Source organism: Aegilops tauschii, chromosome 4 (genome assembly GCF_002575655.3).
Source record: "Aegilops tauschii subsp. strangulata cultivar AL8/78 chromosome 4, Aet v6.0, whole genome shotgun sequence".
NCBI lineage: Eukaryota > Viridiplantae > Streptophyta > Magnoliopsida > Poales > Poaceae > Aegilops > Aegilops tauschii.
Window position 1 is genome coordinate 330,244,911 of NC_053038.3, and position 72,089 is coordinate 330,316,999.

Genomic DNA, 72,089 nt, shown 5'->3' on the forward strand with positions numbered 1-72,089 from the left:
TCTTTCTTTGCACCTCCTTTCCTCTAGCCTTTGGAGTATCCTATGTTTTCCTTGTCTATGCAAATATTGCTCTTGCTTGCTGAACTAGGGCGTGCGGTAGTACTGCTCCTTAGAGCGGTAGTACCGCAGGACATTGCGGTAGTACAACCTGCTGGTGCGGTAGTACCGCAAGGGCCCACGATAGTACCGCTTCTAGTAAGCGGTAGTACTGTGGTATCTGACTTAGTTCCGCAAGTACGCGACAGTAAGGGGCGGATGTAATTTTTTACATCCGCGCCTCGCGCGGTAGTACCGCTGCTGGCTTACGGTACTACCGCGTCGGGTTTTTGCATCGACTCCAACTCTGCGGAAGTAGCCACGGATGTATTTTTTAATATCTGTGCCTTCCCATCTCTGGACAGCCCCTGCCTTGCGGCAGTACCACAAGGGGGAGCGGTAGTACCGCGCCAGCAGTACTACCGCCCTCTGCTTTAGTGCATTTTAGGCTGTTCTAGTCTCTGCTGCGTGGGCAGTAGTACCGCGGGGCCCTGCGGTAGTACCGCGTGCCCCTGCGGTAGTACCGCGCCTCAGGTATGGTAGTACCGCATTGCCGAGGCTGAGTTGGTGGATAACGGTTGGATTTGTTCTTCCACTATATAAGGGGTGTCTTCCTCCTCTAGTTGACTACCTCTTCCACCTCCAAGCTCCATTGTTGCTCCAAGCACCATTTTCGCCCGATCTCCTTCCCTAGCCAATCAAACTTGTTGATTCTCTAGGGATTGGTTGAGAAGGCCCCGATCTACACTTCCACCAAGAGAAATTTGAATCCCCCACTAATCCCTTGTGGATCTTGTTACTCTTGGGTGTTTGAGCACCCTAGACGGTTGAGGTCACCGCGGAGCCATAGTCCATTGTGGTGAAGCTTCGTGGTATCGTTGGGAGCCTCCAATTAAGTTGTGGAGATCGCCCCAACCTTGTTTGTAAAGGTTCGGTCGCCGCCTCCAAGGGCACCAATAGTGGAATCACGGCATCTCGCATTGTGTGAGGGCGTGAGGAGAATACGGTGGCCCTAGTGGCTTCTTGGGGAGCATTGTGCCTCCACAACGCTCCAACGGAGACGTACTTCCTCTCAAAGGGAAGGAACTTCGGTAACACATCCTCGTATTCACCGGCTCCACTCTTGGTTATCTCGTGCCTTTACTTGTGCAAGATTATTTGTGCTTTATCTCTTGCTTGCGTGTGTGCTTATTGTTGTTGCATCATATAGGTTGCTCACCTAGTTGCATATCTAGACAACCTACTTTGATGCAAAGTTTAAATTGGTAAAGAAAAGCTAAAAATTGTTAGTTGTCTGTTCACCCCCCCCCCTCTAGTCAACTATATCGATCCTTTCAATTGGTATCAGAGCCTCATCTCTTTATTAAGGACTTTACCGTCCGAAGAGTATGGTTGACGTCGTAGATGGTGTGGAGGAGCACTCCGGTGTGAATCCGGTCTCGTCTACGGGAGATGGGGGAACCGCGGTCTCTCGTGAGGAATTCAATGTGGCGTTGGACACATTGAAAACCTCCATGACGACCGAGGTCGAAAGCATGTTTAATAAATTCTTAGAAGGGCTTAAACCTTCCACCGCACCGTTGAAAGTGGGTGATCGCGCTAACAAGGTGACGGATGCTACCTCCGACAAGGGGGAAGCTACTAGCGAGAAAGCTCCTTCTTCTAGTGGTAAAAATGGCACCGGCATCTTTGCCCATGTGGAACCTCCACTTGTCTATGGTGGACCGCTTCCTTCCACTCATTTGAATCATGCCGGACCGGCCCCTAAGATTGAGAAGAATGTAGAATTTGATTCTTGGGTCTATCGTTTTAAGCGTCATTTAAATCATGTGAACACTAACCTTTGGAGAATCATTGAAGAAGGTTTCTATCCGCATGACCGAAGTAACTTCACTCCTAGAGAAGCCGTGGATAATCAATTCAATGAGAATGCTCTCTTCATCATCCAAGAAGCAATCCCACCCGAAGATCTTCCTCATCTCCGGCCCTACACCATGGCCAAAGATGCTTGGCACCAAGTGGTTTCCCTCTATCGGGGAAGCGCAAGCATTCAACGCTCCAACTATGAAGTGGTGCAAGATGAAGCCGATGAGTTTGCAATGAAAGAAGATGAAGAACCTCGTGAGCTTTATCGGAGAGTAACTAAACTCGCGGTCTCTCTCCGAGATCATGGAAGTAAGGACACGGATGACAATTGGATCAAGCGCAAATTCCTCAAGGCAATGATGCCCTACCACAAAGCCATGTCCTCCGTCATTCGTCAAAGGCCGGACTTCCACACCTTGTCCTCAAGTGAAGTGTTGGATGAGTTCGTTGCTATGAGCATCTTGGACAAGACCGCCGACAATGTGGTTCTTCGCTCTCAAAGAGTAAAGAAGCCCAACCTTGCTCTAAAGGCCAAGGTTAGTATGGATGAAGAGGATGAAGAGGAAGAAGAGGAGAGCAACCTCGAAGATACGAAGTATGCCTATCATGAACACATGGCGCTTGCTTCAGGCAATTTTGGAGCAAGAAGAACTCAAGGCCCAACTTCAACAAGAACAATTCAAGTGGCGCAAAGGGCAAGCAACGAGTGAGGACTTGCTTCAATTGTGGCAATGTGAGCCACTTTGTTGCGGAGTGCCCTTATGAGAAGAGGGAAGACAATGGTGGCAAGCTCATCCGAAAGGACAAGGCCAATTCGTTCCCCAACAAGAGCAACTTCACCAAGAAGACTCCTCCCAGGGCATTGGTGGTACAAGAAGAGTACAATGAGGATGATGACGATGAGGAAGATGGTGAGTCAGTTGCCATGGCCTCCGTTGCCATTGCGACGACTCCATGGGTGTCTCTCTTTGACTCACCCAATGAGAACATCATCGCCAAGTGCCTCATGGCTAAAGCCACCAACAAGGTAACCCCCAACATCAAAACTACCATCATTAATCATCCTTCTTCGGATAGCATTGATGAACATGAGGGGACAAATGTGGAGGAGAATGAGTTTGAGACCTTTATGGGTAAACTCAAGGGTAAATCCAAGAAGCACTTTGTTGCTCTCTTGGAACAACTTGGTGAAGCCAATGACATGATCGAGGCTCATGAAGATACCATCTCTAAGATGGAGGGGCATAGTCGTGACTATGCCGATGAGATTTCGGATCTTTCCAATGCTCTTGACGAAGAGCGTGGTCTTCGTTTGGCTCTTGAGGAGTCACACAACGATGATCATGCTAAGTTAAAGAAAGATCTTGATCATGCTCTTGTTGTTTCTCGTGTGCTAAACTCCGAGAAGGCAAAGCTTGGGGTTGATCTTGCTAGACTCAAAGAGGAGTTTGACATTCTCAACAAGGCTCACAAAGTCTTGAAGGGTGTTCATGCTAGCCTCAAGGAGTCTCATGATCAACTCCAAGTGAAGCTAACCAAGGAGAAAGCCACCTTTCCTCATATGGTGTTAATTGATAATGCAAATGCTACTAGCCCTTGTTGTGATCATGTGCATCTTGTTGAGGAGAATGCTAAGTTGAAGGAGCAACTTGAGAAAGGCCTTGTGTCATGCATACAAGGTGAGAAGAACCTCAACGACCTTTTGAGCAATCAAAAGGAAGTTGTGGCCAAGGAGGGGATTGGGTTCGCACCCAAGCCCAAGAACAACAAGAAGAATGACAAGACCAAACGACCTCCTCCTCTCAAGCAAACTTTTATGAAGGAGGGAGAGGGTGCTTCCAAGGATAAGAAGAACAATGCGAAGGGTGGCGGTGTCAAGAAGGGCAATGCCACCCCTTCCAACAAAGTCGGCGACTTTAATCCTTCATTTGTGTTTTGCCGTGCTAGTGATGGGCATGTTTATGCCAAATTTGTTGGTTCTCCTCATGAGTATATGGAATGGTCTACTTGGGTTCCTAAGACCCTTGTTACTAACATCAAAGGACCCAGTACAAAATGGGTACCTAAAACCAAGCATTGATCTCTTGTAGGTGTTTGCTTCCGGTGGGGGATCATGGTTGCTCAATAGTGGAGCTACAAATCATATGATCGGAAGCAAGGACTTGGTGGTGGACGTGCACAAGATTCCATCTATGCCCACCAATGTCGAGTGGGGTGATGCCTCGTCTTCTAAGGTATTGGGACTCGGCAAAGTTGTCATTTCTCATGATCTCATGATCGAGAAGGTCATGCTTGTTGAGTCCCTTGCATACAATTTACTTTCCGTTCGTCAACTTGCAATCATGGGCTTTGCCACTTTCTTTGATATTGATACTGTGGCCCTCTTGTGGAGCAAGACTCTTAAAGTAGCCTTTGTTGGGCATGTCGAGAACGGTCTCTATGTGATTAACTTTTCGGAGCGACCCACTAAGACCGCGACATGCCTAATGGCTAAAGTTGACGTGGGATGGCTTTGGCATCGCCGTTTAGCCCATGTCAATATGAGATCTTTGCAAAGTCTTCTCAAGGGGGACCATGTCCGTGGACTAACGAATGTTAGTTTTGCTAAAGATCGTGCTTGCAGTGCTTGTATCGAAGGAAAGCTACATGAGAAGGCTCACCCTCCCATGACTATCATTTACTCGAAGAGGCCTTTGGAGCTCCTTCACTTGGATCTCTTTGGGCCTCCATCCTTTGATAGTCTCGGGGGTAGGAAGTATTGCTTGGTGATTGTGGATGACTATTCAAGATACACTTGGGTGTATTTCTTCAAGAGGAAGAGCGAGACCCAACAAACCGTCATTGACTTTGCAAATGAAGCCCAACGTCAACACAATGCAAAGATCTTGACAATAAGAAGTGACAACGGCACCGAGTTCAAGAACTACACCTTGGATGAGTTTCTTAGTGATGAGGGGATCAAGCATCAATATTCCGCACCTTACACCCCTCAACAAAACGGTGTTGCGGAGAGCAAGAACCGGACGTTGATGGATGCGGCAAGGACCATGATGGCGGAGTTCAAGTCTCCATACAACTTTTGGGCCGAAGCCATCAACACCGCGTGTCATGCATCCAATCGGCTCTACCTCCGCAAGGGCTTGAACAAGACTCCATATGAGATACTCATCGGTAACAAGCCCAACCTCAAGTACTTTCGGGTGTTCGGGTGTAAGTGTTTCATTCTCAAGAAAGGTGTTCGGTTGTCTAAATTTGAGGCTAGAGCTTATGAGGGCATATTTGTTGGTTATGCTACAAACTCTCATGCTTACCGTGTCCTCAATAAATCCACGGGACTTATTGAGGAGACGTGTAACGTGGAGTTTGATGAGAATAACGGCTCCCAAGTGGAGCAAAGTGGCACTTGTGATGTAGGTGATGAAATTCCTCCTCAAGCCATAAGAAGAATGGGTCTTGGTTTTATCCTACCCATTGAGGAACCCCTTGTGGCCAAAGGATAAGGACAATGCTCCACTCAAGTGGAGCCATCACCAACCCAAGGCCCACACGCTTCCGAAGAACAAAGTGAAGGCCCTCAACCTCATGAACAAGACCAAGGGCAAGATCATGCTCAAGACGGTGCTGACACACCAAGTGATGCCCAAGGTCAAGTTCTCTCCTCCGAGCAAGTTCAAGATCAAGAACAAGCTCAATACGGCGCTCAAGATGATCAAGTGACCGCTCCGCAACTCACCACCGAGGAGGAATTGGAGCGTCATGCCGCCAAGATTGCATCCAAGCTCTCCACCAAGGGTTATCTCATGAAGAATGTGCTTGGAAGAATTCAAAAGGGGGTCAGCACTCATAGACAATTGGCAAACTATTGTGAACATCACGCGTTTGTCTCTTGCGTTGAACCCCAAAAGGTATATGAAGCACTCAAAGATCCGGATTGGCTTAATGCCATGCATGAAGAACTCAACAACTTCGAGTACAACGAGGTGTGGAGATTAGTGCCAAGGCCAACGGGGAACCACAATGTCATTGGAACCAAGTGGATATTCAAGAACAAGCAAGATGCTCATGGGACCATCATCTGCAACAAGGCACGATTGGTGGCACAAGGCTACTCCCAAGTCGAGGGTATCGACTACGGTGAAACCTTTGCTCCCGTTGCTCGCCTTGAATCTATCCGTTTGTTGATTGCTTATGCTTCTCATCACAACTTTAAGTTGCAACAAATGGATGTGAAGAGTGCTTTTCTTAATGGTCCTATTAATGAGTTGGTTTATGTCAAACAACCCCCCGGGTTCGAGGATCCCTACTTTCCTGATCATGTGTATCAACTCGATAAGGCACTCTATGGCATTAAACAAGCCCCACGTGCGTGGTATGACCACCTTACCGAGTTGTTACAAGATCGTGGGTTTGAAGTTGGGCTAATCTACCCCACTCTTTTTACTAAGAAGGTTAGAGGGGAGTTGTCTGTGTGCCAACTATATGTTGATGACATTATCTTTGGTTCCCCTAACAAACCTTTCAATGAGGAATTTGCCGCACTCATGACCTCAAAGTTCAAGATGTCTTCCATGGAAGAGTTGAAGTTCTTTCTCGGTTTCGAAGTAAGGCAAAGAAGAGAAGGAACCTTCATCAACCAAGCCAAATACACTCAAGACATGCTCAAGAGATTCAAGCTAAGTGATGTCAAGCCGGCGTCCACTCCAATGCCCACCAAGTGCCAACTTGACATCGATCCCAATGGTAAAGCGGTGGATCAAAAGGTATATCGCTCCATGATTGGTTCCTTGCTTTACCTTTGTGCATCTAGACCGGATATCATGTTGAGTGTGGGAATTTGTGCATAGTTTCAAGCCGCACCTAAGGAAATCCACTTTGTGGCGGTCAAGCGAATCTTTCGATATTTGGCTCATACCCCAAACTTTGGCTTATGGTACCCAAGAGGAGCAAACTTCAAGCTTGTAGGGTATTCTGACTCCGATTGGGCGGGAGACAAAGTGGATAGGAAGTCCACTTCCGGAGGGTGCCAATTCCTTGGTTGCTCTTTGGTAAGTTGGTCTTCTAAAAAGCAAAGTTGTGTGTCTCTCTCGTCCACCGAAGCGGAGTATGTGGCGGCCGGCAGTTGTTGTGCACAACTCTTATGGATGAGGCAAACTTTAAAGGATTACAGTGTCATTTGTGACAAAGTGCCTCTTTGGTGTGATAATGAAAGTGCCATCAAGATTTCTCTCAACCCCGTGCAACACTTCAAGACGAAGCGTATTGAGATTCGGTATCACTTCATCCGAGATCACATTAGGCGAGGGGAGATCGAGCTCAACTACGTCAACACCCATGATAACCTTGCAGATATTTTCACGAAGCCTTTGGATGAAGCAAGATTTTACGAGTTAAGGCATGATCTAAATATCATTGATTCCAGCAATGTTGCTTGAACCCTTGCACACCCCACCACACTCAACTTGTTGTCTAATCTAGGTGTAGGCATGGACATAGGGGGAGTGTTGTTCTCTCAATGAACTCTCCCTCCCCCCATTATGCATAAAGTGATCAACTCTTTCACATTAGCCATTTTTGATGGTACTTGTGCTTCAAAGACGAGTTTTGGTCATGGGCCCAAGGATAATTCTTCACGGTGCCATACCAGTTGACTCAAACATAGGTGGCTCCGGCCACCGCCCTCTCCTTGGAGAGTTTGTGTCTCGTTTTTGGTCTGTGTTGTCTCTTGCCTCTCTTCCTTCGTGCCGAGCTTGTGCTTATGGTGTCCAGTGTGTTAGCTCTTTGGTGTGGTCTCTCGCTTGAAGGTTCCGTGCTTCGGTGTTCTCTCTTTTGGTTGAAACTGTCTTTTCTTGAGCTCACGGTACTACCACGGCCTGCCACGGTACTACCACAAGGGGGGGTACTTCCGCACCCAGCGCGACAGTAATTTTTTACTGCCGCCTGGGGGAGCGGTACTATGACCTCGGTGCGGTACTTCCGCCCGGGCGGTACTACCGCAATGACGTGCGGTACTACCGCGTGAGGAGCGCACGGTACTTCCGCACCCAGCACGGCAGTAATTTTTTACTGCCGCCTGGGGGAGAGGTACTAAAGTCACGGTGCGGTACTTCCGCCCGGGGCGGTAGTACCGCGATGACGTGCGGTACTACCATGCGGTCGAGGGCGCGTGGGGGGTTAAACACGGGCAGGGGGAGTTCTAACTCCCCCATACCCATTCGTCTCTCTCCCCACTCCGTCTCTCTCTCTCGCTCAAGAACGGCGCCGGAGGTCCTCGCCGGATCTCTGTCTCCGGCCGCTCTCCTCGGATTCCGACCGGTGGGATCGTTCCCCACCACTCCCTCTTGCCATGGGACAAGGTGGTGGCTCAGGTGCTCCGGCTCGCCGCTCCAATCCGAGCCGTGACACGGGATCGAAGCGTATGCGCAACACAGAGGCAGCAGAGGGCTCCAATGCCCCCCAACGCAGAACCAAGACCACCGCCACCAAGGAGAAGGAACCCGCCATGGGTATGGATGAGATACCGCTTGCTGAGTTCATCTCTCAGAGGAAGATCAATCCATATGGAAACCCTCGTGCCAACTTTCGAGGGAATGAGCTATTCTGGACCAAGCAGCAGAATCTCATTTATCTGGATGTCATCAAGGCCAAGCAAAACACCTATGTGGAGGTGAAGTGGATCAACATGCATCACATGCGAAAAGAGGCGCACTAGGAATACTTTGGTGAGGCTTTAGACCTAGTGGAGCAATTTGGCATTGAGCATATCATCTCATTCCACAAAGACTATGATCCTGAGATCCTTGCTCAGTTCTTTGCCTCAGTGCATTTTCATCCCAATGAGGAAAGGACCATGACTTGGATGACGAATGGTCGGCAGCTGACTGCTACTTGTAAGGAATTCATGACTTTGCTTGGGGTTCCGGATGAGGGGCTCGCCACACCCCAAGGTGTTCGCCCTCATGCCAATCCCGAGTCTGCCAACAAGAATAAGCTTATGCCCTTCTATGTGGAGAAGAAGCTCTCCAATGGCAAGTCATCTTGGGTACTCAACTCCTTTCTTGACATCATGCACCGGATCTTCCGCAACACTCTCTTCCCACGCATTGGGGACAAGGACAAGGTGCATGCCTATCTTGTGGATATGATGCTCCTGTGTGAAGATGCTCGCAACTCTCGGACACTACCACTTGATGTCTCACATATCATGTGGCATGAGCTTCGGTTTGTGGTCTACAACTGCAAGGTCCCCATCTATGGACCTTATCTGTTTCAGTTGATCTCGGCTACTTGGGAGCGGGTCTACCCTCAGGATGAGTTTGAGGCCCCTGGTTGGATCCGGCATGAGCCCATCAACCTCCGTATCAAGCCTCACTGGGCCAACACTACCTCTCGTGCTGATACGGCGGCTGCCATGGACGTGGATGCAAATGAAGATGAGGAGGAGGCAGCAGACGAGGACAGCTCTGAGGGTTACATCCCTCCCACATTTGAGCCTTCTTGGGCTAAGCGACTGAAGAACAAGATGAAGGTTTTGTTCTGTATGTAGGCAAAGGGGCAGTACCAGACCCCTGTGGCTTCCAAGGAGACTCGCCGCCGCGACAAGCGGATTTTCAGGACCTTTGGCGAGAACATATCTAGCTGGTCAGAGGTGCACATCACCCTAGAGGCAGAATGGATGCGAAGCAGGGTTATCGGTGGACCGAGTCTGAGGAGGAGTCCGTCCCAGCTGCAGAGTCTGGCGGGGAGCGTGCAAGTGACTACTCCGCTTGAGCCACCACTATTGCTGTAGGTGTCCTCTCTGCCTTTTTGGCGTCTCGATGCCAAAGGGGGAGAGAGTGTAGGATTTGCGAGTTGTGTCGTGTTTGGGTCAGTTGAACTTCGTTTATTTCGTTTGCTTTGGTTTGCTTTGGTTTGTGCTCGTGAGACCTTCTATCATATGGTGTAAGACATATGCACTCTAACGTACCGTAGTGAGCTTATTCTATCTTGTGCTTATTACATTATGCTCCTGTCTATCTTGCTTAGCTTTAGCCTTATTGCAAGATTTGCCATGTCTATAAAATATAGGGGGAGTGTTGATCCTAGTATGTGTGCCGTGCAGTCCAACGCACTCATCGAGATAGCACACATCTAGGGGGAGCCCGTCTATATTTTAGAGACTTGGGGTTTGCCCTTGCTCTTTGCGTTATACCCTCGTGCAAATCCCGTGTTGTCATCAATCCACCAAAAAGGGGGAGATTGTAAGGGCATTTTTATCCCTTAGTTGGTTTTGGTGATTGATGACAATGCTTTTGCAGACTAATCATGTGCATCGAATATTTCAGATATATTGACTAGGCACAAGATGATTTGGTTCCCCTCGAAGGCTATGGAAGACGGCGTTTCTCTTCGTTTCTTTTCGGTGGTATTGAGTCGTAGGGAAGCCGTACTATTAAGAGGGGGTCCGCGTTGGAAAGGTTGGGTGGATTCATCACGTACACATCTTTCTTTGCACCTCCGTTCCTCTAGCCTTTGGAGTATCCTATGTTTTCCTTGTCTATGCAAATATTGCTCTTGCTTGCTGAACTAGGGCGTGCGGTAGTACTGCTCCTTAGAGCGGTAGTACCGCAGGACCTTGCGGTAGTACCGCCCGCTGGTGCGGTAGTACCGCAAGGGCTCACGGTAGTACCGCTTCTAGTAAGCGGTAGTACCGTGGTATCTGACTTAGTTCCGCAAGTACGCGGATGTAATTTTTTACATTCGCGCCTCGCGCGGTAGTACCGCTGCTGGCTTACGGTACTACCGCGTCGGGTTTTTGCATCGACTCCAACTCTGCGGAAGTAGCCATGGATGTAATTGTTTTATATCCGTGCCTTCCCATCTCTGGACAGCCCCTGCCTTGCGGCAGTACCTCAAGGGGGAGCGGTAGTACTGCGCCAGCAGTACTACCGCCCTCTGCTTTAGTGCATTTTAGGCTGTTCTGGTCTCTGCTGCGTGGGCGGTAGTACCGCGGGGCCCTCCGGTAGTACCGCGCCTCAGGTACGGTAGTACCGCGTTGCGCAGGCTGAGTTGGTGGATAACGGTTGGATTTGTTCTTCCACTATATAAGGGGTGTCTTCCTCCTCTAGTTGACTACCTCTTCCACCTCCAAGCTCCATTGTTGCTCCAAGCTCCATTTTCGCCCGATCTCCTTCCCTAGCCAATCTACTTGTTGATTCTCTAGGGATTGGTTGAGAAGGCCCCGATCTACACTTCCACCAAGAGAAATTTGAATCCCCCCACTAATCCCTTGTGGATCTTGTTACTCTTGGGTGTTTGAGCACCCTAGACGGTTGAGGTCACCGCGGAGCCATAGTCCATTGTGGTGAAGCTTCGTGGTATCATTGGGAGCCTCCAATTAAGTTGTGGAGATTGCCCCAACCTTGTTTGCAAAGGTTCGGTCGCTGCCTCCAAGGGCACCAATAGTGGAATCACGGCATCTCGCATTGTGTGAGGGCGTGAGGAGAATACGGTGGCCCTAGTGGCTTCTTGGGGAGCATTGTGCCTCCACACCACTCCAACGGAGACGTACTTCCTCTCAAAGGGAAGGAACTTCGGTAACACATCCTCGTCTTCACCGGCTCCACTCTTGGTTATCTCGTGCCTTTACTTGTGCAAGCTTATTTGTGCTTTATCTCTTGCTTGCATGTGTGCTTATTGTTGTTGCATCATATAGGTTGCTCACCTAGTTGCATATCTAGACAACCTACTTTGATGCAAAGTTTAAATTGGTAAAGAAAAGCTAAAAATTGTTAGTTGCCTATTCACCCCCCTCTAGTCAACTATATCGATCCTTTCAATTGCAACTAATGAGTTAGTTACGGGATGATGTATTACGGAACGAGTAAAGAGACTTGCCGGTAACAAGGTTGAACTAGGTATTGACATACCTACGATCGAATCTCGGGCAAGTAACATACCGATGACAAAGGGAACAACGTATGTTGTTATGCGGTCTGACCGATAAAGATCTTCGTAGAATATGTAGGAGCCAATATGAGCATCCAGGTTCTGCTATTGGTTATTGACCGGAGACGTGTCTCGGTCATGTCTACATAGTTCTCGAACCCGTAGGGTCCGCACGCTTAAAGTTTCGATGACAGTTATATTATGAGTTTATGAGTTTTGATGTACCGAAGGTTGTTCGGAGTCCCGGGTGTGATCACGGACATGACAAGGAGTCTCGAAATGGTCGAGACATGAAGATTGATATATTGGAAGCCTATATTTGGATATCGGAAGTGTTCCGGGTGAAATCGGGATTTTACCGGAGTACCGAGGGGTTACCGGAACCCCCCGGGGGTTTAATGGGCCATAGTGGGCCTTAGTGGAGAAGAGGAGAGGCGTCTAGGGCAGGGCCGCGCGCCTCTTCCCCTCTAATCCGAATAGGACAAGGAGAGGGGGGCGGCGCCCCCCCTTTCCTTCCTCTCTCCCTTCTCTTTCCCCCCTTCTCCTAATCCAACAAGGAAGGGAGGGAGTCCTACTCCTGGTGGGAGTAGGACTCCTCCTGGCGCGCCTCCTCCTGGCCGGCTGCACCTCCCCCTTGCTCCTTTATATATGGGGGCAGGGGGGCACCCTAGAGACACAACAATTGATTTGATCTTTTAGCCGTGTGCGGTGCCCCCCTCCACCATAGTCCACCTCAATAATACTGTAGCGGTGCTTAGGCGAAGCCCTGCGTCGGTAGAACATCATCATCGTCACCACGCCGTCGTGCTGACGAAACTCTCCCTCAACACTCGGCTGGATCGAAGTTCGAGGGACGTCGTCGGGCTGAACGTGTGCTGAACTCGGAGGTGTCGTACGTTCGGTACTTGATCAGTCGGATCGTGAAGACATACTACTACATCAATCGTGTTGTGCTAACGCTTACGCTTTCAGTCTACGAGGGTACGTGGACAACACTCTCCCCTCTCGTTGTTATGCATCACCATGATCTTGCGTGTGCGTAGGAAATTTTATGAAATTACTACGTTCCCCAACACTTATTACACGTGAAGAACACGGTGGAGATGATTCTGATCATGAGACACAATACATGGCTCCTGAAGACGCTGACAGGTATGAATGTTTAGTTGCTCAACGTGTTTTCAGTGTGCAGGTCACACAAGCTGAGAAAAATCAGAGGCATAATCTGTTCCATACAAAGGGAGTTGTGAAGGAACGTTCTATTCGCGTCATCATAGATGGAGGGAGCTGCAACAACTTGGCTAGCATGGAGATGGTGGAGAAACTATCTCTCACCACAACACCACATCCACATCCTTACTACATCTAATGGTTCAACAACAGCGGCAAGGTTAAGGTAACATGTACTGTTCGTGTGCATTTTAGTATCTCTACATATGCTGATTATGTTGATTGTGATGTGGTACCTATGCAAGCATGTTCCTTATTACTTGGTAGACCATGGCAATTTGATAAAAATTCTGTACACCATGGTAGAAACAATCAATATACTCTTGTTCATAAGGATAACCATAATACTTTGCTTCCTATGTCTCCTGATTCCATTTTGAAAGATGATATTAATAGAGCTAATAAAGCAAAACAGGAGAAAAATAAGAGTGAAAATCAGATTGTGGCAAAAGAATTTGAGCAACAAATGAAGCCTGCTAATAAACCATCTAGTGTTGCTTCTGAAATTAAATTAAAAAGTGCATGTTTACTTGCCACTAAATGTGATATTGATGATCTAGATTGCAGCAAATCTGTTTGCTATGCTTTTGTGTGCAAAGAGGCATTATTTTCATTCGAGGATGTGCCTTCCTATTTGCCTCCTGCTGTCACTAACATTTTGCAGGAGTTTGCTGACGTCTTTCCACAAGACGTGCCACTGGGATTACCACCTATTCGAGGGATTGAGCATCAGATTGACTTAATTCCCAGTGCTTCGCTGCCAAACCGTGCGCCATACCGTACCAATCTAGAGGAGACGAAAGAGATTATGCGTCAAGTACAGGAGCTGCTTGACAAAGGTTATATACGCGAATCTCTTAGTCCTTGTGCTGTTCCTATTATACTAGTGCCAAAAAAGGATGGTACGTCGCGTATGTGTGTTGATTGTAGAGGCATTAATAATATTACTATTCATTATCGTCATCCTATCCCTAGGCTAGATGATATGCTTGATGAATTGAGTGGCTCTAAAATATTCTCCAAAGTTGATTTGCGTAGTGGATACCATCAAATTCGTATGAAATTGGGAGATGAATGGAAAACAACATTTAAAACAAAGTTTGGTTTATATGAGTGGTTAGTCATGCCTTTTGGGTTAACTAATGCACCTAGTACTTTCATGAGACTAATGAACGAAGTTTTACGTGCTTTCATTGGACGATTTGTGGTAGTCTATTTTGATGATATACTGATTTATATCAAATCTTTGGAAGAACATTTGGAACATTTACGTGCTGTTTTTATTGCTCTACGTGATGCACGTTTGTTTGGTAACCTTGGGAAGTGCACCTTTTGCACCGACCGAGTATCTATTCTTGGCTATGTTATTACTCCACAGGGAATTGAAGTTGATAAAGCCAAGATTGAAGCTACTGAGAGTTGGCCGCAGCCCAAAACGGTCACACAAGTGAGGAGTTTTCTTGGACTCACTGGTTTCTATAGGCGTTTTGTGAGAGATTTCAGCACCATTGTTGCACCTCTCAATGAGCTTACAAAGAAGGATGTGCCTTTTGTTTGGGGTACCGCACAGGAAGAAGCCTTCACGGTATTGAAAGATAAGTTGACACATGCTCCTTTACTCCAACTTCCTGATTTTAATAAGACTTTTGAGCTTGAATGTGATGCTAGTGGAATTGGATTAGGAGGTGTGTTATTACAAGACGGCAAACCTGTTGCATACTTTTCTGAAAAATTGAGTGGGCCTAGTCTGAACTATTCTACTTATGATAAAGAATTATATGCTCTTGTTCGGACATTAGAAACATGGCAACATTATTTATGGCCCAAAGAATTTGTTATACATTCTGATCATGAATCTTTTAAACATATTAAAAGTCAAGCAAAACTAAACCGTAGACATGCTAAATGGGTTGAATTCATTGAGACTTTCCCTTATGTCATTAAACACAAGAAGGGTAAAGAAAATGTTATTGTTGATGCATTGTCTCGTCGTTATACTATGCTTTCACAACTTGACTTTAAAATATTTGGTTTGGAGACCATCAAAGATCAATATGTGCACGATGCTGAATTTAAAGATGTATTGCAGAATTGTAAGGAAGGGAGAACATGGAACAAGTTCGTCATTAACGATGGATTTGTGTTTCGTGCTAACAAGCTATGCATTGCAGATAGCTCCATTCGTCTTTTGTTGTTGCAGGAGGCGCATGGAGGAGGATTAATGGGACACTTTGGCGTGAAGAAGACGAAGGATATACTTGCGACACATTTCTTTTGGCCAAAGATGAGACGGGATGTTGAGCGTTTTGTTGCTTGCTGCACTACATGTCAAAAAGCTAAGTCACGACTCAATCCTCATGGTTTATATATGCCTTTGCCTGTACCTAGTGTTCCTTGGGAGGATATATCTATGGACTTTGTTTTAGGGTTACCTCGAACAAAGAAGGGGAGGGATAGCATATTTGTTGTCGTGGATAGGTTCTCGAAAATGGCACACTTTATACCATGTCATAAAAGCGATGATGCTGTTAATGTTGCTGATTTGTTCTTTCGTGAAATTATTCGCTTGCATGGTGTGCCAAATACTATTGTTTCAGATCGTGATACTAAATTTCTTAGCCACTTTTGGAGATGTTTATGGGCTAAGTTGGGGACTAAACTGCTTTTTAGTACTGCATGTCACCCCCAAACTGATGGACAAACTGAAGTAGTCAATAGAACATTGTCTACTATGCTTAGGGCTGTTTTGAAGAATAGCAAGAAAATGTGGGAAGAATGCTTGCCTCATATTGAATTTGCTTATAATCGTTCATTGCATTCTACTACTAAGATGTGCCCTTTTGAAATTGTGTATGGTTTCCTTCCTCGTGCACCTATTGATTTGTTGCCTCTTCCATCTTCGGAGAAGGTTAATTTTGATGCTAAACAACGTGCTGAATTGATCTTAAAAATGCATGAGATAACTAAGGAAAACATTGAGTGTATGAATGCTAAATATAAACTTGCTGGAGATAAGGGTAGAAAACATATTGTGTTTGCACCTGGAGATCTTGTTTGGTAACATTTGCGTAAGGATAGATTTCCTGATTTGTGCAAATCAAAGCTAATGCCACGTGCTGATGGTCCTTTTAAGGTGTTAGAGAAAATAAATGATAATGCATATAAACTTGAGCTGCCTGCAGATTTTGGGGTTAGTCCCACTTTTAACATTGTAGATTTGAAGCCTTATTTTGGTGAGGAAGATGAGCTTCCGTCGAGGACGACTTCATTTCAAGAAGGGGAGGATGATGACGACATCAATACCATTGTTACACCCACAACCCCTGCTACTATACATACTGGACCAATTACTAGAGCTCGCGCTCGCTAATTAAATTACCAGGTACTTTCATTTCTTAGTAATGATTCTAATGTTTATGAGAATATGATGCTGCCTAAATTGGATGCATTTGTTTTGCTTACAAATGAAGGGCCTAGCTTGGAGAAGGATGAACATTGGAGCAAGAACAAGCATGGAGTTGATGGCATGTGCAAGGGAAACAAGAACGGAGTTTCCGGTGACGATTTCAGGAGTTTGAAGCCACCATAATGAGTGCATGAAGCCTTGGACGAAATATACAAGATGCCACTTCATAAATTTCGTCCAGAGGCTATTCTAGGTGCTACGCCACCTTATTATTCGGCCAGGCCCATGTAATTTTGAAATACTTGAATATAGGCTGTTTTTAGAGTCCGTATGTGTGGGGAAACAAGAGTTGGGGTTGGTTTCGGACCCTTCCTCCAAGGGCCACGAAATTCCCCCTCTTCCTCCATATATACAATCCTTAGGGCATCGTTTAGACTTTGGGTTTTGTTTAGATCAAAAGTTCCCCGTAGCTGCAACTTCGCGTACTTCGTTTGTGTTCAACGACCAGACAAAGGCGTCACAGAACCCCACCTTCATTAATAAAGCTTTCCTCTTATATTCGCAATATCCAGATTGCAATATCAGTTTCTTGCTTGTTCTTCGTTTGCACGCAGGAAACAGACCCTCGTGGTCAGGTTGATCGTGCTCCGGCATGGTCAATAACCTCTCGGAGTTGGTTTAGCGATTGCTAAGGCGCGACGTCCTCGCACGTTCGTAGTCGGATCGTGAAAGTCTACTCCTCCGAAACGATAATCACCATCTCATCTAAAGACGGGACACCTTTGCCTCTATCATACAGTGGGCGAAGATGAACGCCGTCAAGCTTGCGACCGAGGGATCGCCTGTGGGCAAAGAGCACCGCACGCCCGAGCGGTATTTTCATGATGTCCTGGAAGGATCCCGCATTGTAGAGGGCCAGTGTGCGAAGGACATTATCTTTGAATGAATGTATTCATGTTATCCAGTCCTGTATTATGGAACAAAGCCTATATGTAATATATTGCTTATTGTTTTTTTAAAATATTTCCTCCTGTGTGGCCGTTTATTAAATCTGAGAGTTGGCCAGTCATCGGCTTCAGCGCCATGTAGGTAGTACGGGGGTGTTCGGGTTGGAACCTAAACACACTTGACCCAAGAGTTTGGTCCTTGAAGGAGGTGTTTAGTGCAGCGAACCAGGCAATCGGACTATGTGGCTTTATCACCCTCACTTAACCATAGGAGTGTAGGCACAACCCCTAGTTCGTATTTGTTTATCCGAACTAGGGTGCTGTAGACACCTGATCGGGTGGAGGCCGAACCGTCGCATAATGCGGGAAAAGTCGCAAGAGATTTATGTTTAGCCACCGAATAGCTGACCAGCTCTCGCCGCATCATGACAGTCAGTTTTCGGCTTTCTCTACTGAGGTGTTTATCCGGATAAACCAGAAACACAATCGCAGTAGTTCTCCCTTTACTACCCTAGCCGATAAGACGGAACATAAGTAGCAAGCACAGGAGCCGGGCAACCCAACTATTGACCAAAGACATGATTCAGAGCCGATGCATATAATGTTATATTCGGGGCGCCGATTTATACTGTAAAAAGTGTTCGGACTTGTTGTAAACGTATGGAGCACAATGGGGCCCCTGGCGATATAAGTCGTACCAAAGTGTACGAGTGCAATCAATAAAAACAGTGAAATATAATAAAGGAGTAAGCCAGTGCCACATATGTTGGGCCGGAAACTGTTTCCATTATAATCTGATTGATACGTCGAAGCGTATTTGTTCAAATAATGCGATAAGCAACAGGGCTATGTAACATGCCGAGACCAAGGGGAAGCTGTGTGTGGGTCCTGAAAACAGGTAAAGTGATCGTCAAGAAGATCATCTAGATATTCTTCCACACGTCTATGTTGCTTGCCTCCTTGGTATGTTTATCCTTTGAAAGGATCGTCGATCAGGCCGTCGTGAGGGGCCCGTGGAAAAGAAACCTCAAAAGGATAGAAAGAAAAGGGAAAGTATGAGTGCCCAGATAAGGTCGAGCTGTATTGTGGACCATGATCGAGTTATGCCTCCGTCTTTGCCCATTGTATTTTTAGTGCGTAGTTATGTATGCATGGTACGTACGCCGCAATTTGGTCGGGACTGAGACGGAGGCCGAATTGCTAGTCGAACTCCTGACAAGCTGGACTGTCATGCTACGGAGTAGTCCAGACTCGTTTAATAGTGTCCGGGAGCTTGGCCGCCCAATTGATGTTCTGCTTGATAAGGCCGTCATGTACTTCCGCTGCCAGGGCCGCGGTGTGCTCCTTGGTGCGAAGGGAGCATTCCATGTTTCCGTTGACTGTTATGACACCGCGTGGTCCGGGCATCTTAAGTTTGAGATAGGCATAGTGTGGCATCGCATTGAAGCGAGCAAATGCGGTTCGTCCAAGCAGTGCGTGATAGCCACTGCGGAAGGGGACGATGTCGAAGATCAATTCTTCGCTTCGGAAGTTGTCCGGCGATCTGAAGACGACTTCCAATGTGATTGAGCCCGTGCAACGGGCCTCTACACCTGGTATTACTCCTTTAAAGGTAGTTTTTGTGGGCTTGATCCTTGACGGATCGATGCCCATCTTGCGGACCGTGTCCTGATAGAGCAGGTTAAGGCTGCTGCCACCATCCATGAGGACTCACGTGAGGTGGAATACATCAATGATTGGGTCGAGGACCAGTGCGGCTGAGCCGCCGTGACGGATACTGGTCGGATGGTCCCTGCGATCAAAAGTGATCGGGCAGGATGACCATGAATTGAATTTTGGGGCGATTGGCTCTATCGCATAGACGTCCCTGAGCGCGCGTTTGCGCTCCCTCTTGGGGATATGAGTAACATATATCATGTTCACCGTTTTGACTTGGGGGGAAATTTCTTCTGTCCCCCTGTGTTCGGTGGACGGGGCTCCTCGTCATCGTCCTCACTTGGTGACCCCTTCTCCTTATTCTCGGTATTTAACTTACCGGCCTGTTTAAAGACCCAACAACTTCTGTTGGTATGATTGGCGGGTTTATCGGCGGTGCCGTGGATCTGACATGGTCGATTGAGGATTCGGTCCAAGCTGGATGAGCCCGGATTGCTTCTTTTAAATGGCTTCTTTCGCCGACCGGACTTGGAGCCACTGAATCCGACGTTGACCGCTGTGTCATCGGTATTGTCACCGTTGTTCCGACGCTTGTGCCTGTTGCGGCAGGGCTTGCCGTTGCTATTTCTGGCTTCAGAGGTGCCAGGTTCGCTTGCATTGTTGCTGCTACGGGCTAGCCAACTATCTTCGCCCGCGCAAAAGCGGGTCATAAGTGCCATGAGGGCTGCCATGGACTTCGGCTTTTCTTGGCCAAGGTGCCGGGCGAGCCATTCATCGCGAATGCTATGCTTAAAGGCCGCTAGGGCTTCGGCATCCGGACAGTCGATGATCTGGTTCTTTTTAATTAGGAACCTGGTCCAGAATTTCCTGGCCGACTCTCCGGGCTGTTGAACAATGTGACTTAAGTCATCGGCATCCGGAGGTCGGACATATGTACCCTGGAAGTTGTCACGGAAGGCGTCTTCCAAGTCCTCCGAGCTGCCAATGGAGTTTTCTGGTAGGCTGTTTAACCAGTGCCGAGCTGGTCCCTTGAGCTTTAGCGGGAGGTATTTGATGGCATGAAGATCATCACCGCGGGCCATATGAATATGGAGGAGAAAGTCCTCAATCCATACCGCGGGATCTGTTGTTCCATCATATGATTCGATATTCACGGGTTTAAACCCTTCTGGGAATTCATGCTCCATTACTTCATCAGTGAAGCAGATGGGGTGTGCGGCACCTCTATATCGGGCCAAGTCGTGACGCAGTTTGGATGGAGTCCGTCTGCGGTTTTCGGCCTGGACGTGGTTATGCTTGTCGCGCCCGGCTAGATAGCCATCCTCGCGCGTCGGGGCACGCCCCCGCGATCCTTAGATCGATCTGGTCTGAACTGCTTTATTTTCCAAGTCCTGCCGTAGGTCGTACGTATATCCCCGAGCTGTTGTGTCTCTACTTTTACGGCGAGGTAGTACGGGCTGATGTTCGGCTTGAGTTGTCATTTTGCCACGGCCATGTGATGGTCGGTCGGCCGCGTTATGCACTGATGGTACGGGCTCCAGCGCCTCGTCGTCGAATTGAGGTAGCAGCTTACACTTCGGGTAACTCTTGGTTGGGCGCCCGAGGCCGTATTCCTCGGCTGCCAGGACATTAGTCCACCTGTCGTTGAGCAGATCTTGGTCAGCTTGAAGCTGCTGCTGCTTCTTTTTCAGGCTCCTTGCAGTGGCTATTAGCCGGCGCTTAAAGCGCTCCTTCTCAAGGGGTTTCTCAGGCACAATAAAGTTGTCGTTGCTGAGGCTCACCTCATCCTCGGAGAGTGGAAGATAATTACTATCCTCCGAGTCTTCGTTCATAGCCTGTTCAGCAGGGCCAATTTGCCCATCTTCCCGATCGTCCTGTTCGGAGGTTGGATGGACGGGGTCTTCTTGGTCTTCGGCATCGTCCGGAGTATTGTTGTCTCCAGTGTCGGTATTGCTGTCTTTTCCACGGCATGATTTAGAGCGACATCACTGACGTTGGTGCTTTGGTTGTGTCTCAGGAGGTTTATCCTCAACTGGATTTTTCTCGTTATCGTTGTTACCCTCTTTGGGTGTATCCACCATGTACACGTCATATGAAGAGGTGGCCGTCCAGCGTCCGGTAAAACGGCGGGTTTTGGGCCTGCTCTTCTCCAGCATCGCCGTCCATACCGTCGATGTCTTCGGAGCCGTAATCGAGTATGTCAGTTAAGTCCTTGACAGTGGCTATGAAGTGGGTGGTGGGTGGGACATAAAATTTCCCGCTCTCAGCCCCTAGTCCGGGCCGGGCATAGTTCGGACGTTACCCCTATGTAATGATAAGGGATCGCATTAAGTCCAGAGCCTCTCTTAAAGGCGAGGTTTGGCCAGGGAGAAGAGAGTCCGTGGAGTACGGTGGGAAGGAAACTCCTTGGCCGAGCTCACACGATGCTGACTCCGAGGGTTCGGAGCCAGTGTTCGAGAAGAGTCCGGCTTCATGATGATTGTCGGTGACACTATTTCCTCTGGCTCTCCCGTACTAGGCTCAATAGCCGCAGGGAGTCCGGCGGGCTCGGAAATCCCGTCTTCGGACCTGGTGATGCGCTCCGGATCTAAGGCCAGAGCGGAGGTTGGGGTCGCGAACCCTTGGAATATCAAATCTCCTCGGATATCGGCGACATAATCCAGATTTTCAAAACTAATCCGGTGACCTGGGGCGTAGCTATCGATCTTCTCTAGATGGCCGAGCGAGTTGGCCCGCAGTGCGAAGCCGCCGAACACAAAGATCTGGCCAGGGAGAAAGACCTCCCTCAGGGCAGCTGTAACACCCACGATGCGGCTATATCTCTCACGTGTCGAGGCATGATAGTTAGATAGTTGGAGTGAATAGAACGAAGAATGAAACCAACATCTCCTACCATAAATGAATTTTAAAGAGCATCCTTACGAAGTAGGATTGAACGGAGTTGTTCGAAAACCACCAACGAAAAGAATAAGCTTGTAGTGGGCTTATGGAAAACTTCTCAAAATTATGAGGTGAAATTTTTGCCACTAACGGAAACAATTGCTTGCTTGAGATCAATGAAGAGATGAAATCTTCTCTCGCCGAGAGGATAGGAGAAAAACTTGGATCATTGTTAGACACCACAATTAGCAACATTCCTTAGGGAAGGCTTTAGGTGAAACATGACACAAGATAAATCCCACGAAGAGATTGGTGGATTTAAAATATCTCATTCTTGACAACATGTGAAACATGAAACGCGAACTCAAATTGTCAAGAATGACATAACACCACCTCAAATGATAAGGTAGGACGAATTGCACTTTAGAATGCAAGATGAAGAATGCTTGAACTCCTCAAAACAAACATGTGTTGAGCACCATGTTTATTTTGAAGTATAGCTTGGCGGATCTTAACTCCGAGAGAAATCTTGAAGAACAATTGAAGAATGAAAAGGAAACCTTGACGAAGCACCATGTAGAGCCTCCATGAAGAACTCCGGTAATAAAAGGATGATAAAAGAAAGAAAAGTTGACAACACAAGGTGAAGCCTTGCAATGATTTGGGTGGAGCTTTGAAATGATATAACCGAGAAAACTTGGAACTCCGGAAAGAAAAGATGAACAACTTGGAACCGAGAATTTGATATCATGAACGAACTCCGGAAGAAGGAATTAATCACTTGGATGAAACAAGAACAAGAATTACATTACGCGTATCCTTCACCAATTTAGATTGATGACAAGCAACGGATTTGGCATACTACTTATTCTCGTAGAAAGGATTAAGATAGATATAGCGCAAACTTGGGAAGGTCTTCATCGAACCACCGGTAGGATTGAAACAACGAATACATTAATATGAGGACATAGGAAAAGGAATCTTGAACGAAACCACCGTAAGAATTAAAGAGCGCGCGAAAATACTCGAGGGAATTTGATACACGAGAACGAAGATATCACGAGCTGATTAGAGAATACTTGAACGATGCACCGGTAAGATTTGGAGAATGAGAAAAGCTGAGAATGAATAATACTTGAGATGATGGCTCCGGAGAATCAACCTGAAAAGACTCCTGAACTGCTCTGGATGGGTGAAAATAATTCTCACAATCGAAAACAATTATGAGAGGATGGCATAAGATAGAACTATGAATCTTCAAGAGAACGGATCAAGATTTAGGAGAAATTCTTCTTCGGTCTTCAAATGTTGAGAATGATGATGCGAAACACCACCATGAATTGTTGAGATACTCCGGGATGAAAAAATAGAAAGGTTGAACCAACGATGAAAAGAATTTGAAAGATCTTGGAGAAAGACATTTGACTGATGATAATTCATTCTTACGTCGAACTTTGCAATGAATTTGAGAATAACTCCGGAAAAATTAGAAGAGTCAGGTAAGATCCTGGAAAAATACCTGTGGGTTAGGGCCCACTCAAAAGAAACAACGTTGGAATGATTTAAAAGAAAGATTGCGCCGGTAGAATTAAATGGCTTGAATGAGGTAACAACCTCGAAATAGTTAGAATTGATGCGGAGTGGAAACACGAATCTTCAGAGATATCTTCAGCACTCCGGAACAATTGAATAGCAAGCGGTGAATGATTAAGAGATATACTGACATGAGAAAGCATTTGAAAGGAGGAAAGGGCTATAATCAACACTGAAAGCTTGACTTGAGTCCACCGGAGAAGAAAAAGAATGCAGAATGATAAACTTGAAGAACATCTTCATGAGAACCACCGGGTAAGAACATTGATTGAAAAGAATGAGGGGACTTCACATGAATAAAATGGATACTTGGTTAAAATATAAGAGTCCTTGAAGAAAAGGGTGGGAGGGCGGGAAAACAAAGGCAACTTGGGTCGGATGAAACGAACACCGTTGAGAAAAGCTTAGAATTGATCTTGCGAATGTTGGAATGACTGGATGCACTTGAAGAGAAACACGCCGGTTGGAAAAGAATTAACATGACGACCTCGATGATCAAGAAGGATTAGTATTCACATAGCAATATGAAAACACCGTTTAGGAAAAGTATGGATTCAACATTTGACTTCGAAGCAACTCGAATACCACAAAACAAAACAACAACAAAGGATTGGCTTGCAGAATAAGCCGGAACAAACATATGATAGAGATTTCGTCCGAAGTTTTCATGGTGGGGCCCACATGGGCTCGATCGTACAGCACCATCATGTACAAGGCAGTGCACATGACATACGTAGCGTCCCCGAGTCGGCATAGCCAAGGACTCTTTAAGACACTACGAGACCACTGTAAAACCAACCGTGGAAAGGCGGACCACTAGACGTCGAACCCCAATCTCATATCATGCATCTGTCAGAAAGATATCCTAGGAGCTACTTGAATTCCCACTTATAAACTCCCGAAACTTTCTGGTTATGCAATCAGGTGTTGGGGATACAGGGGACACAAAATATATCCCCCAAACTAACAATACCTAGATCCAGTTGTATCCATCCTTCAACACATAACCAACAAACCTTCGGAAATCATTTACCTCAACTTTCGAAAAGCATCCGTTATACGAGTTATGGCAATACTCCCGAACTCCCGCCCCAGTACTGGGTGGCGTCGAGGTGATCTCACCAACAACTGCATAAAAGAGATTTTCGATGTCGGCGAAACTCAGGTATTCCAGAACTGCAACGATAAAATTGTGACGACAACACCTCAGAGCTCAACTCCCCGGGACACTGCCACAACCCCTAAATGTCAGGAGGCACCAAGAACAATGTTCTCGTCACAAAACCATCGGAACGATTCCAAGATACCCGCGTGATCCTAAATTTTTTTAGTGAAATTTGAGGAGAGAAAAGTCAAAACTTCTACGTCAGGAGGCCTCACCAGAGCGACGAAGGGACTGAGGAGTAAAAAGAATCCTACTCTCCGATATATATAATCCTAAGACTCAAAACATTTTTGTTCTAGACTCAACAACGCCAGCGATTCGATCAAGCAGGGGGCTCCTAAGTCGGGGATGGCTCTGATTACCAACTTGTAACACCCATGATGCGGCTATATCTCCCACGTGTCGAGGCACGACTTAGAGGCATAACCGCATTGTGGTTTTGTCGCAAGAAGGGTCATCTTCACACAATCCCATGTAATGAACAAGAATGGGATAAAGAGTTGGCTTACAATCGCCACTTCACACAATACATAAATAAATTCATACATCATTCAAGATACACACATAGGTCCGACTACGGAACCAAAAGAAAAGAAGACAACCCAACTGCTATATCCCCGATCGTCCCAACTGGGCTCCACTACTGATCAACAGGAAAAGAAACATAGTAACAACCAAGGTCCTCGTCGAACTCCCACTTGAGTTCGGTAGCATCATCTGCACTGGTATCGTCGGCACCTGCAACTGTTTTGGAAGTATCTGTGAGTCACGAGGACTCAGCAATCTCACACCCGCGAGATCAAGACTATTTAAGCTTATAGGAAATAGATGGGGTAGAGAGGTGGAGCTGCAGCAAGCACTATCATATAAGGAGGCTAACATACGCAAATGAGAGCGAGAAGAGAAGCAACGGAACGGTCATGAACTAGCAATGATCGAGAAGTGATCCTGAACTCCTACTTACGTCAAACATAACCCAGAAACCATGTTCACCTCCCGGACTCCGCCGAGAAGAGACCATCACGGCTACACACGCGGTTGATGCGTTTTAATTAGGATCAAGTGTCAAGTTCTCTACAACCGGATATTAACAAATTCCCATCTGCCACATAAGCGCGGGCACGGCTTTCGAAAGATAATACCCTGCAGGGGTGTCCCAACTTAGCCCATTATAAGCTCTCACGGTCAACAAAGGATATTCCTTCTCCCGGGAAGACCCGATCAGTCTCGGAATCCCGGTTACAAGACATTTCGACAATGGTAAAACAAGTCCAGCAAAGCCGCCCGATGTGTCGACAATCCCGATAGGAGTCGCACGTACCTCGTTCTCAGGACACACCGGATGAACACTACGTACAACTAAAACCAGCCCTCAAGTTTCCCCGAGGTGGCGCTGCAAGTGGCTCTAGTTTGGACCAACACTCCGAGGAGCACTGGCCCGGGGGGGTAAAATAAGATGACCCTCGGGAGCGCGACTCCCAAGGGAAAAAGGCTAGGTGAGGCAAATGTAAAACCAAGGTTGGGCCTTGCTGGAGGAGTTTTATTCAAAGCGAACTGTCAAGGGGGTCCCATAAATCACCCAACCGCGTAAGGGACGCAAAATCAAGGAACATAACACCGGTATGACGGAAACTAGGGCGGCAAGAGTGGAACAAAACACCAGGCATAAGACCGAGCCTTCCACCCTTTACCAAAAATATAGATGCATTAATAATATAAGAGATATTGTGATATCCCAACACAAATATAATCCCACATGGAGCAATCTTCATCTTCACCTGCAGCTAGCAACGCTATAAGAGGGGCTGAGCAAAATTGGTAACATAGCCAAACAACGGTTTGCTAGGAAGGGTGACAAAGGTTAGAGGTTCATGGCAATTTGGGAGGCTTGAAGAGCAAGTGAATAGGTAGCGCAACATAGCAATAGAGCGAACAACTAGCAAGCAAAGATAGAAGTGATTTCGAGGGTATGGTCATCTTGCCTGAGATCCCGCTAGGAAGGAGAACGAGTCCATGAAGAAGACAAACGGATGTAGTCGAACGAAACCTCACAACTCCGGAACAAAACCGAAGCTAACGAGAGAAGCAACCCGGAAAGAAACAAACAACATGGTAAACAACAACCACATACACATGGCATGATGCACAAACAAGTATGATGCATGTCCGGTTTAATGAGGCATGGCATGGCAAAATGCAACAAACAATACTACAAATTAAGTGGAGCTCAATATGCAACGAGTTGCATATTGACGAAACACCACATCAATTGTTTAGTTCTCTCCCGTTTATGTACCCAACAATATTAAATGTTATTAAACATGGCAAGAGGTGAAGCATAAGTAAACTAACTATTTAAGCAAGTTAAATGAGGCCGGAAACAAACAACAACAATTCCGGAAAATCCCCATGTGCATATTTTAGATTTGGTACTGTTCTGCCATAAACGCAATTTTAATGTTGTTAAACCGAAAAATAAAGTGCACCATGTTAAACTAGGCATTTTTCTACCCCATTTACATATAAAGTTTATTAAATTCCGAGTTACGGTTAATTAGTTATGAAATAAATCATTTTAACATGGCATTTGAGCAAATTTAAACAAACAACATTTTAAACATTTTAAACATGGATGAGAGCAGCATATTATGAAACTAGATGAAAATCTAAGCATTTTACATATATAAAACATTTTAATATGATGCACGGTTCGTGAGTTATTATATGCATGAAGTTCAAGGGTTTTTCTGTAAAACAGTAAAACTCTGGATAATTAGCAAATCGTCCAGAACTGAAAAAAAAACGTCCACGGACTGAAACTGGCTGGCCCATTTGTGCAAGGCGGGGCGCTGGATCTGGGCTTCTCACCAGAGGGCTTGGGGCGCTGCTGGGCAGCGGCCTGGCGCGCTGGAGGCGCGGTCAACGCGAGCGAGGCAGGGTCAAGGCGCTCGTGCGGGACGAGCGAAGATACTCTGCTCTAAGCAGAGCGAGCAGAGGCCGGCGACGGTGGACTTGGCAAAGGGCGGCGCGCCGGCGTGGGGTAGCGGAAGCAGACGCGAAAGCTGGCGGCATGGGAGACACGGATCCGGGCGGTGGAGGTCGTCGGGGTCCTGTTCCCTGCCGAATCGAAGCGGAGGCGGCTCCATGGCTGCTATTGAAGCCTGAAGAAAAGAAGGTCAGGGAGAGGATTCAGAGAGGGAACAGGGAAGGAAAGCTAGGAGCGACGGCGGGATAGAGAGGCAGCAGAGGCACGGCACTCTCCGGTGACCTCACCGGACGTGCGACGGGGAGGCGGCTCCATGGACTTGGCAGGGCGGCGGGGAACCAAGCCGATCCGGCTGGAGTTGAGGCGGAGGTGTGGGGCGAAGGAGAGGTTTGGGACGACGAACACGGGCGGCTGCTAGCTGGTCTTGGCGCGGACGACGAGGCACCTGATTCGGCGGGGTTCAAGTCGGCAGGGTCAACGGGGAAGAACAAGTGTCCATGGCCGGGGTTGGAGCTCCTGTGCGAAGAGAAACATGAGGAAGCGATGGCGCTTAGAGAAAAGGGAAGGAAGAGAAGGGGTGCAGGGAGGAAGGAGGCGGTACGGGCCTGCGGGAGGTGGTCGCCGGTGGCGAGCTTCGCCGGAGCTGCGGGTCACGAGGAGGAGGAGCGCTCGGGGACCTTTGCTTCTTGGGGTGGAGCGCCAGGCATCTCCCGTGCGGTGGCTTGGGCGGAGGAGACAAAGGGGAGCAAGGCCGTGGCCTCGATCCAACCTGGATCAAGCGCCGGCTGGCTGCGGGAGAGCTCGAGGTCGGGCATGCGGCTGCGCGCGGGAGGCTAGGAATGGAGCGGCGCGGAGAACAAGCGAGGTGGTCGGAGGCTGCGATTGGTGGGCTGGATCGGGAGGGGATCCCGAGGAAGAAGGGACTGGAGGAGTGGCGGCGGCGCGATGGGATCCATGGGACAAGGCACCTAGGATCTAGGGTTGGACCTATATATATAGTAGGGGATTAGGTTAGGGGCTACCTAGTCCCTCCGATCGAAAACAGATGGTCGAGAAAAATAGGCTATGGCGTCCAACAAAGAAAACGAGATATTTTGTAGATGTTTGGGGATGACCCGAATCCAACGGTAACGGTAGTCCGGTTCGGGTTCGGGACAACTTCGGACGCGCACGCGAGGGGTCTATGCACTGTGGAGAAAGATTAAGCGGCCAGACGAGAGGGACTTGAAAAACCCGGTTGGTCTCGGAACGATCAACGAAGGCAAGGGGTTTGATGAGCTCAGAAAAGAGAGAGAAGAGAGCGGTCCGGTTGATCAGAGAGAAGGTCAACCGAGAAACGGAAGAAGCGGCAACTACGAGTGGATGCAGTTTTTAAAAACAATGACGGCAACGAGTGCCGATGCAATGCGGATGATGCCATGATGAGATGCAACAAACAAATAAAAACACAACTGACTCGCAAAACAATGAAGGCATCTGGAGCGTCGGTCTCGGGCCGTTACAGCAGCATTGTTGTAGATGACTGATGGAGCCATCGAACCTTCTGACGACGACACAACGAAACTCTCAATGGAAGCACCAATGTCGGTGTCAAAACCGGCGGATCTCGGGTAGGGGGTCCTGAACAGTGCGTCTGAGGATCGAAGGTAACGGAGACAGGGACACGATGTTTCCCCAGGTTCGGGCCCTCTTGATGGAGGTAATACCCTACTTTCTGCTTGATTATCTTGGATGAATATGGGGTTTACAAGAGTTGATCTACCTCGAGATCATAATGGCTAAACCCTAGATGTCTAGCCTGTATGATTATGATTGCCTCTACGGACTAAACCCTCTGGTTTATATAGACACCAGAGGGACCTAGGGTTGTACAGAGTTGGTTTACAGAGAAAGGAATCTTCACATCCGAACGCCAAGCTTGCCATCCACGCAAAGGAGAGTCTCATCCGGACACGGAGAAAATCCTCCGCCTTGTATCTTCACGGGCCATTAGTCCGGCCCACGTCACATAGCCCGGACGCCCGAGGACCCCCTAATCCAGGACTCCCTCAGTGGCGTGCCGCTGCCGGAGAAGCGGTGGCTACCCCGAACACCATTGGAGCGGCTGGAGGAGCTTGGACGCGTGGGTGGGTCTTCTTAATACCCAAACTCTTCTTTGGCGGTGTCGGCGACGCATGGGGTGGTTTCCGGCGGCGAAAAGCCGGCGCCGGTGGCAGGCGGGGTGAGGGAAGGGGCTGGGCTATCCATTCCGACCGGCTCAAGTACACCTTCACAGTTGATGTAGTCATACACCTTCACGATCTGTCCCGATCAAGTACCGAACATACGACACCTCCGCGTTCAGCACACCTTCAGCTCAATGACGTTCTCGCCTTCTCAATCTAGCAAGAGAGGCGAAGTAGTAGATGAGCTTCGGCAGCACGACGGCATGGTGACGGTGGTGGTGAAACTATTTCTACAGGGCTTCGCCAAGCACAACAGATTTAGGACGGAGGACGAACTAGAGGGAGAGGGGGCGCCGGCACACGGCTTGGTGAATCATGGTGTCCCAGGGGCTAGCCCTGCTCCTCTATTTATATGTTGAGCCCTGGGGTCGTTTCCTGGAGAAAGAGCCTCCTCAAAGTCGGTTTGGAACGCAAGGAAGAGTCCTTCTCGGTTTCCAGTACCAGATGCCATGGTCCTCGGCGTCTGGCCCAGACGCCATGAGCCTCGGCGTTTGGTCCCTGACCACCGCAAAACTTCCTTTTGCACCGACCTAAAACCCTGTGGGCCTTACCACTTGGCCCAACCATATCATCCTATATATCAATCTTTACCTCCTGGCCATTCTGGAGCTCCTCGCCATGTCCGTGATCTCATCCGAGACTCCGAACAACATTCGGTCACCAACATAAATAAATCATACAATACTATATCATCAATGAATGTTAAGCGCGCGGACCCTATGGGTTCGAGAATGACGTAGACATGACCGAGATGCTTCCCCGGTCAATAACTAATAGCGGGACATGGATGCCCATATTGGTTCCTACATATTCTACGAAGATCTTTATCGGTCAAACCTTTATGAAAAACACGTAGTTCCCTTTGTCCGTCGGTATGTTACTTGCCCGAGATTCGATCGTCGGTATCTTCATACCTAGTTCAATCTCGTTACCGGTAAGTCTCTTTAGTCGTTCCGTAATACATCATCTTGTAACTAAACTCCTTAGTCACTTTGCTTGCAAGCTTCTTGTGATACTGTATTACCGAGAGGGCCCAGAAATACCTCTCCGTCATACGGAGTGACAAATCCCAATCTCGATTCACGCCAACTCAACATACACCTTCGGAGATACCTATAGAGCATCTTTATGATCACCCAGTTACGTTGTGACATTGATAGCACACAAGGTATTCCTCCGGTATCCGGGAGTTGCATGATCTCATGGTCGAAGGAATATGTATTTGACATTTAAGAAAGTAGTAGCAATAAACTGAATGATCATATGCTAAGCTAACAGATGGGTCTTGTCCATCACATCATTCTCCTAATGATGTGATCCCGTTATCAAATGACAATTCATGTCTATGGTCAGGAAACCTTATCATCTTTTGATCATCGAGCTAGTCTAGTAGAGGCATACTAGGGACTTGTTTTTTTTAAAGGAGGAAGACCCCCCGGCCTCTGCATCTGGACGATGCATGCAACCACTTTATTAATTATTCACAAAGACCTTACAAAGTAGTACATCAGTAAGTCTGAAGTCACCATCTTGGCAACATTTGTCACTACTTCTATCCACTTGATGAAGGGGTGCCGACAGTCCGAGCCTAATACCAAACAGACCTCGCACCTAAGCCTAACATCTTAAACCGGAGGCCCCAGCCAAGCCATATACCTGGTCTGGAGCACACCAGTCCGGCGCACTCTCAGAGGTCACCGTCGTCTTCCATTGATCCATCTTCAGAGCAGGTATTGATTCCACGACCTTGCCAGGTCTGCTATCGACGCCACCACGACACCAAGCAGCGCCAGCCTCCTGTGCAATTCTGTCTACACACATCGAACGCCGAGACTCCATTGCACCACGTCGCCTCCCCAGTCGTCAATGCGTAAGATGAAACACCGCTCCACCAGAGATGCTATCCGCTGGTCCCTCGAGCCCATGCACACCTCCAAGACTGACGCCCCCAAGGGGGAAATGATGCAAGAGCGCCGCCGTCGTCCGATCTAGGGTATCCCCCGGAGGTAACAAGTAGAGGTCTGGAACTTCTTCACGACAAAGTCTTCAAGAAGAGAACGACACAGAAGAGTGCCGCCGGCCTTGGCATCTAGCCGAGCACTAGGTTTTCACTCAGATCGGTTCGAAGAACCTCCATCAAGTCTTGTGTACTTATCGTCGCCATCTCCACCGGGGACTGGAAGTACACTCCAGGCCTCCGCCACCTGACCAGCCAGTAGCCGCACCGCGCGAGTAGCAGGGCGGCCCGCAAGCCCCAGCCGCGCCACCGGAGAGCCTTACACCAGACCCCGCCGCCGGCCCAGGAGAGGACAACGCCACGTACACCAAACAGCCACCGCCGCCAGCCCGTGCCATCGTGCCGCCGCGCCCCACGGCCTCGCCTCGCCGCCACTAGAAGAAAACGTCCCGCGCCGCCATCCTCGGGCAGGAGGAGAAGAAGGCCCCGCCACTGCCTAGGCTGAGCGGGCTTTGCCCGGCGTCCTGCGCCGACGGCGGCGAGGAGGGGCGGAGGAGGGAGGAGGGGCGAGGGGTGGCAGATATGGGCTCCCGTCGGCCGCCCGCGGGGACGACACGAGGAGAGGAGATCTGGGCTGCTTTGGTTGATCTCCTACTAGGGACTTGGTATTTGCTTATGTATTCACACATGTATTTAAGTTTCCAATCAATACAATTCTAGCATGAATAGTAAACATTTATCATGATTGAGGGAATATAATAAAAAACACTTTATTATTGCCTCTAGAGCATATTTCCAACAATCCAATAATCGATTGGTGGGAGCTTGTGCCACCATTTGTGTTCAACCACTTGGTGTCATTCTTAAGGTCATCCACAACTTGGTTCCACTTTGGTTGGCCCTTCAATTTAATCCAGCAATAGCTAAATCTGATTGGTCTCTTCTCGACTTGTTGAATCTAAGCGGCAGCCAACACCGTCTATCAAACATTCAAAAAAAGTAATCATGAGAATCCGACATTAAAAGCTAGCAATTCAAATTATGACAAAGTTTACAATTCAACTTACGTGAGTTTGGACTCCAATCCCACTTTGATTCCGGCCAAGCACGGAAGAGTAGTGGTTGACAAACTTGTACACATTTTCTTGGATGATGGACCATCTATGTTGGAGGGAGACATCACTACATATGGTAATGATAGGATGCAGCGCCACATATTCCTTGTGTTAGTGCTGGTGGATCTTCTCCCTACCCGTTGTCCTTTTGCTCCGTGCCACATATATGGTCCATGATTGTGGCAAACCAAGCTTTGACCAACAAAACATCCTCAAATCATGTGAATGCCAGACCTCTTGCCCTATGTGTTTCTGCCATTTTTCCTTCTTACTACGTGATGTTCCCCCAACTTCAAATGTACGACAATTTGGATTCCACAAGTCATATTCCATATCAGCCATAAGTTCATGACCATCATTGATCATCTCGGGCATGTAATCTCCTAAAATGATCATGATTCCGCAACTAATTCATTTTATGGCATATTCAACTAATTAATGCAATGACATACCAAATATAACTAACAAAAAGGTACAAAATGGAGAAAATTTTGTACTCACTCATGCGAGCACAATCCATCAAACATGACGTGGGAAGCCCGGATGCCGATGCTACCCATGCTTGTCTGTGCCCGTTGGAGGTGTGGCATGTCGCACACATCGCCGTCCGCCCCCCGGGTTTCCATAAGTCCATCTGGAATTCCCTAATCGGTCGTAAGATTGATGTCGATTGCCGGCGGGATGGACGGCGACTTCATTGTCGGCGGCATGATGGACAGAAACACAAAGGGGACAATCATCCTCGAGGTCCACAACATCCTTGACTGGAACTCCCTGCACCGTCGCTTCCCTCTCGCGCTGCTTCCTTCGCCACTTCCTCCGAGTGACGTTCTCTGGCTTGTAGCTCGGAGCCATGGGCAGGAGCCCCACGGAAGACACTGAAGCAACATCCGTCGCGACGATGGGGACGGGGGTACCTGACGAAGACATTTACGGTGGCGGGTGGGGGTGGCGCTGCGGATGGGTAAGCAAGGGTGGAGGACGGCGACTGCTAGGGCATGGGAAATGGATGTTGGATGTGGGAGGAGGGCGATGGATTCGGTGCACTTGGTCAATCTGGTGCAATTCGGGGTGGGTCCTACCCATTGAATCTGATGTGGCGGACGCGCCCTTGTGCGTCCGAGACTCCTCATACACGCCCCTGATTTGGGCTGGATATGAGGGCTGCCGGTCAGCCCGAATGTATACGGCCGGTTTGAGGAGCCCGACTGGGTCAACTTTTTGTGACTGGTGAGTGACCGGACCATCCGCCCAGTTGTATGATGGGGTTTGAGAAGTTCGGTTGTAGACACTCTTATCTCCCGCAAACAACATAGCAGGCGCGCCCATGTCTCGCTTGACGCGAGATGTAGGGCTATCCCGCCTGAGGGAGCGCGAGACTAGCTCGCGGGACGCCACTACCTCATTTTTTTGACATTTTTATTTAATATTTTTACTTCTATTTATTCTTTTAAATATTCTAAATATATATTACAAAAAACACTCTACATAAGACATTTGAAACATGTTAATCTAGCATTTGTATAATGTTAATTGTGTATAGAAACAATGTTTGTCATGTATATGAAAAATGTATAAAAAAATACAATGTGTGTGATAAAAGCTAATCATGCATTTAAAAAATATATTAATCAAGCATTTAAAAAAGATGTTAATCATCTATTGAAAAAATATTGAACGGGTATAAAAAAAGTTCCTAATGTATACCAAAAATGTAAAATGTGCATTAAAATTTGAACATGAAAACATATATTTTTAAAAAAATGTTGATTACCTATCGAAAAAATGTAATCATATATTTCAAAAAATAATTACCATGTATAAAGCGTTATATATATAAAAAATGTACAATGTGGATGAAAAATGTTCCTACTATATAAGAACATGTGTTAAAAAATTTGAACATACAAACACAAATTTCAAAAAATTGTTGATAGTGTATGAAAAGTATTATATCATATATTTAAAAATGTTAAACATGTATTAAAAATGTGTTGTTATATGCAAAAATATTGCAATGTGTATTAAAAAAATAGTCAGAAACATATTTTTGAACTATTAATCACGTATTAAAAAAAGGTGAAACTTGTTTAGAAAATTTCCTGATTTATACGTAAAATGTCCCAATATGTATGAACAATATAGACACATGTTGAAGAAAACAAAGAAAAGCGGTGAAAACTGTGTAAATGGAAGAAAGAAACACCTCAGAAATGAAGAAAACAAAAAACAGGAACAAAACCATGAAAACCCACGAGGAAAGAAAGAAAAAAAGAAGAAACGAAAAAACACCAAAGTAAACTACTAAAAACTAAAAAAAGGAAAATAATAATAAAACAAAATATAATAGAAATAAAAATAAAAAATATAAACGAAGAAATGAACTAAAGAAAAACCAAAGAAAAATGAGAGAAAGAAAAAACAAAAAAACAGATAGAAAACGGTGGAAAAACCCCAAAATCCCCCGTGAAGAAACAATAAAAATCCGGAAGAAAAACCAAAAAGAAACCCCCCAAAGTCTACACCTAACGGTCGAAACACGAATGAACGAAGCCCTGAGCGAACGTTGAACGGAATAAAAACCTAACAAAACGGGCTGGTCAAATAACGACGAAGGGAAGAACCTTCAGACGAGCCGTGCGTTCTTCTTGCTATAAGAGAGATATCAAAATCACTAATTGAGAAGTACTCCTTGCAAAGATCACTTCCACCTCCCGAGGTTGCGACAAGTGGCGTCGCAACCTGTGAGTTTTCCTTTTTTTCGTAGATCTGTTTATTCAAAATATTTTATCTCTTAAACCGTGTGTCCAAATCTTGAACTATTTTCACAATTGGATTCCTCGCATCGAGGTTTTTAAAACTAGAACCCATTTGATAGGCTTCGACGAGCTTTTTTCATGAAAATAATGGATGAAAAAGCCACAGCGAGAGCATTTTTTTCCTTTACGAGAGGCACGGCCGTACCTCTTCCGAAAAAAAACTTACTTTTTGGTTTTCGAGAGGTGCGGCCTCTTACAGAAGTAATAAAAACGATGGATAATTGAAAAGCCGTGCCTGTCACATTTTTTTTTGAATTTTTTTTATCGAAAAGCAAAGAAAGACCGATGAAAAACCGAAAAGAAAAATATATTTTAAAATCCGAAAACACGTGCGAAAAATAAATAAAAAATAAAATCTGAAGAGAGCGTTTAGAGCGCGACACGTGACGGCGGTTGAGAGTATGGCGCCACCTCAAATCACCCTTGGGTAGGCTTCCGTAGAAGCGCTCCTCGATTAGTTTTTTCTAGGCAATCTCCTCGATTAGTTGCTCTTGCGAGATATAGCTCTGGCGCAACATAGCCCGTTCCGACCGAGTCCTAGAACACACACACACACATCCACGCGACGTGTCCCATGTCGTCCGAAAACCAGGCACACGGAGTGTCGACACTGGCGGCCTGCCGCAACTGAGGGCGTGTCGACAGCGGGCGATGTGCCGCCGATTCAACATATAAACGCTCCTAGCCTACCCGCCGTTCTACGGCAACCGCACGAGGTAAGCCTCAGGGACCGAACGATCTTTTTACTGTTTCTCTATTTTGGCTGCTGGCACCAGGTCAACCGTTGGTTTATTTTCACGTCAATAGTTGCTTCAGGAGTCGCTGATGAGTGGGGCTGATTACGTGTGGGGTCAAAGGAATAGAGTGATTTTCCTCCAGTTCTGCGTAAGGGAAGTATACAACGACCAACGGTAAAAGGAAAAGCAACACAGCTTCCATCCTGTCCTCGTTCTCTTCCTCCTCTCCTTCCCACGCCGCCAATTCTCTTTAGGTGGTGTTTGGTTCTCTAGTCCTAGGATTTTTTTGTCCCAACTAAAAAGTCTCTAGTCCCTAAAAAGTCCCTCCCTGTTTGTTTTCAGAGACTAAAAAGTCCCTAGTCCCTTCCTAGAGGTTATTAAATGACCATGTTGCCCCTAGTATATAGAAAAATAACAATCAAACAACACCATGGGGTGGCGGGCCAATGGGTGCATGGAGGGGCATTGTTGGAAAAGTCTCAAAAAGTTCCAAAAAGACTCTCCTTGAGAGTCTTCTTCATTTAGTCCCAAATGCCTAGTTTAGTCCTAAAAAGTCCCTCCCGTTTGGTAAAAAAGTATTTAAGAGGGACTTTTTCTAGTCCTTGGACACAAACACCCCTTACTCTCGCCCCCTCCTCTCCGCCCTCTCGCTCGCCGCCGCAAGGCCTCCCGCGCCGCTCATCTCCACCTTCTCCAACGCGCTCTCTTGCTGGCCGTCGCATCTCCTCAGCCCATGGATTCAGACGCAACGCATCTGGGCCACCACCTCTCCTCTTTTCCTCCCAGATTCCGATCTGGAGCAGGAGAGATAGAGGCGGACACAAGCGCCGACGCTGGCACGGGATGATAGAGACGCCACCTCTCCTTACCTCGTCCCATATTTGGGTCGTCGAGCCGACGGGGATGAGGGAAGAGGCAGCCGCAGCAGGCGCAGTGCTGGCAAACGCGAGCAGCAGCCACAACAGGCGGCAGTGCTGGCGAATCGGATGTCCATGGTGCGTCAACCATGAAAGATGCAGAAGAAAAAATCATGTAAGTTCCTCTAATTTGCTTCCATAATTTTTCTCCCCTGGGTATATATATAAATACTGCACAAAAGTTATTTTCTTCACTTCTCGACCGAGTCTAATTTCGGGGAAAAGAGAGGGATTTGAGAGAAATAGGCAACATGAAGAGCTTTGTTTTGTTTCTTTGCATTTTCGATCGCATCTAATTTTGGAGAAAAGAGAGAGGAATTTGAGAGAGATAGACAATCTGAAGGGATGCTGTGGCTAGCTACATCATCCTTCTTTTAGTCACAAGGGATAATTTTTGTGGTATAATTTCTTTGCAGGTTGATAAAAGCACACACACCCACCAGGTTCAGGTTGCTGTGACTGTGAGTCATCATCCCAGGAGCAGGTTCAGCTTCTGTACATCCATTTTTTCGGCTACTTTGCATCTTTCAGATCTGCAATTACATATGATGGTATTTCCCTTCTGCCATACGATGGACTGCTACTTCTTCTCAGATGTGTCGGTTTCTGTAGCTCCATTGCTTCTTTTTCAGTTATATGATAGCTCAGGGATGCTCACCAATTGTTCCGTTAAAATGACAAAACCGACTGAACTTTATCTCTTATATGTGTTACTAAATACTAGAGGTGATTATTTTATTTCTAGGGATTACAATTTTATAAGTGTTATGCTTTTTGAGACTTTGAGGTCCGAACTAATTAGTCTTTGAGATCTCAATGCTTCTATATAGATGCAATTAGTATTTGTGACAATGAGCATCTCCGAAGCTGCAGCCTATGCTAAAAGTAGTGCTATTCATTAGAACTAATGTACCCGTTGAGGGATATAGATTATCCATGGCGGAGCTGTGACGGCTCCAATTTGTCCCTTCCAGCACATGTGGTAGCGGAAGGAGTCGGGCGCCAAGGATGGAGGCGAAGGAGCGCGGACACCCAGCTATGGTGGTGCTGATGGATGAAGAAGATGGGGGCGAAGGGAAAAATAAAGTCCTTTGGGTGGTGAAGGCAGAAGATCGCTCGCATCCCCCATCCGTTTTATGTGCGTTCCTTGTGGGGAAATTGATTGCGGGGAGAAGGGAAGAAGATGGGAATCGTGAAGGGCTGGAAGACATACGCCATTGGCAGGCGGGCCTTCTCGTATGCCAGAAGAATAATGCATCTCGCATGAAAAAAAGACCGACTGGTTGCTGTTTGGAAACTGATTTGTGACGTTGCATCATGCTGACGTGGACAGCTTGCATGTTAAGATAAATCAGATAGTGGGGGTGAACTTCTTAGGTATATAGGATGTGTGACACTTATTTTGCAACAACAACATTTTACAATCTTACTAATCAGTATGACCCATATTCTGCTTCTTTTCTAAATATTTTTCAATATAATTTATATCTTTGGCGTTCAATGTTTCCTAGGTCAGGTAGTGAATCAGGATTTTTTTCCTTCTTTGGAAATACATCCTCCCTTTTCAATTTTATAATACCACCTCCACTATTTCATTTCTTATATGGTCGTATTTACAGTCTGTCCTTTTATGCTCGTGTTGTCTAAAAGGGAGTCTGATCTATCTTGTGTTATGTCTTCATTCTAAATCTTATTTTAGATAAGGAGACTTTCTTGGTTGAGCAGATGTCATGATTGTTGAAGCTTCCTTATTCCTGGGAACCTTTCACATGTTTGATGTGTACTTTTGTTGATTATTCTCCGATCGAGGCATAATGTTTTTTTATGAACGGGGAGGATGTATTCTAACAAACCAGGAACATGTGAGGTGTACTGCCGTACCAATTCATTTAACCAACAAGCCACGAAGCATTCGTCCACACGTGAGTGTGGCCCACTAGGCACAAGCGGTCGGCGCTCGACTGCCTGGCAGTACTGCTGTCAGATCAGGGGACGCCAGTCGAGGTAGAGGAAGACGACCACCGCTCCTGGTCCTCGAGGTCCGGGTCCGCGCTTTCCAAAGGAGCACGGTATTGTCCCCTGTGAGCTCATTCTTCTGTCTCCTATTCTGGCTTGATGGTGGATCTTCCTTGCGATTGCATGATGTGCCCGCACAACGCCCAGGGATTATTACACAGATACATCCCTGTCTCAGTTATTGATTTTGTTCTTTTCCCTAGGATGTAATTTCTTTTGCTGAGATAGATTAAGCTTGGGTGAAGGTGGCTGTTGTGTGCCCGTTGCCCAGTACTTCTTTGTTGTAATGCCTTACTCAAAGTGAAATTTATTTTCCTCTTGCCTATATTCAGAGGTTCTGCTTGATGATTCTCTAATCACTTTCTTTGATTTCCTTTTGTTGAGATCTGCTTCCAGTTTACTTCAATGTTACCAGACTTCAAATGTACTATCTAATAGACCATCATGTGTGTATATGATGCCTCCTTTTATCCTTAAAGGTATTGGGAGTTTGTTAAGGGAAATGATAACAATGGTGTATATGAAAGGCAAATGGTGTTTTTTTCTCATTGTTATGTTTAACTGAAGTGATGATCTGTTGTCATATTCAAAACTATAGTTTTTTGTTTGCAGCATCTTGAAGGGAGCAATGTTTTGATACTTGCTTTATAGGAATTCTCTTTCTTTGCCTAGAACTTGTGATTTATGGCTGATGTCTATTCCATCTTTGTAGGTGCTTCTCAAATATAGATGGAGAACTTGCCATGGAGGCACATAGCTTGCTGATTTTGTTTCTGGATTGGCCCTTGAGAGGGAGACCGACCCAAACTTCAGCAGGTTTCAGGTGTGCGTCCTCTATTCCTTGTGTTTGTCTCCCTCGCTGAGCTTGGGCATTGTACATTTTGGTAAATATAGTCAGTTACTTTGTTTACTGGCAATTGTGAATAGTCAGAGCACATACATGCTTGGTTTTAGTTAAGTTAGTACCTGCCATTCAGTAATCAGGCCTGAAGAAAGTGTGCCTCCCTATTTTGTGCACATAAATACTTAGCTTACTGTGACCAAATTAAGTAAACTTATACAATAAGTTTCTTCATTGTTTCACTTGTGGAAACTAAACTACTAATGTGTTAAATTCATTATAGTCATCTTTAAAGGAGTTGTGGTTGGTTGCCATTGTGGTGAAGTAATTTCTTGCTGAAGCACCGGTCTAAATTTATCATTGGTTTCGCTGGTGCTGCATGTAAGCGGGGTTACTAATTGTTCCATTGGTTTTGCTCCGGTGAGTTCTTCCCCATATACCTTTGATGCTTTTGCCTCCATACCTTCGAGCTGGTATTTTTTCCAAGGTTTATCGTGTTTTCGTGGTAGTGTGACTGGCTTAGAGTTTGTAATCATTTATCTTCTTCAATGAATGTCTGTGCTATGATATTCTGTAAGGCTAGGAACACACTAAGTTGGTTAATGCTTTTGATCTAGCTTGTTGGGAGATAATGAAACAACAATGTTTATTTGCTCACAATGCCTTATGTTGATTGTTCTGGATAGGTATTTTAGTCGTAAGAGATGTCTCCAAAAAAGCAAAAACAGCAATTCACTGTTGATTTACTTTGCTATGATTGCTCCCATTAGATTGTCCTTAAATCATGTGCAAAGCTGAAGTATTGTTCGCTGAGGATGATGATGCAGAGTGTTAAAAGGCCTATCTCCTTGGTAGATGAAGCTTGTTGGATTGATTTCAGGCCATTGAAAACAGATGACACCATGCCTCCCCCAGTTAATGAACATGTGTCGCTTCCAAGTAATAATGAATTTCTCTCGCTGCCCTGCTGAACTTTCTTTTCTTTTGCCATTTTGGCTGGTAGTCTTTCATAGAATTTTGTGATATCTACCTGACTCCACAAGGTCATGCAACATTAAGAATTGCTGGGTTTGAAAAACACAGGATGGAATTGTTAATTCATTATCTCTGTCTGAAGCAAGACATTTTTGGTACACTGTTGAATAGAGTTGGTGTATCAGCATGAGTAACATTGCGACATTCTAAGGGTTGGTGCTAGAATCCCACCTAGAAACCATTGTTTTCCAGCAACTATGGGGTTCATATGTTGATATGATTGTTACTATGTGGTTGATATGATTGTTTGCTGGTAGGAGAACCAGGAGGTAGTGCAATATCCTTATTAGTTATACTCAGGGATGCAAAATCTTCACCTGATGATTCCACCCCTTTTTACATAACACTAGCTGCCGCACAGTAAAAAGTGTCTCGCCGATGCTCTTTATGACACCAACTGATAGATTACTGAGTGCACTCATAGAGAATATAACAAGGTATTTTAGGAAGTGCTTGGACTAGGTTCAAATTTTTGACAGTCTTAGGCACGCTTTTTTTTACAGAGTTGGTTTCAAGTTTTCTTTCCGACACAGTTAGACTTTCTGAAATACAGCCTTGAACTACACATGAAACAATAGTGTTTGTTTGTTCACCAGCAAGATGATGATGTGAAACGAATGACTATTTGTGTCTTTCAGAGTTTCTACCATTAAATAGTTTCCCATAACTGAGTATTTGCTAATATTGGTAGCTAAAAATGAGATACTTATGCTTGTTGATGCCTTCCCTTTTTGTAGTAACATCCATGTGTCCAGCATATGTAGAATATTAGTTTTTCTTGGCTGTTTATTGTAGTTCGTTCTCAAGTTTTGGAAAATTCTTTAGCTATATTCCTTGTCTCAAGCGAGCATGAGCAATATCTTTTTTATGCCGCGTGCCGCCAAGTTTCTCTATTTTAGATGGTTGTGTATTTTCGTTTCCAAAAGGAATATGTATTTTATTAATCTGACTATAATTTGTGGTAGGTACATACTGAAGGATGTTCTGAGGCTAGCACCTGGTTTAGAAGTTTTGCAATTCACATCTCATAATTTTGATTTGATGTCCAGAATGTCAATTGAAGAATGAGCCTATGAACTGCATTGTATTTTGTAATATATCCTTATATATGGTGCTTGTGGCGTTTTTTTTGCAATTATAAGTTTACATTTATGGGTATTATAGAGTTCTTTCTTTTTCCACAAGGGGCAGTAGCTGTGCCATTCGACTCGAAGGACAAAGAGTTGATCACAAAGGGGTAGCATTCAGGATATATACACAAGAGTATAGAACCAAATTATATGATGTAATTGACCGCTATTTCTATTAACTTCTCCTGTACAAATGTTCACGAGTTCATGTATTAAGTATATTTTATTGTGTCACTTGTGTTTACTCTTTTTTAATGCAAGTTTACAGCTACTCGGAGTTCCTAATTGCAGACTCAACTATCTTGACCTACCGATGATCTAATTTGTGGCATTATTACTTTAAGAAAATATTTGCATGTAATTTCCTTTATATATAGGGGTATAAGTTCTTATCAAATGTACTCAAATATACGGTTATTGAAAAATGCAAATGTTTTTAACACGAACATGATTTTAAACGGGTCTCTGCGCCATTTGGCGAAATGGCTTAACTGGTCATCTAGTTACCTTTAAAAAGTCCAGCCTCTCTCTAGACACGAAGAATCCAGATCCCTGATCCTTATCCAGAAAAAGTCGAGGCCCGCCTGTCAGCCTTCCACGCTGCAAACCCCGGCGCCACGCGACCTGCCAAAAACCACGGGCAGCAGCTCTGGTTCCACCAAAGAGCCGCGGAATGGAGCCCCCAAACCGCGAGCCATCCTCACGGTCACCGTGCAACATATAAACCTTCGCGCCTGCACACTGCACTTCAACAGACGCACAAAGCATACACGAGGGTGAAGAAGAGATGGATCCAGCCGAGGGCCGAAGGATACTGGTGGCCGTGGACGAGGGCGACGAGAGCGTCCACGCGCTGCGATGGTGCCTCACCAACTTCGCCACGCGCGGCGACGGCGAGCTTGCCCCACCGGACACCATCCTCCTGCTCTACGTCCGGCCGACGCCGCCCACCTACTCCGTGCTCGACGCCTCCGGTACGTACGTTTTGTCTTCAGGAAGCGATCCTACGCTCATCCCGGCGTCGGGAACTAACCGGCCTGCACCGTAAGCCCCGCTAGGCTATCTGTTTGTCAATGAGGCGACCGCCGCGATCGACGGGTACAGCCGGGCGGTGGCGGACGCGGTGGTGGACAAGGCGCAGAAGCTCTGCGCGCTCCACAGCAAAGAGAACGGCGAGGTGAAGGTGAAGGTGGATGTGAAGGTGGCGGTCGGGGACGCCCGGAGCGTCATCTGCGACATGGTGGACAAGCTCGGAGCCGACGTGCTGGTGATGGGGAGCCATGGCTATGGATTTTTCAAGAGGTAATTACTTCTGTACTCTATTATGTAACTCCACTTCAGGCTTCTGTCAGAGTAGTGCTCGACTGCTCGTGTGACCGAGGATTCTCGTTGGTTTTGCAGGGCTCTCCTCGGGAGTGTCAGCGACTACTGCGTCAGGAACGCCAACTGCCCCGTTCTCATCGTCAAGTTGAAATAACAGGGCCAACTGTTCTTGGGAGATTAGCAATGATGCCCGTACTTGCATTTGCTGTTTGGCATTAAATTTCTTTCTACTACTATTTACTACTGTATTTGTTATGCCTCCTTTTTTTTTTCTTCACTTTTGGTCGCTTCGCGTGTAACCTGCTAGAGGAGCTAAGGGGAAGTGCCAAGCAATGTGTCTCAAGATCCCCGCGACTTGTATATATGCCGCTGTTACTGCTCGGTTATCGGTTGAATTTATCGTATTGGACATGTTATTAAGCAGCTTGTCATACTTTCATCGATCAGAATCGACTGAATGCACTTCTATTCTGAACTGCATGTGGAACACACGAACAAGAAGACAGAGTGTGCCGAGAAAAACAGTCTATTCACCAGTCACCCCTCACAATATTCTTCTCTTTTAAACGGAGGGAAACGTTTCGCATCATTGATTAATTAAGTAGAAGAGAATTGTGTTGTTAATTATGAAAATCGGGCAAAAACTGAAGTAGACATACCACAACGAACATGCGACCCACCAAACGCATTACTTACACGGCATGAAACCCCACGTCCGCACAGGCGGCCCACCAAACACTCTCAACACACATAACTCCTAAACGTGACAGTGGAGTGTGCACAGGTGGCCCACCAAACACTCCCTAAACGTGACAGTGGAGTGTGCAAGAACACTGTTAGGATGATCTTCACCGTGTGGGCCGTGCTCAACAGACATAACCCTTAAACGTGACAGTGGAGTGTGCAAGAACACTGTTAGGATGATCTACCCCGTATGGGCCCAACGGCCCACCGGACCCTCAGATCCGTGCCCTGATCAGGGACGCTCAACTCACTATGTTGACGGGCCCCTGTCACCTGCACTATATAAAAAGGTGGGGCCGCGGCTCGCAACACGAGGTTCGTCGTGGACGGGGCTTGCCTGCTCCCGTCTCCTGCTCCCATCCGTGCTCCGCGCCGTTCGTTTGGCATTGCACGGCTCCATCAATTTCCCTTTCCCACGTTTCTTTTTTACTGCCGAAAAGAAATCAGGAGTACCAATTTATTAGGTCCGCAATACACGCACGTCGTTGAAACTTCCTTCCGCTAATACATCAAGAAATTACGCGTCCATTGGCTGGAGTCCGTTCGCAACCGCCATGCCCATGTTGATGTCGTCCGCTACACTCTGGCCGAAGCTTCAAGCCGTAAAAAGACCTTCTTGATATTGGTGTGCAGCTCTGCACCTACGGCGAGCACAGCCAGGCCGACCTCACACATCCGTCGCCGAGAACCGCCTCCTCTCGCGCGCCCACGCGGCGAGCTCGCCGTGCTCTTGTCGACGGCTGGCCGTCTTCCAGGGGATCACTGGCATGCAACTGGCCTGCTCGACTACGCGTGTAGCACGCGCTATGTCCACCCTTGCGGTCGGCGCTAGTGCCACCTAATCGACAACCGTCGGCGCCCCCGTTGCCGCTCCATTCACCTCAACGCTCCGGCCGCGCTCCCCGTGTTGATGCTGCCGCTGGATAACATCATCGGCCCGTACCCAGAGCGGCGGATCCATGCAGTACGCACAAGTCTTGGCCGACCCAATGGTTGTGAGTGTTAGATGGAGGCGTTCCTATTCCTCGATGAGGAGCCGCGTTGGTTTATATTGATATGGGACAGGAACAACTCCTGTCGTGGCTTACAAGGCAATACCGATCGATATACGATTCGGTTGTTACAGAGAGGAGGAGATAGCTACGAGGGAGAGGGAGAAGATAGAGTTTGTTGAGATTACAATAGATGATTCTATCTCTATTTCTAACACCCTCCCTTAATCTCAACTATCCTATATTAAGATTCCTCTTGAACTCCTCAAATGGTTTGATAGACAATGCCTTAGTGAAGCCATCTGCTACTTGATCTTTGGAGGGAATAAATCTGATGTCCAATTTCTTCTCTGCAACCCTTTCTCTCACAAAATGAAAATCAATTTCAATGTGTTTAGTTCTACCATGAAACACTGGGTTAGCAGAGAGATAGGTGGCTCCCAAATTATCATACCATAAGCATGAAATGCGGTGTTGCTTAACACCCAACTCATTAAGTAATGATCCCACCCAAATGATCTCAGCAGTTGCATTGGCTAGTGACTTATATTCAGCCTCCGTACTTGACCTTGACACTGTAGCCTGTTTCCTGGCACTCCAAGAAATAAGATTAGGACAAAAGAATATTGCAAATCCTCCAGTTGACCTCCTGTCATCACAGCATCCTGTCCAGTCAGCATCAGAAAAGGCACTAACAAGAGTGGAGCTGGAACGTTTAAACTAGAGTCCTAGGCTTACAATGTATTTTATATATCGTATAATTCTTTTAACAACTGTCCAGTGTACAGTAGTAGGTGCATGTAGATACTGACAAACCTTGTTAACAGCAAATGATATATCTGGTCTTGTCAGTGTCAAGTACTGTAAGGCACCCACAACACTCCTATACCTTGTGATCTCTTCTTCCTTTAGAGGCTCCCCTTCAAAGGCTGACAGTTTTTCTGAAGAGGACAATGGTGTAGGTGAAGGCTTACAATCCTTCATCCTCATGCGAGTCAGAAGCTTAGTAGCATATTTTTACTGATTCATTACTATGCCATCTGGAATCTTCTTCACCTCAATGCCCAGGAAGAAGTGTAGATCACCAAGATCTTTCAAGGCAAACTCTGAACTTAAATCATGAAGTAGAGCATTAGTAGCACTTGGTGAAGAACTGGCAACTATAATATCATCAACATATATCAAAACAAATATGACTGTGTTTGCCTTATTATAGATGAAGAGTGATGTGTCAGCTTTAGATGCAACAAATCCAAGACACCTTAGCTGAGAGCTTAGCCTTGAATACCATGCTCTTGGTGCCTGTTTTAGGCCATAAAGAGCCTTATCAAGCTTACACACATAGTGGGGTGTTTTCTTGTTTTCATACCCAGGTGGTTGTCGCATGTAAACCTCCTCTTCTAGAACACCATGCAAAAACGCGTTATGTACATCTAGCTGCCTCAAGCTCCATCCCCTAGAAACAGCAATAGCTAACATAAGCCTAATAGTTGCAGCTTTAACAACGGGACTAAATGTGTCCTCATAATCCATACCATAACGCTATTTAAAACCTTTTGCGACTAGACATGCCTTGTACCTGTCAATCGAGCCATCTGCCTTTTTCTTGATTCTATATACCCACTTACAGTTAATAACATTTTTACCTCGCTGCTCAGGTACAAGGTGCCACGTTTTATTTTTCATGAGTGCAGAGTACTCTTCATCCATTGCATTTTTCCACCTGCATCTTCCAATCTAGTTGGCTCTCCTGCAACACATAACATGTCATAGCGTATAGTACCATCTGTTCTAATTTATGTTTTATACCTTTTTGAAGACGAGTTGTGACGCGCGAGGCTGGCACCGGCTGTGGCTGAACAGGCGACCGTGCCACAGAAGATCCAGATGATGCACCAGATTCTATGGATCCACTTTGCATAGCTGATCCGGACCCTGATTCTGTAGCCTCCTGTGTGCTCGCGCTGGTACTGGTGGACTCTGGTGCCGCAGCCCTGCGCGATGCAGAAGATCCCATAGGCGTCATTGTTGCCTGATCCGCACGCATGGGCTGCCGCAATCCCGAGCCGACCGTGTGCGATCCCGAGCCGACCGTCTCAGGCTGGAGACCGGTCGCGGTGGGCCACCCGCACGTGGGACGCTGAGCCGGCCCACTGCCTGGCGACGTGGCGTGCTGGCACTGGCCTCTGACGGGTGCACGATCCAGAGTTGATCGCAGCGCGCGATCCAAGGACGCCTGGCGCTGCGGCGTCGCAGGTTGCTCCAGATCAACCTCGTAGTCTGCGCCTGCCTCTTCTTCCTCCAACACATGCAATATGGGGCCATTTTGTGCCAAATCTTGATTATTTTGAGCACCGTTTTCTCCTGCGTTTTCTCCATGACCCTGCATAGGAATAGATGCACCACTAGAACTGGTTGAAGTGTCATATTGGTCAGTACAATCGTCGCCCCCTTGCTCAAAATTCCGAAGGTTTGGGGGAAGAAGAAAGATTTCTTTCTTAAGAATGGCTCCAGCGTTAGGATGAAGAGATGCAAAAGGGAAAATGGACTCATCGAAAACGACATCACGGGATATATAAACTCTGCCAGTAGAGACATCTAGGCATTTTACTCCTTTGTGAATAGGACTATATCCCAAGAAAACACATCGTTTGGAACGGAAAGCAAGCTTGCGCGAGTTATATGGCCGTAGGTTAGGCCAGCATGCACAACCAAAGACACGCAAAGACTTGTAATCTGGACTAGTGCCAAAAAGACGTGTGATAGGGGTCTCAAATTTGATGACTTTGCTAGGGAGCAAGTTGATGAGATATGTGGCAGTTAAGAATGCTTCATCTCAGAATTTTAGTGGCATAGATGCATTTGCGAGTAGAGCTAGGCCTACTTCAACAACATGACGATGTTTTCTTTTTGCAGAACCATTCTGCTGGTGCGCATGTGGACATGCAACATGATGAGAAATACCAAGTTGCTGAAAGAAGGAATTCAGTCTCCTGTATTCACCTCCCCAGTCGGTTTGCATGGCAATGATCTTAGTGTCTAGTTTTCTTTCAACAAGATTTTTAAAGTTTGTGAAAACTTGAAACACTTCAGACTGTTTCTTAAGAAGATAGATCCATGTAAACTTGCTATAATCATCAATAAAGCTTACATAGTATGAGTATCTACCGACTGAAGTAGGAGCTGGCCCCCAAACATCTGAGAAAACTAGTTGCAAGGGTGCAGTAGATATGCTAGTAGATACAGGGTATGGAAGTTGATGGCTTTGGCCTGTTGACATGGATCACAAACCGACTCACTTATCTCATGAGAAAAGGGGAGTTTATTCTTGCTAAGAACAAATTTAACAATGACTGATGAAGGGTGACCTAATCTACTATGCCACTTGGATGATGAAGGCTTCATAGCGACAAACGATTGTTTATTCGATGATGATGACGAAGATATAAGTGGGTAGAGACCTCCCACGCACTTGCCCCTAAGCAGGATTCTCCTCGTGTCCAAGTCCTTTACCAAAAAGAAATAAGGGTAAAATTCAATAAGGACACGATTATCTAAAGTAAATCGATGAACAGAGAGAAGATTTTGTGAGGCTTCAGGGACATGAAGAACTTTGTTTAGATGCAAGGTTTTTTAGGGGTTTTAATGATTGAATGACCAATGTGAGCAACTTTCATACCAGAACCGCTTGCGGTGTGCACTTGATCATGTCCATGGTACTTCTCCTTGAACGTCAACTTGTCCAGCTCGCCGGTGATGTGATGTGAAGCACCAGTATCTGCATACCAGTTCGTGTCGACGCCATAGGAGTCGGTGACCATGTTTGCACTCTTCTCCTCGGGTTCATCTTCATCATACCTATGCCCACAATCACGAGCACCTCCTGGATGATGCCTGTAGCAGATTTGACATTCTGGATAGTCGTGTGCTTGCTGCTGTCGTTGTTGCTATGGGCGACCGCGGCCACCTCTGCCGCCGCAGTGGCCACCAGATGGAGTCGGGGAAGGACGCCTGCCTCGGCCGCGTCCCCTGCTGTTGCCGCGCCCGCGGCCCCTGTAGGCCAAGTTTGCAGAGGATTTGAAACCCCCATTAGGGCCATCGCCAAGCATCTCGACTCGCTGGTCGAACGCCGCGATCTGAGCGAACAGGTCGTCAACTTTGATCTGGCTTTTGATTGCGCCAATAGCTGCCACAACAGGATCATAGTCTCTGTCGAGGCCGACGAGGACATAATCCACCATCTCTGGATCCGAGACGGGGCGTCCTGCCGCTGCGAGCTCGTCCCCCAGGTTCTTCATCCTGGAGATATAGGCGCTGCTGGACATGGAACCCTTCTTCATGTTGGTGATGGCAATCCGCAGATTGGTGATGCGGGATTGGGATTGCGAGGAGAACAAGGTGGTGATGGCAGTCCAGAGATCAAAGGTTGTCTCCTTGCTCGCAACTTGGGCGAGGACTCCATTGACAGAGAGTTCAGAAGATGACTCAGAACCTGCTGATCCTTTGATATCCACTATGCATACAGCGGATTGGGCTCCGTGGTGACGGTTTTGTCCGTCTGCTCTCGCTGCACCGTCTTCGGTGGCGCGGCATCTGATCCGTCCAAGAGGCCGGTGACCTGCGCTCCTCGCAGGCCCGGCATGACCTGTGCCTTCCACAGGATGTAGTTGGTTTTGGTGAGTTTCTCGGATGGTAGGTGTCGTGGAATTGTCACGTCAGATGTCCTAGTGTAAGGACTTAGTCGTGAGGCCAATGCATCTATGCGGTAGCTTGAGAGGGGTTGGGCGGAATCGAGAGACGCAACACAAGACAAGGATTTAGACAGCTTCGGGCCCCGTGAAACATCATCCGGTAATAGCCCTACATGCTGTTTGTGGTTAGGTCTCATTATGATCATGAGAGAGTCGCCGGCTTGGCCGGCTCTTTGTGTCTAGCCCTAGAGATTGTTTCTTGTTGCCTGTCCCTCTTTGGGGTGCCCTGCCCCTCCTTATATAAGTTAGAGGGGCGGGTTACATGCGGAGTCCTAGTAGGACTAGGACTAGTCTATCTTTTCTTACAAGTTGAATACAAGTCCGGGTCTTGCTTCCTCGTAAAGGAAATATTCGTCATCCCTTTCTCCTTAAGCCGGCCCACCAGAGTATAAGCCAGCCTGCTGGGCCTTGGGCCTTGCCGTCCGCCTGATCCGCCGTTAGGGTTATCAGTAAGTCACCAAATACTCGCCGGGTCTCTGTGAGCCGCCAAGTCCGGCCGGGTCATACTTCCGGCCGGGTCATACCGCGTGGTATATCCCCGACATTAGCCCCCAGTTTAATCTGGATTTATCCGTGTTAAACTGATCCTGTAAAATAAACACAAGAACACACTTCATAGGTTGTGTTCCGGGTTAAATATTTTCCTGAACCAGCACCTGATCATCTTTAAGTCCTTGTCATTTCCTTGTTGATATGTATATGTCCATGATCTCATAGTAAATCTTCATTAGCAGATATGTTTCAACTTTGTCAATGCAAAAAATCCAGATACTTCTTTTGAAAAGTCCGGGTCAATAAGCCAGCTTCAGAGTCAATTTGCTTGCATTGGTCTCTTGTAGAGAAATATTGTGAAGAATAATCCACTTGAGTCGGCTTTCAAAGCGCCGGCTTAAGAAATATTGGTCTTGAAATACTCATCTGATATTCAGCCGGTTTAAAGATGTAGAACTTGCCGGTTTAATATTACCAAAATTGCCGGTTTGTAAATATTGATGGCACCGAGTCATAATTGTTGCCGACGCCGGGTCATAATTGTTGATGACGCCGGGCTATGATTGTTGCAGACACCAGGTCATAATGATTGGTGACGCCGGGTCAATCTGATTTACTCAAAACTGAGAATTCGAAAGTATTTCTCCTTATATCCGTGTTACCTGTAGCCCCCAAGTGACGGGTTGTCATGCTTGCATCAACCTGGGACTTGTAATTGTCTTATTCTCACAAAACTTCAACCGGTGTAGCCTCCAAGGGCCGGGTCATTATGCAATAATGAGCAGGGACTTTGTAGATGTAGACTTGAGCAGCAACATGTAGCCCCCAAGGGCCGGCTCAGTAAGATAATATTGAGCTGGGACTTTATATATATTTCCTTGAAAAGAATACCATATGCTGTAATCCTCTCCATGGGGCCCGAACCCACGTCCATAAGGTTAATAGCTTTGTACTCTTCCAACTGAGTAGTGGACCTTTCAATATAATGGATTTAAACTTGTGTACCTTGAATTGTTGACAAGAGCAACTGGTAGCCCCCAAGGGCCGGCTCATTACAATGTGATGAGTCGGGTCTTCAATAAGGCCAGTAAAAATGACTTTGCATTAGCCCCAAGTGCCATGGTGCATGCTGGCAGTGACATGGGACTTGCATATTTGATGTAATCTCAACTTTGAATAATGTAGCCCCCAAGTGTCGGGTCGTAAGCCTGCAGCGACTCGGGACTATTCCTTCCATTGTAGAATAAATTATATCCATTGATAAAATAATAGCCATTGCGCCAAAGCGACTTTGAATACCTCATCTGTTGATAAGTAAACCCGGAGTTTAAATACCCGGCGGCTCTTGGCCGATGACGATTTAATACGCCTCCATTGTAAACCGGAATTTTTATAACCCGACGGCTTATAGCCTTTGAGAAAATCAAGAATTGATAACCCTTTTGAGACACCAATTTCAATCTTTGATGATGGGCTTGAACTTAATCATTTATGTAAGTCATATCTCTGTAAATCCTGCACAGAGTTTAAACAACATATGCCCTGGCGACTTAACGTTAAAAGCCAGGGCGGGTAACCACCCAAATGTAGTCTTATCCTGCACACAAGTAGATCACAAGATCCCTTGGCGGTTTACCGCAGGGTGGGTCATAATATCTCACATATAACCACTGTGATATTGAATTTGTACTGCCGGTTTACATGACCTATGCAGTAAGGGTGATAACCCAATCCTTAGAAGCCAATGCTTCCACATAGATGATGATTGTCATAAGCTGGCGATTTATCATTGAAAATCAAGCCGGGTTAAATAACAACCACTCATATACACTTTAGATATGAAAAAGAGCTTCAAATAAAATCCAAAAATTATTTGCAAAAAGAGACTTCAAAAATTTTGAGGCTTCTGATTCGAATACGATCAGAAAACTGTCCCAAAGGGGTTAAGCTAAGATTTGAATACGGTCATATAGCCCCCAGTGGCTTTGGCGTTGCCGATCAAGAGGGTACCGACAACTATGTTCTCTTTGGTTCGCATATGACCTATGTTTGAACAGGAAGCCCCCAAATGACCTTGAGAATTGTTTAACGACGCTGATTCGAATACGATCCACGTCGGTTCCCAAAAGGGGTTGAGCTACGATTCGAATACGATCAAGAAGCCCCCTAGTGAGCTCGGCAGTGTGCCAATCAAAAGGATACCGACAGCTATGTTCTCTTTGGTTCGAATACGACCTATGTTTGAACAGGAAGCCCCCTAGTGATCATGAGAATATTTAAAGACTCTGATTCGAATACGATCAGGGTCACACCTAAAGGGTTAAGCTAAATTCGAATACGATCAGCTCCCAATGGTCATTAAAGCAGGGTACCTATGTTTGGGTTGTGCTTTATAACAGACTCTTTTTGGTCCCTTTAATTTTTCCTGAGAACTCAAACTTTTGCGAGAGATAAATTCTTTTTGAACCGGAAAACCGGATATTGAGAGTTTCAAAGCTTTGTGATAAACAAATTTACCTTAAACCGGATTTTGAACCGGATTTGAGAGCTTCAAAACTTTGTGGCAGATAAATTTCCCTTGAACTGGATTTTAAACCGGATATTTAAGAGCTTCAGTGCTTTGTGGGAGATGTCAAGTCTCTTGAGCCGGATCTAAACCGGAATCCTTCTTTTTAAGCCGGAAATTTTCTGACGGCCTTTAAACCTTTTACCAATATGGCGGTAGCCTCCGGGATCGGGTTATTTTCCCCTCCAATGACCCGGAGTTCTTGAATGCATTGAAACCGACCAATGTTGCCGAGTCATATCATTGTAGCCCCCGAGTCTCAAGACGACTCGAGGAGTTGGCTTTGAGATTCTCCATATTGATCATAGCATAAGGTGTATATCATTGGTATTGATAGCGCGATGTGAATCCACAGAAGGTTGAAGTGACTGCGACGGGTTATAAATGATCCCATATGAGCCGTGTCAGCAACTCGGCTAATGGTTCCTTCCAACTGGATGTTTTGAAGTTAACCAAACTGTAGTGGCGGCGACCTGTGCGCCTGCCCATTGAACCATCCAGTGCAGACGGCGGCTGATAATACATGATAATTCGCCTCCAATTTGTTGAAAGAAAACCGGGCTTCCCAAGCAGTGACTCGCTCATATTCAATAAACAGCTCATGCATACAGGTGCGGCCCAGTGTGTTTATATAGACCAACCCGCGAGAGACGGATGGTAAAGACGACCGTTGCATCAGAGGCGACACAGACTGATGATCCGGCCGTGGTGTTGTAAGCCGGTCCGGACGGGCGAATCGATCGCCGGCGCGGTAAGCCGCGCGGATGGGCGAGTCAACCACGTTGTGTTGATGTAGTGAACAATTGTCCTATATCAAAAACCTCGCAAGCCAGAGTAATTGCTCTTTTTAAAGAAAACAATATATAATATATAAAAATTTACTGGATTGATTTCACCTGATATGTCAGGCCAGAAATTATCCACCGCGGAGTTGATGATCATCACGGTGAAGCTGAAACCAACCACGGCCGAGTCGGCCGCGGGAGCAGACAGATGAGCCGGCCGCGGCGTTATAAGCCGGTGCGGTCGGGCGAGTCAATTGCAGGAGCGGCAAGCGACGCGGACGCCGAGTCGGCCGCGGGGGCGGACGGGTAAGTTGTCCGTCACATTGTAAGCCGGCCGCAGACGTGTGAGCCGGCCGCGAGGGTGGACGGGCAGGTCGTCCATGGCACTGTAAGGCGGCGCGGATGGGCGAGTCGGCTGGCGCGTTGATGTAGACCGGATCGCAGGGGCGGCGGCTTGCGCCACCTGTAAAGGCATCGGCGGCTCCATGCGCGATCGTGGAGATGGCAACTGGTAGCCCAAGGTGCGGCAATTGTCCTGTATAAACAATATCGCAGACCAAGTAATTGTTTTTTGACAAAAACAATATATGCTAAAAAATAGGTTTAGATGGATAGCACTTGATTCGTTTAAAAGGCCGAACATAACCCGCCATGAAGTTGATGATCCCTAGGTGAAATTAAAATCATTCACGGGTGAGTCGGCCGCGGGAGCAGACCGATGAGCCCGCCGCGGCATTGTAAGCCAGCGCGGACAGGCGAAGTAATCGCAGGCGCGGTAAGCCGCGCAGAGGGGCGAGTCAATCGCGTCGTGTTGATGTGAATTGGGCTGCGGGGGCGGCGGCTTGCACACGCCCGTGGAGCAGCATGGAACGGACAAACATCAGTGCACGATGATGTTGGCGTGCGCTCCATATCCACGGTATACCAACCCCTGGTATTTTTGTCAGATAAACGTGTACACTGATGCTAGATAATGCTTGGTGCGCGTCCTGATGATTTTTCCGATGTACGTGGCACTAATGGTCTTCATGTAGTACTTTTATGAGAAGTACTAGTGGACTTTGGATTTGTTTCTCCACGTGAGCTGCAGCCTTTGACAGCATGCTGCTGCCCCACGTGGCCTTCCTTGTAAAATTTGTCTGAACACGTGTGGCTGTGTAGATTCGTTGACTGCCCAACCTCATGTAGCAGATCCCTAGCCGACGCTGATCGGGGCGGTGGTGAATTTTTTTCTTTTTCAAGCTTTCGATGGCTTACACCTATACGTGCGTGCGCCGAACGGGGCTAGCGAGCGCAGCTCTTGGTGCTGCCCCAACCACATATTCGCATGTAGTGGTAACTTGTGGATGTACGGCTGCAGGCGAAAACCTTCCTGGAACTTGATCCGGCAATAACAACTTGTGGACGTACAGCTGCGGTCTTCCGATCAGGGGGAGCGAACCCACGACCAGTAAAAAGTGACGTGACACAGTAGCTAACCTTGAAGGCTTGCGCGCGGCTTATCCGAGTTGGAATCTCATCTGCTCAGATCTGACCGGCCGGTTCCCTTTGCTTTGGTAGTACCATAATTATTGGGTTTGATGCAAACAACGATGTATCCTTGTAATATGTCCTCGGGACTTGATACGAGCTGTAGCAGCGACAACGGCTGCCCCGCGACCGTAGTGTGATGATTTATGGCAGATTCCAATCCGGTCTCGACGGTAGAAAAAACGATCTGTCCTCAGATTCGACGGGTCGCCAGAGACGGTAGCGGCGGCGAATAAACCCTAAAATTCTTTTCGTCTCTGATGGAACTCACATATGTCATCTCCAAATTTAACCATAATCTGATTTCCCAAACGACCAATTTGCCGGCTCTCCCATGGTTGTCCGGCGGCTCACACGATCATACCGTACCGGCTCTTCTTCATCCGATCAATCACGAGTTTCTCGATCCCTGATAGATCCCTCCAAGAACTCAACACCATCCTGCGCAGGCCCCACGGTGGGCGCCAACTGTCGTGGAATTGTCACGGCAGATGTCCTAGTGTAAGGACTTAGTCGTGAGGCCAACGCATCTATGCGGTAGCTTGAGAGGGGTTGGGCGGAATCGAGAGACGCAACAGAAGACAAGGATTTAGACAGCTTCGGGCCCCGGGAAACATCATCTGGTAATAGCCCTACATGCTGTTTGTGGTTAGGTCTCATTATGATCATGAGAGAGTCGCCGGCTTGGCCGGCTCTTTGTGTCTAGCCCTAGAGATTGTTTCTTGTTGCCTGTCCCTCTTTGGGGTGCCCTGCCCCTCCTTATATAAGTTAGAGGGGCGGGTTACATGCGGAGTCCTAGTAGGACTAGGACTAGTCTATCTTTTCTTACAAGTTGAATACAAGTCCGGGTCTTGCTTCCTCGTAAAGGAAATATTCGTCATCCCTTTCTCCTTAAGCCGGCCCACCAGAGTATAAGCCAGCCTGCTGGGCCTTGGGCCTTGCCGTCCGCCTGATCCGCCGTTGGGGTTATCAGTAAGTCACCAAATACTCGCCGGGTCTCTGTGAGCCGCCAAGTCCGGCCGGGTCATACTTCTGGCCGGGTCATACCGCGTGGTATATCCCCGACAGTAGGGCTCCAAGGTTGAGGGTGACGATGGATGAGGACGACATGGCAATGGCGAGGGTGATCGGGGAAGAAAGCTTTTGGCTAGATCGATGGGAAGAGGATGGCTCTGATACCATGTTAATTAGACGGAAGCGCTCCTACTCCTTGATGAGGAGCCACGTTGGTTTATATTGATATGAGACAGGAACAGCCCCTGTCGTGGCTTACAAGGCAATACCAATCGATATTCGATTCGGTTGTTACAGAGAGGAGGAGATAGCTACGAGAGAGAGGGAGAAGATAGAGTTTGTTGAGATTACAATAGATGATTCTATCTCTATTTCTAACAGTGGGGAACTGAGGATGACGATGGCTTAGGCCTTGGAAACGCAATGCTATAACCAGACCATCGAGCTGGACGCAGCTTGCCTGAGCAAGGACGAGGAGGCGCTCGCTTCTGCTTGCTTGTTTTTTTCCAACATATGGGATATACATGTATTATAAGGAAAGCCAGAGTGTCTCTAGGTTTATTTTCACGCTGCGTGTATTAGGGATGAGATGACGTAATAAGTTGGTATTCTTGATTTATCTTTTGGCAGTAAAAAAGGGGCGTGGGAGAGGGCAATTGATGGGAGCCGTGCGATGCCAAAGGAACAGCGTGGAGCACCGATGGGAGCAGGGAGACGGGAGCAGGCAAGCCCCGTCCGTTCTTCATGACGCCGTACACCCCACCAACATCCCCTACCGATCTAGGGTTAGTGCAGTGCTGACGGGAAACACCCCCACCGCTACTCTCTGCCATCACCGGCCACCGTCACTATGGCTGGCATCGGGAGCTCAAGGAGAAGGTAGGACTACCGCGAATCATCTAACCTACTCGATCCAGAGGATTCAACAATGGTATCAGCCAGATTGGGTTAGATTTTCTCGGTTGAAAAGAAATCACAGAAAGTTTTCTCCTCCCCAAAGAACCCAAAAGAAGGGCAGAGAAATCTCACAGAAAAGAGGGCCGCCGCACCGGCCACGCCGTTCCTCTCGATCTCGATGCGCATCGGCAAGCCAAGGCATCGAGAAGAAGAACACCACCCCCTTTTGGGGGCAAAGAGACCAGGCGGTCGCCGAAACAGGGCGCCGCCGCTGAACCACTGGACGGCAGTGCGCCCATCTACGGGTGCATGCACACGCCGGCAAAGGGGCCAGAGGGGCGCCATTCTTCTCTGAATCTCCACTACTCGAAGCCTTATATGGTGGTGGAGGGAGAAAAAGCGGAAAAGAAGAGGGAAAGAATGAATCGCGGCGCGGTGGCCGTCACTGGCGACTGCGCGCGGCGCGGTGGCCCAACAACCCGTACAGAGGCCGCCGTCACGAGCGAGAGGGAGAGGTGAGGGGGAGCAGAGGAGGCGCAGCCGTTGCTCTCTCTCTCTCTCTCTCTCTGCCAAAAGAAAGAAAGGGGAAGGAAAGGAGCACGTGCGGCGCGACGCGGTGGCCGTCGACACCGTCGCCGGCGACCGGCACGACGCGGCAGCCAAGCGGCCGGAGAGAGCCACGTGCGAGACGAATGAGAGAGAAAGGTGAAGCGGCGCGTGCGGGGAGAAAATGAGCGAGGGTCTCGCTCGGCCTCGTCGCTGCTGGGTTTTTTGATCCAGCGAAAACGGCGGTGGACCGCCCGATCGAGATCAACGGCCACGAGACGAACCCTAGCTCCGCCTGGGCCTGTTGGGCCGAAAGTGGCCGCTGAGGCCAGCGGGCGCTGCCGCGCGAGCTGGGCCGAGGCCGCAGCCGCGGATGGCCCAGGCCAGGAGCTGCGAGGGAGCAGGCCGTTATTCGGCCCAGAGAACTCCAGCATATTTTGTTTTAGGCAAAAAAAATGTAGTGTTGATTCCTTTTTCTATGCATTTTTTCCAACGGAAATTTTTGTTTAGAAAATAGAAAAGTAAACAGAAAAAGTTTCTGAAAATGGAAATAATTTTTTTTAGAAAAAGAATTGTTCATGAATTTTTTACAAAGCAAATAGTAAAGTTCATGAATTTTTATTTGGTCAAAGAAAAGTTTCTGTAAAGGACAAAAAGTTCATGATTTTTTTTCATGTTTTCCGCTGCAAATACAAAAAAATGCTCTTTTAAAAGTGAATAGAACTAAAGTAAAAGATTAAATTGTTGCTTCTCTAATGAAAATTTTGAACCAAGCGGTTAAAATATCTTAGAGAGTAAAAGAGTACAGAATTGTTTCTGAATAGAATATTGTAAAGTTTCCGCTGCAAAGTAAAAGTTTTATCCTCCAACTAAATTGGAACCAACGGGACAATTTAATTGGAAGAATTGTTCTTAGCAATGTTTTTCCCCTGTGGGTGAAATAAGATGCAGATAGTTTCCGCTATGACAAAAGAAAGATATTTGTTTTAAAGTTAAAATATGGTATTGTTATTTTCTGACCAACATTGATGATAACTGTACTACAATTCTATGAGTCTTATGTTCAAAGCTTAAATCTCTGATAATTTTTATATCAAAGTGATCAATTTTCAGAGAACAGATAAAAATCAAGAAATGCTCTTGAGCTAGAGAAATGTATATTCTTGTTCCCGCTGCAATAAAGTTGATGATGATTATTATTTCTTAGCAAAGTTGTTTAATAGAAATAATATCATCACATTGTTTATGAGTTATATGCACTATTTCCATTTCCGCCCAACGGTGATATGGAATTAATGTAGAAGGATGATGTTTTATTCTAATTCTGCCACAACGGTGATTAAGAATATAAAAAGAAAGTTTTAAAAAGTTTAATGTGCATATTTTTTAACCAGACCAACATAGGGTTATTTTTTATGCTCATTATTGTTGAGTATTGGCTAAGTTTTCTCAGACTAAAAGTTCTCCGTGATTTCATTCGTGAAAGCGAATGGCTGGGTACTTGTGACCCCAAAGATGACCAAGAAAGGTCATAACGTGAGGGAGTATGTTCACTCTAAAGAATGGCTTCAAAAGAAAAGAGATAGATCATTGAGAGTCTTGGTTACGAATGTCTTTCATGTACTCTCCATGAAGAAGATTTTTCAGTCAAAATTATTTGAAATGAAACAAGCAACATGCATGTTTAATTTGACCAACGTCAGATCAAGCATGTGTGTCAAAGAACATTCGGATTTATTTCTAAATTTGATGATTGAATATGCAGTCAAAAGAGCCAATTCTGGCATTTATGTCCCTTACAGGGAATTACCCGCATAGCGGGAAAAGATGATTATGATAAAACCCGCATGGCGGGAAAAGTCTGGGAAAATACATGCGTAACTAGGTAAAGTTGACATAGTATCATGTCAAAAATCCTGTATGGCGGGAGAAATGTAGGCAAAGGACTTATCCTTTATGACAGGAGAAAGATATGATGACTCATGTGCGTTTAATGTGTCCCACTCTGGGAGAAAAGTATGGAGTAGCTATTATGCTTTCCTAGTATCGACCGTACACCTTATGTGTAACGGTCATTAAGCACAAATCCAAAGAGAATAAAAGTTACAGACGAACCTAAAGATAAGAATGATATGCAAGTGTGACTTGCAAAAGTACTAATGATAAAGAACTCTGTTGAGTTTCTGAAATGGAATGAGGAAAAAGTACTCCCATACCAGTTAACAGATAACTTCATTTCATATGAAGTAATCAGATAAATAAAGTAGATAGTCGAAGTTTCCTCAATTCACAAGAGTTATGAATGGTTTTTTGAAATCGTGGCAGAAAAGTTCTTGCCACATTTCGAGGGGGAGAAAGAAATATGAGATAAATTAAGAATGATGAAACTCCTCTATACTTTCGATAATGTGATGCACTGTGACGCTCCCGATTCAATCGTACACTAATCATACATGCAAACGTGTATGATCAAGATCAGGGACTCACGGGAAGATATCACAACACAACTCTAAAAATAAAATAAGTCATACAAGCATCATATTACAAGCCAGGGGCCTCGAGGGCTCGAATACAAGAGCTCGATCATAGACGAGTCAGCGGAAGCAACAATATCTGAGTACAGACATAAGTTAAACAAGTTGCCATAAGATGGCTAGCACAAACTGGGATACAGATCAAAAGAGGTGCAGGCCTCCTTCCTGGGATCCTCCTAAACTACTCCTGGTCGTCGGCGGCCTGAACGTAGTAGTAGGCGCCCTCGATGTAGTAGGGGTCATCGTCGACGGTGGCGTCTGGCTCCTGGGCTCTAGCATCTGGTTGCGACAACCGAGAGGAAAGGAAAGGGGGACAAGAGGGAGCAAAGCAACCGTGAGTACTCATCCAAAGTACTCGCAAGCAAGGATCTACACTACATATGCATGGGTATCTATGTAAAGGGGCAATATCGGTGGGCCGAACTGCAGAATGCCAGAATAAGAGGGGGGTAGCTAGTCATGTCGAAGACTACACTTCTGGCAGCCTCCATCTTGCAGCATGTAGAAGAGAGTAGATGGTAAGTTCACCAAGTATCATCGCATAGCATAATCCTACCTGGAGATCCTCTCCTCGTCGTCCTGTGAGAGCGATCACCGGGTTGTATCTGGCACTTGAAAGGGTGTGTTTTATTAAGTATCCGGTTCTAGTTGTCATAAGGTCAAGGTACAACTCCGGGTCATCCTTTTACGGAGGGACACGACTATTCGAATAGATAAACTTCCCTGGAGGGGTGCACCATATTACCCAACACGCTCGATCCCTCTGGCCGGACACACTTTCCTGGGTCATGCCCGGCCTCCGAAGATCAACACGTCGCAGCCCCACTTAGGCACAACAGAGAGGTCAGCACGCCGGTCTAAATCCTAAGCGCGCAGGGGTCTGGGCCCATCGCCCATTACACACCTGCACGTTGCGAGGGCGGCCGGTGAGCAGACCTAGCGACCTCCATTACAAAGGAAGTTGCGTTACGCGGTCCCACCCGGCGCGCGCCGCTCAGTCGCTGACGTCAAGAAGGCTTCGGCTGATACCACGATGTCGAGTGCCCATAACTATTCCCGTGTAGTTGGTTAGTGCGTATAGGCCAGTGGCCAGACTCAGATCAAATACCAAGATCTCGTTAAGTGTGTTAATTGAAGTATCCGCGGACGCCGACCAGGGCCAGGCCCACCTCTCTCCTAGGCGGTCTCAACCTGCCCTGTCGCTCCACCACAAAGATCCACACAGAGGGCCGTCGGGAAAGTATGTCCTTTCAGCCCCCAATCTATGAATCAACCGCGGGTACTCAACGAGCCGACCTGACTTTAGTCACCACAGGTATCATATATAATATGTATGTAAGTATAAACCCGTGATCACCTCCCGAGTGATCACGGCCCGGTAGTATAGCATGGCAGACGGACAAGAATGTAGGGCCACTGATGGAATACTAGCATCCTATACTAAGCATTTAGGATTGCAGGTAAGTGTAACAACTGTAGCAACAATGCCAATCTATGCAGCAGAATAGGATTAACCGAAAGTAGTAACATGCTACACTACTCTAACGCAAGCAGTAGAGAGAAGGAATAGGCGATATCGGGTTGATCAAGGGGGGCTTGCCTGGTTGCTCTGGCAACGAGGGGTCGTCAACAACGTAGTCGATCGGGGCACCAGCAGCGGCGTCAGTCTCGTAGTCTACCGGAGAGAAGAGGGGGAAGAAACAATGAATACATTGCAAACTGATGCATGACGATGCATGACAAAGCAAACATCGGTGCTAGGTGTGCCCTAATGCGGTAGGAGGTGATACCGGCGAAGGGGGGGGGGGGACATCCGGGAAAGTATCCCCGGTGTTTCGCGTTTTTGGACAGATGAACCGGAGGGGGAAAGTTGCGTGTTCGCTTTGTAGGGACGTGTGGCGGACGAATGGGTTGCGTATCTGGATTCGTCTTGTCGTTTTGAGCAACTTTCATGTACAAAGTATTTTCATCTGAGTTACGAATTATTTTATAATAATTTTTAAAGATTTAAATCATTTTTAGAATTGACAGAATTAATTAAATTAGAAAATGCAATTATGACGTCAGCATGATGTTAGGGTGATGTCAGCAGTCAAACAGTCAGTTGACTTAGTCAAACTGACGTGTGGGTCCCACTAGCATTGACAGACTAACTAACTATCAGATTAACTAAATTAATTAGTTAATTAGATTAACTAACACAGGTTAATTAGGTTAATTAATTAATTATATTATTATTATTTAAATTCTCTTTTATATCTTTTTTAAACGTTCTGGGCGTGGGGCCCATACGTCATAGGCCCCGAGGGCCTAGCGGGCGCTGGGTTTCGGGCGTAGGGGCACAACCACGAGCGCCCAATAGGGAGCCCAGGCGCTGGCCTCGAGCGAGATCAGCGGCGGGGGGCGGTCCGGCGGGGCGGCTGTCGGGGCGCAGCGGGAGCCGGTCCAACAGGGCGAGGCTGGCGGGGCGCCGACGGCCACCATACGAGCGACAGCAGGGCGCACGGGGCCAGGGTGGAGCACCGGCATGGAGCAGTGGCAGGGCCGTCGCGGGACGGAACAGGGCCAGAGGGGCGACGAGCGGCGCAGGGGCGTGCGTCGAGCGCGGCAAGGACGTCGACTGCGGAGCCGGGGTGGAAGGCCCAGGCGCGGCTGAGCGCGGCGCGCGGAGGCAGCAGGCGGAGCAAAGCAGCAGCGCAGCAGAAGCAGAGCAGGATGCGCGCGCCGGGGCGCCGGTCCAGGCGCGGCGACGGGAGGAGAGGACGGGGCCGGTCAGCGCATGTGGGGGCGGTGGTGGCTGGCGAGCGACGCACAGGGGCGGCGGCGCATGGCTTGGTGGCGCGGGGCGCAGGTGCAGCAGCGCTACGGTGAGCGGCGAGCAGTGGTGCAGGGCGCGGGGAGCTGCGGGTGAGGCCACGCGGGATGGGACGGCCACGGCGGAGCAGGGAGGCGCGGTGGTCGGCGTGCGACAGAGGAGGAGAGGAGAGGTCGGGGCTCACGGTGGGTCATAGGGCACGAGGCAGTGGGGCTCATTGTGGGGGACGAGGGCGACACGACGTAGGGGAGGCAGTCCAGCGAGGAGGCGTGGTCGAGGCGGCGTCCAGCAAGGGGCGCCGGCGTGGTGGCGACGGGAATCGACGGTGGGGGGGGGGAGAAGTGGGAGCGGTCGTGGGTTAGGGTTACCGGGGTGGGGGTTATGGAGGAGTGAGGGGGGAGTCCTTGGCCAGTTTGGGCCGGCCTGGCTAGCAGCTGGGCCGACTGGCCCAGTGGGGGGGGGGTCCTTCTTTTCTGTTTTCGTTTAGTCCTTTTCTTTTCTTATTTATTTCCTTTTCTGTTTTAATTCATTTTAAAGTATTTAGGCATTCTGTAAAGGTGTGGTTTCTTCACCATAAATACCTAGGCGTTAATTGGCACACTCCGAACATTTTAGTTTTAATGTTTGAATTTTTTTGATGTTTGACAAAAAAATTCAAATTCAATTCGAATCGTCTTGAACTAACGCAAGATTAGCGACAGTAACGGAGGTGACGTGGCATCATTAGAGAGGTTCACTGTGGCTTGATTATCCGGGCGTCACATGCACATTGTGTATCTAAAGTGATCCATTAATGAAGAATGTGATTGTCTGGGGGAGTACGACGATCATAATAATACCCATAAAGAAAAGAAATAGTTGTATTCCTGGATCTTTTAGGGTGTGTTTGGTAGGGTGTATGAAGGGTGCATGAGCCCAAGAGTTCCCTTCTCGACCCACTTTTGGGTGTTTGGTAGAGTGTATGGAGGGTGCATGAGTCCACACTAGCTTAGCACAAATACACTAGAAGCATGCATGAAGAGAGCATGCATGAAGAGGGGTGTTGAGTTGAGCATGCATGAAGAGGGAACAACTATGCTGAGACGAGAATGCAACCAAACACACCCTTACAGTTCCGAAAGCAGACTAAGGAATATTAAGACGGTGCTTAAAGTGCCATAAAGAAGAAAGTTTTAACAGAATAAACCCAGATAATAAAGTTTAAAAGATACACCATTTTTTAGTAAAGATGGAGTAATCTGGGGGAGCATGTTGTATGACCTATACAACACCTGATGTTATCACTATAAAGGATGAATGAGTACACATGGATCTTGTGACATAGGTCCCTGTAAAACCTATTGCCTCTTGGAAACGAAAGACTATACAATTAATTTGCCTCTTGGCAATGATAGAGCAACAACAGTCCCATATGAAAGAAGTGCTAGTACCTGAGACACAGATGGTCTCAAGGAATGAGAAAATCAGATACTTCTGATTACTATATAGTCTATGTTAGTGAAATTCAAATGGAGGTTAATCCCACCTCATTTAAAGCGCTCAATCAATCTTTGAGAAGTGTTTGTTTGTTTAAATGATAAGAGACTATGTGAGATGAAATAAAATTGGTGAATCCCGACGATGTATGGGACTCATAAGTAATTTCCAATGGAGCATAAATAGTAGGCTGTAAAGGGTCTACAAGGTCAATGTGACTCCAAAGGAAATATGTAAAGGTGTAAAGCGCGACTTAAATCGAAAGATTTTGTGCAAAGAGAATGAATAAATTACAATGAGTGTTAGTGGCACATCATGACCGACATCATGATCTGAGTTACATCAGATGAAAGTAAAGAACACAAAGGATACTTCTTCAGGAAGTATTTTTATGGACTAGAGCAAGTTGAGGGAGTCCTGGACTAAGGGGTCCTTGGACGTCCGGCCTGTTAGCCATGGGCCAGACTGATGGGCTGTGAAGATGCGAAGACCGAAGACTACACCCGTGTCCGGATGGGACTCTCCTTGGCGTGGAAGGCAAGCTTGGCGACTGAATATGTAGATTCCTTTCTTTGTAACCGACCTGGTGTAACCCTAGATCCTCCTGGTGTCTATATAAACCAGAGGACTTAGTCCGGAAAGGGGAGATGCTCATTACCATAGTCATACAGGCTAGACTTCTAGGGTTTAGCCATTACGATCTCGTGGTAGATCAACTCTTGTAATACTCATATCCATCAAGATCAATCAAGCAGGAAGTAGGGTATTACCTCCATAGAGTGGGCCCGAACCTGGGTAAACATCATGTCCCCTGTCTCCTGTTACCATCGACCTTAGACGCACAGTTCGGGACCCCCTACCCGAGATCCGCCGGTTTTGTCACCGATGTTGGTGCTTTCATTGAGGGTTCCACTTTGCCATCCCCAAAAGGTTCGATGGCCCCTTCAATCCTCAACGATGACGTTGTCCAAGGAGAAACCTTCCTCCCCGGACAGATCTTCATGTTCGGTGGCTTCGCACTGCGGGCCAACTCGTTTGGCCACCTGGAGCAGATCGATAGCTACGCCCCTGGCCATCAAGTCAGATTTGGGAGCTTGAATTACGTTGCGGACATCCGTGGAGATTTATCTTCGCCGGATTCGAGAACGCGGCGACCGCTCCTGGTCACCTTGACGAACATGACCTAAATCTGTCATCAGACTGCATCCAGGAGATAGCTCCTGTGACCCCTCTGGCCTTAGATCCAGAGCACACTGCGGCATCCCAGATCGGAGGCTCGACCCCACCACGGAGGCCACAGACTCCCCGGCGCTGGAGCCGCACATGGACTTAACCTCACACAATACTCGAGTCACTGGAGCTCCGGACTCTTCTCCGGTATAAGTTCCGAACCGCGGATGCCAAACTTGATCGCTTGTCGATTTTCGAGTTCAGCGCCGCAGACATCTTCCAGCACTCGCCCTTGGGCGATCTGCTGAACTCATTAAAAAACTTGTCCTTGGCGGGGGACTCACAGCCGAATTATGTCCGGTTCGAACTGGAGGCTGATGATGAAGGAGAATTTCGCTTCCCACCCACCACCCACTTCGTAGCCACTGTCAAAGATTTAACCGACGCGCTTGACTATGACTCCGAAGACATCGACGGTATGGACGACGATGCCGGAGACGAGGAGGCCCAAAACCCGCCATTCACCGGACGATGGACGACCACTTCCTCATACGATGTCTACATGGTAGATACGCCGAAAAATAATAGTGGCGATGACAAGGAAAACCCCACAAAGAAGGACCCTCCTAAAACACAACCAAAGCGCCGGCGTCAGTGACGCCGCTCTAAATCCCGCCGCAGCCAGGACAACAACACCGGCACAGGAGACGTTAACACTCCGGATGGTGCCGAAAACACAGAAGAACCTAATGAACAAGCTGCCGAACAAGACCATCAGGAAGATGGGCAAGTCAGCCCTGACGAACAGGCAATGGAAGAAGACTCGGAGGATGGTAGTTACCATCCGCCCTCCGAGGAGGAGGCAAGCCTCGGCAACGACGACTTCATTGTGCCTGAGGAGCCTCTGGAGCAGGAGCGCTTTAAGCGCCAGCTAGTAGCCACTTCAAGGAGCCTGAAAAAGAAACTGCAGTAGCTTCAAGCTGACCAAGATCTGCTCGTCGACAGATGGACTGATGTCCTGGCAGCCGAAGAATATGGCCTCAGACGCCCAGCCAAGAGTTACCCAAAGCAAAGGTTGCTACCCCAGTTCGACGAAGAGGCGCCAGAGCTCATACCTCCCTCGCGTAATGCGGCCGATCGACCACCACGTGGTCGGGACAGAACGGCAGCTTAGGCCGAAAGGCAGCCTGCCCCACCGCCTCGTAAAAATAGAGACAAAACAGCTCAGGGTCACACATACGACCTCCGGCAGACCCTGGATAGTAGAGCAGGACATACCCGGTCGATTTACGGATCACGAGGACATCTCTTGACATGTGATAATGGCTACCTATTCGGACGTGACAAACCTAGTCACACCCGAGCCGATAACCACAGACGAACTCCATCGGAGCTACGGTGCAATGCGGCTAGATATAGAGGCGCCGCACACCCTCTCTGCTTCACGGATGAAGTAATGGACCACGAATTCCCCGAAGGGTTCAAGCCCGTGAATATTGAATCATACGACGGGACAACTGATCCCGCGGTATGGACCGAGAACTTTATCCTCCACATCCACATGGCCCGGGGAGATGACCTCCACGCTATCAAGTACCTCCCGCTAAAGCTTAAAGGACCAGCTCGGCACTGGTTAAATAGCCTACCTGAAAATTCTATTGGCAGTTGGGAGGACTTGGAAGAGGACTTCCTCAATAACTTCCAAGGTACATATGTCTGGCCACCAGACGCCGATGACTTAAGCCACATAGTTCAACAGCCTGGGGAGTCCGCCAGGAAGTTCTGGACTAGGTTCCTAACAAAAAAGAACCAGATCGTTGACTGTCCGGATGCCGAAGCCCTAGCGGCCTTTAAACACAGCATCCGCGATGAATGGCTCGCCCGCCACCTCGGCCAAGAAAAGCCAAAATCTATGGCAGCCCTAACGGCACTCATGACCCGCTTTTGCGCGGGTGAGGATAGTTGGTTGGCTCGCAGCAAAAACACAGCCAGTGAGGCAGGCCCCTCCGAGGTTAAGAACAACAACGGCAAGCTCCGACGTAATAGATACAAACGCCGAAGCAATGGTGATAATACCGACGACACTACAGTCAACACCGGATTCAGTGGCTCCAAGTCCAACCAGCGGAAGAAACCATACAAGAGAAACAATCAGGGACCATCCAGCCTGGACCGCATACTCGATCGCCCGTGCCAGATACATGGCACCCCAGAAAAACCATCCAATCATACCAACAAAGGCTGTTGGGTTTTTAAACAGGCCGACAAATTAAACGTCGAGAACAGGGAAAAGGGATCACAAAGCGAGGACGACGACGAGGAGCCCCAGCAACCGAACAAAGGGGGACAGAAGAAGTTTCCCCCTCAAGTCAAAACGGTGAACATGATATATGCTACACACATCCCCAAAAGGGAGCGCAAGCGCGCACTAAGGGACGTTTATGCGATAGAGCCAGTCGCCCCAAAATTCAACCCATGGTCATTATGCCCGATCACTTTTGATCGTCGGGATCATCCGACCAGTATCCGGCATGGCGGGTCAGCCGCACTAGTCCTGGACCCAATCATTGATGGATTCCACCTAACGCGAGTCCTCATGGATGGTGGTAGCAGCCTCAATCTGCTCTATCAAGACACAATGCGCAAAATGGGCATTAATCCATCAAGGATCAAGCCAACGAAGACTACCTTCAAAGGAGTCATACCAGGTGTAGAGGCCCACTGTACGGGCTCAATCACACTAGAGGTTGTCTTTGGATCCCCCGACAACTTCCGAAGCGAGGAGTTAATCTTCGACATCGTCCCATGTCGCAGTGGTTATCACGCACTGCTCGGATGGACGGCATTCGCTCGGTTCAATGCGGTGCCGCACTATGCTTATCTTAAGCTTAAAATGCCCGGTCCACGCGGTGTCATAACGGTCAACGAAAACATGGAACGCTCCCTCCGTACTGAGGAGCACACCGCCGCCCTAGCAGCAGCAGTACAGAGCGGCCTTCTCAAGCAGAACCGGAATCTGGCTGCCGAGCCCCTGGACACCGTTAAGAAGGTCCGGACTACGCTGCATCATGACGGCTCGGCTCGTCAAGAGCTTGATTTGCAATTTGTCCTCCGTCCAAGCCCTGATCAAGCAGCGGCATTCATACCACGCGTACATAATTACGCACTCAAAATCCCATGGGCATCGACGGAGGCACAACTGGCTTGTGATCTACAGTTCGGCTCGACCGATCCCGGACACACATATACTTTCACTATTTCCTATTTCCTTTTCCGACTACCGGTCCTGTCAAAGGATAAATATACCAGGATGGCAAGAAGCACAAACGTATAGGGAAAGCTCTAGAGGTCAGTTCAAACGACCACTCTACCTATTGTCAGGACCCACACGCAGCTCGCCTTCAGCCGCGGCATGTTAAACAACCAGTTGCTTATCGCGCCATTTGTATCAATGCGCTTTGACGCATTAACCCAATTATAATGGAAGCAGTTCATGGCTCAAGTTTAAGGGCCCAAGATATTACCTCTGCTTTCTTTCTGTTTTCCTTTAATAACTTATCTTCTAGAACCCGTACACTTTGGTACGTTTCATATTTGCCAGGGGCTCCCAGGAGCCCCACAATATGGCAACAAAGTCCGAAAACTCTTTATAGTATAGTTCGGCACCCCGAATTTAGCATTATATGCATTGGCTCCGAATCATGTCTTTGGTCAATAGTTGGGTTGCCCGGCTCCTGTGCTTGCTACCTTACGTTCCGCTATATCGGCTAAGGTAGTAAAGGGAGAACTACTGCGATTGTGCCCTGGTTTATCCAAAGGAGCACCTCAGTAGAGAAAGCCGAAAACTGACTGTCATGATGTGGTGAGAGCCGGTCAGCTGTTCGGAGGTTACAAATCGTTGGAGATTTCTCCCGGACTACGCGACGGATCGGTACTTCCCGATCAGACGCTCATAGCACTCTGGTTCAAAAACTAGGGGTTGCGCCTATGTTTTATTGTAAAACTCCTATGGCTAAGTGAGGGCGTTTAAGCCGCATAGTCTGATTGCCGGGTTCGTTGCGCTAAACAACTCCTTCAAGGACCATACAATTGGATCAAGATTGTTTAGATTCCATCCCGAACACCCCGTACTACCTACATGGGGGCAGAAGCCGACGACTGGCCAACCCCCAGCTTCCATACAACACGGCCGCACAGGAGGAAAAAATTAAAACATAACAAGCATTATATTATAGACTGACTTTATTTCATCATACAAGGCAAAGACAACACAAATGTATTCATTCGAAAATAATGTCCTGCCCACACTGGGTTGCCACAATGCGAGACCCTTCTATGACATCCGCAAAATAGCGCTCGGGTGTGCGGTGCTGCTTGCCCTCTGGTGGCCCCCTGGCCAGCTCGACGGCGTTCATCTTCGCCCACCACATCTTGCAACGAGCGAAGGCCATACGAGCACCTTCAATACAGGCCGATCGCTTGACGATATCCAGCCGAGGACAGGCGTTCACCATCCGCCTCACGAGTCCGAAGTAGCTGCCGGGCATAGCTTCGGCTGGCCATAGCCGGATTATCAAATCCTTCATGGCTAGTTCGGCAACCCTATGCAGCTCCACCAGCTATTTCAGCTGATCGGTGAAGGGCAGGGGATGCTCTGGCACAAGATACTGCGACCAGAACAATTTCTCCGTGGAGCTCCCTTCCTCGGCTCGAAAGAACTCCGCGGCGTCGGACACACTTCACGGCAGATCAGCAAAAGCCCCTGGAGAAATCCGAATCCGGGTTAGCAAAAGATAATTCCTTTTTGCATATTTGCTTTGCACACTGAATGCCTTACCCGCGGTGATCTTCCTGGCCTCCTGGATCTCTTGGAGGGTGCCCTGGGCCTCATTCCAGGCCGTCTCCATGCTCTGGCGAGCCTTGGCGAGTTCGGTCTTTCGAGCCGACGCATCGCGCTCCAACGTCTCGCACTTCCTCATCGCGTCCTGGAGCTCCTGCTGGACCTCGTTGACCCGGGCCTTGAGCTTCTTACGGGCAGCTTGCTCCTTGACAGCCTTCCTCTCGGCTTCGCCCTGGGCCTTTTTCAGGGCCTCGACCTCGGTCGTCGCTCCTATACATATCATGACACTTTGGTCAATATATATTTTACTCTTCTCGAATATTTCCCAGGTTATCACATACCTTGATTCTCCTAGAGCTGCTTCCTCGCCTGGCCGAGCTCCTCCTCGGCCTGCTCCAACCTCCGCTTCAGATCGGATACTTTGGCAGCATGTGAGGCCGCGGCCAGCAGCGACGCCTGCACATTTATTCCAGACAAATTTAGTTAGTTTCCTGCAATAAAAGGATTGATCCTCTGTCCGGCTTTTCTTTCCGAACACCGGACAGTGTCTCAGGGGCTACTGTCTATATTGGGATCTTCTCCTTTTGCGTCGCTTACCTCAAAACATGTCAGCAGGCTGCTGCAGGCTTCGGTTAGTCCGCTCTTAATGGACTGAACCCTTTCAATCACCGTGCTCATAAGAACACGGTGCTCATCCGCAATGGAAGCGCCTCACAGCGCTTCCAGCAGATCATCTGGTGCCCCTGGTTGGACAGGGGTCACCGGTGGAATAGGCATACCCCCTTCTTTCGAAGGAGGTTGCGTGTCGGATTCCGGAGCCGTATCGATCTCCAGAATCAAGTCTGGTTGAGGGCCGAACTGAGTACGGCCCTCCTCCCCAGTCTCCCGGGGGATTGGTTCCCCCTGGTGTTCGGCGACAGGGGCTTCGCCTTCGGGCGCCTCTTGATCCTCTCCCCGGCCTGGGAAGTCCGTTGGGAGAGCACCTCGTCATCCCCTTTGGCCTTGGGAGAGTAGGCGGCTGGCGGTGTCTCGCTGGCCATCTCCTTTGAGTCCAATGAACCTCTTGATGAGGATCGCTGGGAGCTGTTGTGGGCCGGACTGTGATAGCATAATTAACCATGTTGTCGGCGTTC

The 72,089-nt window shown here is 47.5% G+C and overlaps 1 protein-coding gene and 1 long non-coding RNA gene across 4 annotated transcripts; one reads left to right on the plus strand and one right to left on the minus strand.

Moving 5' to 3' along the window:
• Positions 1-25,196: 25,196 nt before the first annotated feature.
• On the minus strand, positions 25,197-29,130 carry LOC120962528 (uncharacterized). The gene is made up of 4 exons (XR_005753279.3): positions 27,977-29,130; positions 27,572-27,864; positions 26,686-26,776; positions 25,197-25,447 (listed from the first exon to the last, which is right to left on the minus strand). It is a non-coding gene; the product is annotated as an uncharacterized lncRNA (long non-coding RNA).
• Positions 29,131-37,139: 8,009 nt separating this feature from the next.
• Positions 37,140-44,224, plus strand: LOC109737711 (universal stress protein PHOS32). Of its 3 annotated transcripts, XM_020296844.4 has the most exons (7): positions 37,140-37,574; positions 37,876-37,943; positions 38,434-39,528; positions 40,188-41,255; positions 42,317-43,455; positions 43,540-43,783; positions 43,883-44,224. In XM_020296844.4, the coding sequence occupies exons 5-7, from the start codon at positions 43,269-43,271 to the stop codon at positions 43,956-43,958; spliced, it is 507 nt and encodes a 168-aa protein (XP_020152433.2). In that variant the 5' UTR covers positions 37,140-37,574; positions 37,876-37,943; positions 38,434-39,528; positions 40,188-41,255; positions 42,317-43,268; the 3' UTR covers positions 43,959-44,224. The 3 variants fall into 3 exon arrangements, with proteins under 3 accessions (XP_020152433.2, XP_040243153.1, XP_020152459.1); XM_040387219.2 differs by lacking the exons at positions 38,434-39,528; positions 43,540-43,783; positions 43,883-44,224 and having other exon boundaries at positions 37,146-37,574; positions 40,188-40,298; positions 42,317-42,715; XM_020296870.3 differs by lacking the exons at positions 37,140-37,574; positions 37,876-37,943; positions 38,434-39,528; positions 40,188-41,255 and having other exon boundaries at positions 43,221-43,455; positions 43,531-43,783.
• The last annotated feature ends 27,865 nt before the right edge of the window (positions 44,225-72,089 follow it).

Excerpts from the sequence above, each read along its gene's own strand:
- LOC109737711 (XM_020296870.3), top strand. The coding sequence starts at position 43,269 with ATGGATCCAGCCGAGGGCCGAAGGATACTGGTGGCCGTGGACGAGGGC. Across the intron at positions 43,456-43,530 it reads CTCCGTGCTCGACGCCTCCG|CCCCGCTAGGCTATCTGTTT; the intron begins GTACGTACGTTT and ends CTGCACCGTAAG. Across the intron at positions 43,784-43,882 it reads GGCTATGGATTTTTCAAGAG|GGCTCTCCTCGGGAGTGTCA; the intron begins GTAATTACTTCT and ends TTGGTTTTGCAG.